The sequence below is a fragment of the Pinus tabuliformis genome, chromosome 1_2 (genome assembly GCF_031772625.1).
Source record: "Pinus tabuliformis cultivar Carrire ecotype Pingquan chromosome 1_2, CPIR1, whole genome shotgun sequence".
Lineage (NCBI taxonomy): Eukaryota > Viridiplantae > Streptophyta > Pinopsida > Pinales > Pinaceae > Pinus > Pinus tabuliformis.
In genome coordinates this window covers 838765379-838837467 of record NC_142298.1, presented here as the reverse complement: position 1 = coordinate 838837467, position 72089 = coordinate 838765379, and the positions used below count along the sequence as shown (strand labels likewise).

General features: G+C 37.3%; 1 pseudogene; it reads left to right on the top strand.

Annotated features, from left to right (window-relative positions):
- The first annotated feature begins 34445 nt into the window (after positions 1–34445).
- Positions 34446–65715, top strand: LOC149208545 (magnesium-protoporphyrin IX monomethyl ester [oxidative] cyclase, chloroplastic-like; annotated as a pseudogene).
- The last annotated feature ends 6374 nt before the right edge of the window (positions 65716–72089 follow it).

Genomic DNA, 72089 nt, shown 5'->3' with positions numbered 1-72089 from the left:
TAATCTTTTTGATGTCGGGTGAAATGCTTTATCATGAGGATCTGAAGTTCTTTCAAGCTGGGAGCAGACCTGTAATAAGATACAATACAATACATTATCTTCATAATATTTTCATGATCTAGCTGAGGTGGGCATTCCCATGCTCAGCTTTATAAATTCATTTTCATGTACATAGGACAAACAATCATCTGAGTGTAGACTGATGATTCTGGTAGAGTCATCATCCCTTTGATTGGATGATTATCTGTGTAGCAATGATGTACATTTGATGTCTTTATTTCCCTGAATATATATCGCATCCTGGATGGATGAAACTAGATCCGGGGTCTTCAATCTCGTTTGATCTTCACTCGAAGTACAAGTCGATCCATGTGAGAGATGTTCTAGAGTCGAACATGGAAAGACATCGCCTGATTACCAGCCAATGATGTAAGCTGTTAACAGGCACGAGAGGAATCACCGATAATGATAATGACCCTCAAGGTACTGCAGTACAATTCACATGGTGTGAATAAAGGACTTGGCGTCGAACACCGCGCAAAATCTTTCGGTCGAGGGCCATTGATGTAAACCTGTCGCCGGAAGTGAGAAACTTGCCACTGAGGCATGCAAGCTTCAAAGTACTGGAAGGGGTGTTCCTAGATCGAATTCTTGGATAATGAGTTGATGTCAACAAGAAGCGATCCATCATAGGAGGGCCTTAATGAATCCCACATCAATGACACGGAACGGAGCAAATGATTTTAATGGAGGTGAAAACGATTTGGTGATATAAGGTTCAGGGTGGCAGTCATGAAAGAATGGAGCGTAAATGTATTGCAGCGGGTGAGACACAGGTGAATTCTCTGAGTGACTTCTCTTGAACATATCGGCGACACTGACGTGATGGATTGGTAGCATTAACCCCAAATGTGGATGGTGTGATGGGACCATGGTGATGTGACCGGTGAATGAAACAACCTAACCCGATTTGGATGCGGAGTGAAAGTGTCATGTTCAAGAGCGACTTGCTACCAACAAAGTTTCTTCAAGTTTTCTTCCCAATTTTTCCCCAGTCATTGTTGACCAGTACCTCTTTATTTTTGTCAAGCTTGAGGAGGATAACATATGCTTGTTCTATAATTTTCCCTTCGGGCAAACCCATCGCTATGTTTTAATGAGCCTAGCGATAGTGAAACTCGTTCTTGTCTGCTATGGACAAGTTTGTCGCTATTAGGTTTTAACGAGTTTAACGACAAAGATAACTCGGTCCTTTTCAATTCTAGAGAGTCTGAAAAGGGACGTAAAGGAAACTCCAAAATTCCTTTTTCGTCATCTAATCCCTTAAGTCCGAAAAAGTATAAAACAATACAGAAGGGATGAATTTTCGATACTTTTAACGAGCCAAACAAAACAAGCGCTCGATCTTTTTGTGTAATAATCCCTCAGGTCCAAAAAGATTAAAATCTAAAGGAGGGATAGCACTTCCTGTCCCTTTAACGAGCTGGAGAGGCCAATGGCTCGGCAATATTTTCATATTTTACGAGTTAGTTGAAAAGAGCTTAAAGGAGACTCGTCTTTTGAGGAACGAGTGATAAAATTGGGTAGCAGCTGATTCCAAGTAAGGTTTGGAATTTTCCAATCATGGCAGTGTTACAAGGATGGCTAGCGGGATCACTCTTCGCAGCTGTTCCTCAAAAGGGGTAAACAATCAAATGGAGGTGAATGATCGGCCAATACAGAGTGGAGGTGATGATGAGAACATGACCAAGGCTTTAAAGGCTGAAGTACTATATTCACGATGGTTATTTACCGGGAAATAGTTCATTTTTTAATGAGCTTAAACGCGGGGAGAAACATTTGCTCATGACTTATGTTTATTTTTTAACGAGCTTGAACTATGTGCTAAAACTGCTCGATTAATCCAGTCGTATAATAAGAATGTCTCATATATGAAGACGACGATTTTTTAGAGTTTTTCCCCACATCCTTTCTTTATGCAAGTTAGGAAACGACCAATCCTATGAGTTTAAAGGGTTAGAGGACCTACAAATTTAAAAAATAAATAGTCGCTCTTCGCTTGCACGCCAAAAGGTTTGCATGCCCCCAGGTATAAAATAAAGCTTCAAGGTCACCTTTTGTTCTACCGACAAAACATTTGTTTTATCAGGAAAGGTCTACCTCTTTCAGGTTACCAAAGATTGTTCTATTCACAGCGCAAACAAAACATTTCTTCAGCGATGTCTACCGAAATAGACAAAGGTGAGACAATCCACTCACATAACTTTGACGAGGGAATCTTGTTCCAGTCTAACCCCCTTTTCCAATCACAGACGAGAGTACAGACTAGTCATATATCTCTCGCGGAAACCTACCCTACACCCGAAGTTTTCCTGCCGAAGAAGACCAGGGTGCATGCCCCCTGGGTTTCATCCATGTCCCCCGAATCACTCGCGCTCATCAGGTGGATGGAATGGGGATTGATGAGACATTCCTTGTGTGAAAATACCATTCAGGGATGGTATATGACTATTTGCTATGTGTGATCAAGGAAATGAAAGCTGGTCTACGAGCTTGACCACTCTTCCTTCGTGCGGAAAACACATTACTCTAAAGAGTGATGAGACAATGGCTCCCATGCAATAAATATAGTCCCGTCCAAGGAGTAGATTATAATCCAAGGGTCCTTGGACCACCATTACGTTCATGTGAACGGTTTTCCCTCTCAATGTTATGGGCACATTGGGAAGGATCCCTAACGATCGACTGGTTCCTTTGTCAAAGCCTATTAGATTTCTCATCTCAGGCAAAAGCGATGGCGAACCAAGCACTTTCCAAGCAGTTGAGGAAAGGATACTCACAGAAGCCCCTTCATCTATGATGGTACCAGCCATAACCATTCTATATATTTGAGCAATAATTTGGAATGGTACACTAGTCGGTAAACGGGGTCTGCCTAGTTGATTCCAGTCGAAGGAAACAACTAGGTTGCTTGGAGGTGGGACTGAATAGACGGCCAGGTACGACTCTGACGAACTTCCTTCCTGCGGTAAAGGAATGGGTAAATTACCCCCATGTTCATCGGAGTCTGTGCTTATGAAAAGAATTTGGACGGTGTCATCCTTATTCTCTTCTGTGACTGTATCATCCGAAGATGGAACCTCTGAAGGTAAGACCGGGTCAACTGCCGCCTCGACCTTTTGACTTTCGTCTGGTATGGTTTCAGATGGTTTGTCTTCAATGATAGATGCTTCGGCCGACCACCTGGGCGGGTCAGCCGGATTTTCAACTAGCGATGGACTCGACAAGAGTTTTTTATATCCAGGAGGAAGTCGTAATGGTGAAACCGGATGATCGACCAAAACTCTTTTAGCCTCATCTAAGAAGGGACAACGGTGGATGGAATGATCGCCTTCGCACAGTTTACAAGGAAATCTATATTTTCCTTTTTGTCCTGGGGCTTCACTTTCACTAGTCGACGGTGTATTTTCAACATGATCATCAGAGGTTGACGACACCGGGTTGTGCAAACGAGGAGACCATTCCCTTAATATCCGAGGGATGCAGGGACAATATCGATGATAGTGGTCCCCTTTACAAATGACACATGCCGATTTTGGCTTGGTCGGTGCAATGTGTGGATTTTCGCTAGATGACGCTTGGTTGCCCCCTTTCGCTTTTGGCTCCTTCTTCTTCTTCTCTTTCTTCTTCTTTTCCTTCTTCTTCTCAGGTACTTTATTTTCGGCTTTACCAGCCCCATCAAGCGAAGAGGAAGGAGGAGAGGAAGAATTGGAGGAAGTAGAAGGTTGGTGGGTAACTCTGGAATTGTCTAGTTGCTGACTCGATTGTTCAGGAATTGCGGTGTTCTGAACGACAGAGGTTGAGAAGATCCATATGGGCAAGCCGATTGTCAATCCTGGAAGCGACAATGTGTCCATATGGGGTGCACCAACATCTCCCCAAGAGGAGAAGGGACTAGGATTTCCTCCAAGGGGAATTCCTTGGTTGGTGGATTCCATTTTCTCAACCTAAGATCAACATAGGAAAGGGTGATGATTATTCCGTTTAAAATAAATTTTAGACGCTTTGACACAACTTGTTTTTTCAATTTTAAAGAGTCGAGAAAAAACAAAAGATGACTCTAGTCGCCTTCGATTTTTAATGAGCCTGAAGTGACAAGTGCTCAGATGGACCTTTTCCGTTAAGGAGTCTGAAAAGGAATGAAAGGGACTGCTCTGGAAATCTAGGTAGAGGGATTACCAAACCAATTGCAAAACTGCAGAATACTTTTTACGGTACGACAGTCAATCTTCCTGAATGCTGTGTTCAGTGCATTGCGATCGATAGGGCGGTAGACACAGCTTCCTATGGATAAAGGATTAAGCCTATTGTGGTCTCCCAAAATATACTCAACGGTACGTGGGAGCACAAGTCCATACTGGCACTTATCGTCTCAAAGTGGAGGAATCACCCAACCATCAGTGAGAACAACAATTACCAGGCTTTACGACGCCGGGATACGTCTCTAGCCTAGACTTCTAGATGTTGTGCGTTAGGTTCCAAAGCGTTGTTAGATTCATTAAATTTATTTTATAATTGATCTTGCTTAAGAAATTTTCCTTTCAGGTTCATCGCGTGATGTAGATGTACAATTCCTAAAATGCAATCTAAGATGATAAACAGTCTTTTATCTTCTTTGTGCAATGAAAATCCTAGCTACTAAGGAAAGAAAGACAAAATTCTTTCAACAAAGAGCAAAGAGCACACACTATATGCACTGTCCTAAATCAAACCAATCAAACAGTCTAAATGCAAATGCACATGCATGTATTTGTTTTCAGCCTTCTTAATATGTGAATGATAAAAAGAAAGCTAATGCGCAAATCTGAATTACTTTTCAAGTGACAATTACTAACAAGTTTCTTTTCAAAATAAAAAATGAAGACAATCACAACACTTTGCGATTTGGAAATGAATACTTTCTTTTGACACTAGAAAAACTACACATTCAGATCAAATACAATAGTAATAGGGTAATCGACTATCAAGAGCAACCAGACTCTCTCCTATGACTAAAATTGACACTTGCGACACTTTCAAATCAAGAAACGACAGTACAATTACGTTACTTTTTGCAAAGGAGAACTGAAAATGACTCAACAAATACACAAAAACATTTACAGTTCTTTGCACAATGGAGGCAGAATATCAGCAAGGAAAGGGGTTTCAAACAGAGGTATACTGACCATAGGCAGCAAAATTCATGAATAGAACTGAAAAGAATGAACATAGAAACCAAAATTGAGGAACAATGCCTAGTCTGATCAGCGCACCTGTAACACAGTGAACTTGAAATGCAGCGCACCTACTACACTCGGGAAGTGCACTGAATTTCAGATTCACAGAACAGAGACTACGCTGGGCCAGAGACGAGACTTTGCTTGGGTTCTGGGTCACAATTTGCAGTTCAGTTCAGGGATTTTGGCCGAGTAAGTGGTAATCAGTAAATCAACAACAAGGGTAGATCTAAGGAGGTTACTAGAGCCACCACAAGGGCAATTAGAGAGTTCGTAAATCAGTTGTTTAATTCATAAACAAAACCCAGAGATTGACTGAAGCGGCATTTATCTACTTTGCATTTGCATAGCAAATGCAGTTCGAAAGCTACCTGGCTCGACTTCAGGCTCCGTTTGTAAGTTTATAAAGTAAACAACAATGTAGATAAACAAACAACCTAGTCGCTCCCCAGCGAAGTCGCCATTTTGTTACAGGGAAAAGTGTCTATGCAGAACTGCTAATCCCACTAAGGTGTGGTAGCTACCTTAGAAACAAACAAAGTAAAGCTACTTTCGTTTTCCCTTTATGAAAGATAGATGAGAGAAGAATAAAGGAGACCAACCTCTGTCTTGCGCTTGGCTCCTAGTTCGATTCCTCTCTCTTCTGATAGTCCTTTGCTACTTGCTTCCTTGTACACCCAGCTTCACAGAGTACCTGTAGAATCAAAGTAGCATAACACTATACAAGAACATGGATATATTATCATAAACAATCTAGGATCAGATGTAAATTGACCATACAAATGCATAAAACATAAACGACACAAGAGTATGGAGGAAAACTTGAATAGCTTTTATTGATAATCAAGAAAAAGCCAAGAGAGTTACAACCAGTTGTTCTGACCCAGCATCATCCTCCCAGCAAGTAAGCCCTTCTTCACCTCATACAAAGCTTAGATCACCCAACACTATGATGTTGTCTCAAGAAACCAACAACAATTCCTTACAAGATGCCAAATTCCAGCCTCTGGATCTCTGGGATGAGGGATCCATATATAGATATCTGTAAGGGAGATGAGTCATCTTGTGATTTGATTAGTGTCTTCCCTCTGATAGTTCTTGCTTCCACTTGGAGATTTATGATATCTTACTCATCCTTGGTCGAATTCAGAGAAGCAAGTGTCACAGGAGAAGTTTCTGGAAGATTACATGCCTCTCCACCTCGCGGATTGACACTGCCATTTGTCACTTCTCGCCCATCGCACCCCATAGAAGGGCTTTTTGAAATGCAACGCACCCACAGAGTGTGTTTAGGTGAGATGCAATGCACTTTGCCTATGGGGCAGGTGAAATGATCCTGTTTAACCAGTTCTGAGCAGTTTTTCATGGAGAACTTCTGGGAGAAGCTGTAATCAGTTGACCTTCTTCCTTTAGGGATTAGAACAACACTTTTAGGGACTTAGGAGTCCTTGGTTTATGGACATTTTATGCTTGGGGTTGCAGTGCCCAAAAATGTCTATAACATCAATGTAATAGTATATATAGGGATGAATAATAAAGAAGGAAGCCAACTATTGATCCAGATCTGTGTTTATGGTTGTATCTTTATGATATATACTTCGGAGAAAGGGTTGAGGCTCTACAGCTGAGTGCATGGAGGACTGGGTTTGCAGCTTAGTGCGCAGATTGTCTGCAACTTAGTGCGCAGATTATATACAACTTAGTGCACAAACAACCTGCAACTATGTGCGTAGGAAAAGAACTGTTTGTTGTACCAAACTCTCTATTATAAGCAACATTTCTTGTGGATGTAGTGCCACATTGGGATGAATCATGGTAAAATTTATGTCTTCATGTGTTTTTCTTATCATCTCCACTTTATTTCAGTACTGTGAAGTTTATGTATGTTTATGGTATGATGAATGTAATTCTGCAAAGTAATATATAACTGAGAAGTAGTTCATGAATGTGAAGTAATTTATAAGTGTTATAGAATAAGAAAATACATAATTTCCACATTGCAGTATCCCTCAAGGTTGCAGAAACCTAGTTCTGCAACCTCCCATAGTCACTTCGAGTGAAACTACAACTTGCCTGTAGGTCATTGCCGAAAGGGCCAATGATTGAGGGTTTTTTTGATGTGTAGTAAAATCTGAACCTAGGACAGCCCAACCTAAGCCAACAAATGGTTCTATTGTTAGGATAAGGATTTGTTTGAGGGACATTTTTATGTGGCATCCATCAAAGAAAGAAATTCAAGAGTGAGTAGAACTGAAGGAACGAGAATTTGCAGAAAAAGATAATAGAAACCTTTTTCTGTACACTAGGAGGTGCTTGGAGAAGTATATTTTCGAAGATAAATATGCAATATTCTTTCGTTCGTTTCAACTTGAGCTATACGAGCGGATATCAAGGTTAAATGAGAGAAAGAATTGTTTTCAAAGAGACGAACCTAAGGGGTGGACTCCTGAATTGATACAGCGACTCAAGAACATTGACAATAGGATATAAAGATTTGTTGACTTCTGGATTGATAGCATCTTGGGAGGATTCATTACTGAGTTCATGGTAGACTCTAATGTGTCCTATAGCGAAGGAGAATGGAAATTTTTCAAAGGACCATGAGGTAGGTTCTTGAAATCTATAAAAAAATTGGACTAAGATGCTTTTGTGCGAAGCGGAATTTTATGAATGCTACTTATGTTTTGGAGAATATCCAAAGAAGAAACTAGAACAACACGAAGTGGAAAAATATATAGAATAGACACTAGGAAGAGATCTTGTGGCCAAGATCTGAAGAATTTTATAGAAACTGACTATAGGCCCCTGTTGAGTGAGTCTGAAAGTAAAGAAAATCTCCCTGAGAACCCTGAAGGAACTTCGCAGCATTCACCCTTCCAACCTAAAAGTTCATCAAATCCATTATTAACTAGTAGTCATGGTGCTTTTGGCTTTCCCTGTTCCCCTACCCCCCCTAACCCCCATACCCCTCCTCTTACGAATCTCCCTCCCCCACCCCCTCCCCCTCCCCCTCCAAGAAGAACTATGGTCGATGATATTAAGCTACATATCTTTAAAGGTACTGGATCAGAGGATCCATAGTAGTTCTGGTTTTTATGTGAAGCAATATGGACAGTGAAGTAGGTCCATGAGAAACTATAAATAATGTGCATCTTGTCACAACATTCTAAGATAAAGTGTTGACTTGGTACATGAAGTATTCGAGCAATTAGATCAGATCATTTGCAGACATTAAAACAACACTAGTAAAATAATTTAACAAGACGAAGTCTGAGTCGCAGTGTATCACAGAGCTAAAATAAATAAATAAATAAATCCTATTGAGTCTGTTTGGGAATATGATCAAAGATTCAAGATATTATTGGATCATGTGAGCTTTGAAATAGCTCTGCGACAACATAAATAATGGTTTATAGTTGCGTTGCTTCCACATATAAGATTGCCTTTGTCACAATAGAAGATAGAAACTCAAGCTGAATCTTTAGAACTTGCGATGAAATTAGAAGCTTTGCCTATAGGGGACACCAATGCAGGTATGTAGCAGATCCAGAGTTAGCTGGAAAATTTGACTTTGCAGATACAAGATATGAATAAAAGTAAAGAATTATGCGAAGAAGTGTGGTGTACGAAGTGTAAATCAAAAGTCCATTCCAAAGAACAATGCCCTCCCTTCATAAACTACATGGCCAGTGGAGCATCCAATCCTTTGAATCCTGGATCCAACTTATGGTGCGAGATATGTAAAACTAGAGATGAACATTGTGCAGAGGATTGCTACTTATTGTAGAAGTATGTCAAGACTACAACAAACTTATATTGGAAATTCTACAAATCAGTAGGGCATGATGAGAACAAATCTTGAGCTTATGAATTGATGATAGAGCGCAGTATTGATGCCTATAGAACACAATATGAAGAACATGGACATGAGGAACATGGACATTATAGTGGTCGAGGTAGTTACTAAGGCCAAGGTCGAGGTGGCGGAGCTGGTCAAAGTCATGGACAGATTATTTGTTACAACTGTGGCCAAGCAGGTCACTTTGCAAGAGATTGTCTGAATCCTACTATGACATGTAAGTATTGAAAATCATTAGATCATGTAATTAAGGAGTTTCTAGTACTTATGGAAAAAATACAAGAAAAGAAAAATCAACAGCCGACACAAAACATTCAGATCATGACTGTGGAACCAAGGACCGATGAACCTCGCATTAATAATGTAACAAGGAGTGAAGCTGCGAATGGAAATGATAAAGAAGATGGAAAGAAGGAATTTGAAGCTACATGGGTTATAAAGACTATTGAAAAAGCCCTTGTGTTTGATAGTCAAAAGGAAAAAGAAGTCTTTATGGAAGCGAATTGAAGCTTTATGGATGCAGGAGCTTCGACATCTAGCGTGCAGTAGAATTAGAAGAATAGTTGTGGTATATCATCTTCGACATAAGGCCAATCTCTGAAATAAAGGAATAGGATGCAACATATAAGGTAGATACTTTAAAATCTATTCTTCAAACTTGTATGAAATTGTTGCGATATCAAAGAGATGTAGAAGGACTTCAGGAATTGATAAATTCCTGCACACCTAAAGAAGTATCACGGAGTGAGATGTGCGAAGTTAACAACTTACATAGACAAAAGAGAATTGGATGAATACCCTTGCAATATTGACATAGCAGAAGATGAAGGCTACTCTGAAGTGAATGTACTTGAGTTAGAAATTTCTAATATAACAAATCCATTGAAGACAAAGAAGGTGAATATAGGATCAGAAGAGGAGCTGAATTTTGCAATGATAGGAGATTATTGGGATGAAGAAAAAATTAGCAAAGTGACAGATATTCTGCATGAATACCAGGAGTTATTCCCTACTAAGTTTTCAGATATAAAGGGTGTTGTCACTCACTACTTTATCAGTCATCAGTTTCTTCAAATGCCAAATATTAGTGAAGTTTGATGATAATTTTTTAGCCATTGAAGCTATTAAAGCTTAATGAAACCCTCTCCATTTCCTAGTGCTCAGAAAGAGCTTTCCTATTGTATATGGAAGTCCAATAATGGACTCTTGGAGCAGAAGTTAGAGAATGTTGAAGTTACCCTTGGGAAAGCTGGAAAACAAAGAGAAAAGACCAAAGGAGTAAGGAAAATTTCAATCGGAGGTTGAGGGGCAAATCGCAATCCCGCATCTCACAGTATTGTTGTCCTGCAGTCCCGCAGTCCCGCGATCCCACAATACTGCAATCCCGCGATCCTGCGGTCCTGCATACTGCATCCCGCAATATCGCTATATCACAGTCCCGTGAACCCACATCCCATAGCATCACACTCTCGGACACTCAAAAACCTTGCATTAACGTCGATATGCGATATAGTGGTACATCATCAGGGAGGCCAAAAAATCATTTACAAAGGAAAATCATGAAGAAACCAAGGTCGGGACACCCCCTTCTCTTTCCTCCACGTGGTGGTATAGTGGTACAGTGATCAGTGGATTTGGGTTGTCAGCTATCGGGGATCGGCGGGGCTGACCACTTGAAAACATTCTAAACTGCCAATTTTTCTATTTAGTGTTACATCGCTGGGGAGGGACGAAATTTATTTACAAATGAAATGCATGTGAAAATAGGATCAGGCAGGCCTTTTTCTCTCTCTCCTCCAGGGGGCCACATGGTGGCATATGATTGGTCCTCAAAGCTGACATGGTAGCTGACGTCATCATTGACATGGTAGTACGGATGACAAGTGGTAGTATGACAAGTGATGTGGTAGTATGGAGGGTGACGGGCCGTATGAGGGACACATGACATTCAGTTTCAGTGTTTTCATGGGTTCTATTAGGCCATTTATGGGTGACATGTGTCACCACTCATAGGGTGACATGTGGCAGTGATGACGTCACCCCTCAGATCAACGATTGCAGGTGTCTCGGGGAAAAGCTAAAGGTAAGGTGTATTCAGTGGGATGTGGGATTCTGAATCACAAAGGAAAAGGCCCCCCACATAGCAGTGGAAATCCTTAGTGCTTGAAGGGCTAAGCCCCTAGTTCCAACCCATGGTGATATGAGGAAAATTACAAAAGGGGATATAATAAAGGGGGCTAAGGGGGAAATAAAAAAAGTGCTTGTTTTGCCTATTTTAGAGATAAAAATACCGCACCTAAGAGTCTTCTTTGTTACACTATAATACACAACCCCAGGCTAGATCAGGGCGCCGATTGTGTTCAACGGGACTTTAAATGCATAAATGATAGGGTTGACGCCAAAAGCAGTTGTAAAACTACATACAAAAGATCGAGAATTCAAAACTAGGAAGATTTGGGCGTCGATTGAATTCAACAGGATTTTAAAGGTTAAAATGACTAAGTTGATCCTGATAGCAACTTTGACAGTAAATCATGGGGGATGGCGCATTCAAACCAGGTGTGGGCACATTCATGATAAAACTATACTGCAACATGCCTCCAGAGTCAGTGCTAAAAGCATTTAAAGAAGAATAGATAGTAAACATGCCAAGCAACATGGGAAGCACAGGGTGACAGAGACATTGCCTGATCTAAAGTTTTCACAGGGACACCAAAAGACTCCTTCCTCCATTCTTCCTCCTGTTTATTTTTTAATTTTCATGGTTTCCAATTACCAAGAAGGGATTCGATCTCGATTGTAATCTTTAGGTAGAAGAGCCTTACAAGGGTTGAGACAGTTGGAGCTTTGGCTCATGGATATTTTCATTGTAACTGAAGCTCTCCCCCTATTCTTATAAATAAGGGGATGAAATTCATAAGAGAGGTTCCAAAATTTCTCTCTAGCAGGGTCTGAGTTTTGTGATTCCATTTGGTTCTAATATTTTTATTCATGGGGGCTTCACTGATATCATACTGAATGTATGGACATGTTATTTAGACCCTTTGAGATAAATGGTGTTTCCATGTTGATTCCAAGCATGATTAATGTGCATCATGTTCCTCTCGATAATCTCATTTAATTTATGTTTTTCTTCCTTTGAAATAGTATAACGAATGCAGTTGGCTCCTCTTCAATCTATGGATTTATCTTCGTTGCTCATAGAAGAAAGTACTTGTGCTTATCACAGGCCTATATGTGTTATTCACTAGCATTGCAGTACCTGTAAAATTATAGATGTACTTGTGCATTTTATTAACCTGTAGGACCTGTATTAGTCCATATATACGTTAGCTTTTGGAAAAGAATGATACCCATGCCATGTTTGATTTGAAACCTTCTTTTTCACTCCTTTATTTCTATCATTTCACCGGAAAGCCATGGTTTAGTATTTTGTGTTGTTTACAGCCCTATCCATCGAATTCCACTTTCTACTGGAACATTGATGCTTAAGATTCTGTTTGTTACAACCCTATGCATATATTTCCCTCCTTCCTCTACTTCTCTCCACCACCACTACAACTTCAGTTTTAAATTGTCTCATTTTCGTGTGTCGGCCACCAGAAGAAGAAGTCATTTCTCTTTGAGATTGCCCCCAGCGTTTGGATCCATGAGTTGGCTTGAATCTACCTCATGAAATCTTATTGAACCAAGCCCCTCCTTTTACCTTTTCTACATGACAATTGGAGTGATTAAAACCCCTCACAGAGAATCTCTTAAGCACTCCTCTATTTAAGATGTCCTAGGCACTGGTCTACAATCAACCTAGAGGCTGTCTCTAGGAAGCTTTCTCTATCTCCTGAAGCACTTGTGCCACAGGGTGCTAGATTTAACTACAATAAAGGGCATAGTAGGAGATTTAGGACTTATGAAGATTCCTCTAAAGCCTTATGTGAAGCTAGTTAAGAAAGGGCCTTATAGATTGAATCCAAAGTATAAAGAAAAAGTGAAGAAATAACTTAACAAAATGATAGCAGCTAGAATTATTGAACTTGTGGAAGAATAAGAGTGGGTAAGTCCTATGGTGGTAAAAGAAAAGAAAACACAAGGAGAAATCGGGATTTGTGTTGATTTAAGGAAGTTAAATGATGCATGTCTGCATGACCCATTCCCTACTCCTTTCACTGATGAAGTATTGGACAATGTAGGAGGCCAAGAAGCCTATTCATTTACGGATGGATTTTCAGGAAGCCATCAGATTAGAATTGCACCAGAGGATCGACATAAGACCACCTTCACTATAGAATGGGGTTCATATCAGTGTACAGTGATGCCTTTTCGACTGAAGAATGCCCTTTCCATATTTTGAAGAGTGGTGGTTGCAGCTTTAAAAGAATATATTCACAAGTTTTTAGAAGTATACTTCGATGATTGGACAATGTTTGGGCTATTGAAGAAACATGTTGCAAGCTTAGGACTGATGCTTGACACATGTATGTAGTATCGGATTTCTATGAATATCAAAAAGTGCATATTATGTGTGCCTTTTGGTATATTACTAAGACATATTGTTTGCAAGCAAGGATTTATGGTGGATCCTAAGAAGATTTCTATTATTGTGAATTTACCTCCACAAAAAATAGTGAGACAACTTTGCACCACATTAGGACATACATGATATTACAGAAAATTTATCAAAGGATATGCATAGATCACTGCGCCTATGGAAAAACTATTGAAGAAAGATGTAACATTCCTATGGAATGAAGAATGTAAAAAGAGCCTCGACACACTAAAAGAAAAGATGGTAACTGCTCCTATACTGGTATTCCTAGTTTGGAATAAGGACTTTCATGTTCATGTGGATGCTTCATGCATAGCTTTAGGAGTGGTATTGGCATAGCCTGGTGCACGAGAAATCAATCACCCTGATAGATTTTGCAATTAGGAAATTGTCTAAAGTAGAGAAGAACTATACAACTACATAAAGAGAATGATTTTCTATGGTTTACATAAGTTTAGACATTATTTGTTGGGATCACATTTCAAGATGTTCACAAATCACTCTGCACTAAAATATTTGGTCAATAAGCCTATTTTAGGAGGAAATATTTTCATATGGCTATTATTGTTTCAGGAGTATGACTTTGAAGTTATTGTTAAGCTAGGAAGACTAAATGTTCGACCTTATCATTTGTCAAGGTTGGAAACAGGAGAAGAACCAACAACTATAGAGGATAATCTTCCTTATGTGTAGCTATTTGCAATCAAGATTGCAAATGATCACTTCGTTTATATTATTCACTTCTTAACCATAGGGATGGCTCCTTCGTAATACACTACACAAGAGAAGAAAGAATTGGTGGTTAAGGCATCATATTTTTCACTAATAGCAGGACATTTGTATAATATGGGACCAGATGAAATACTCGAAAGATAGATAATTTTAACAAAAACTCATAATGGTGCAGTCGGTGGACATTATGCAGGGAAAGCTACTACGCATAAAATTTTAAATAAGGGATTATGGTGACCTACACTACACAAATATGCAAAGGAGTATTGTCAAAATTGTGATGTATTCCAAAGAACTGGAAAACCTTCAAGAAGAGATGAAATTCCACTAGTGCTACAAGTAACATTGCAGGCTTTTGATAAATGCGTTATTGATTTTGTTGGACCTATCAATCCATCGGGAAAAAACAATGTAAACTTTGAAACGGGAACTATAAACTCAAAACAGGAACTTTGGCCGAAAAACACCAAAAAATCATCAAAAACAGTGCTAAAAACGAAAAGTGTGTATACTGGAACAATGGTTTTTTTTTTAGGGACAATTTTGAACATGTTTTAAAAATGGCAGTGAAAACAAATTTTTTGTGCAAAATACAACGTGAAAACGAAAAAATGATTAAACTGGAACAACGATTTTTTTTTTAGGGTCAATCTTCAAAATTTTAAAAAATGCTAGTAAAATGATCCAACAACATAAAAATAAATCATAACTTCTCATTTAACACCATATGGAAATAAAAAAATTTATTTCAAGATACGATGCATACATGAGTTAGATAAATTGTCTTAAACAATTATTCAAAATCACTCATATTTTCTTGCACACCATCAGAATTCACATCTTCAGATGAGTGACTAGATGCTGACGAAGATGTTCCATATTCTTCTCTTTCATCAACTAGTGCCCCATCTGAGTCCACATGCATGCCCATCATTTCAAGTTTCAAAATTCTTCTAGATCTACGACTGGTTTTAGCAGACTCCCATCTCAACATTGTTCCTTCTGGTAACAACCTTTTCATAATCTCTATCGTCTTGAAGCGAAGAGTTCCTCTCTTTATTAAATTGAAGTCATAAACAAGTATGTCAACATCCTCCAATTTCAATATGTTTGTGTGGCGACGATTTATATTTGTACCCTTTCTTTTTCTCTTTCCGCCAATTTTTTTGTCAACTACCTTCTCTGGCTTATACACACCATTGAATGGGTGTGTATTTGTGGCATACCAATGTACTTCAACACTTGTAACATCCTCATTTTCTGTAAAGACATTTATAACTTTAGCAACCCAGAATGGATATCCATTGGGATCTCCATCTGCTAGCACTGCGATCATGCAACCCTCCTTAATATCCTATATTGAACCCCTGTAAAGGTCTTCCATGGCTTCACGTTGTGCACGAGATCTTCTGGAACCAATATACATCTCTCTTTCCTTTGCCTGTGAAGAATTAATAATACCTTGAGATTGTTGTTGTTCAACAATGTTTATTTCCTCATGTGCATTTGACACATTTTGTGGCCAAATAAATGGATTTTTCAGAGGTATATCTTCATTTGTTGTTGTTGAAACGATATCACTTTGATTATTGAAAAATGACTCCCACCAAACTGAATTAGCAATGTCAAAGTACTCATATGTATATCTAATACATTTTTTAATTTCTTCTAGGAAATTAGAATAATTTATATCTCTATTTTGTTTGTGTGCATTATGAACTTCACCAACTGAGTGTAATAACAGTATTTTTGATCCAAATATTGCATGATCTGGAATGAACTTCAAAAATTGCAAACCTGATGACGGTGCCCATTCTGCAGTAGTTGAATACTTCTTGCCCCATATTAGTGTTTTCCCATCAATTTTTTTGATACGAAATTGATGTTGGAAGCTAATGTCATTAAGTTGTTCAATGCATTTCCCCTCACCATATGATCCCATAATAAACTTTCGCATGTCAACAGTTTCTTCCAACACATCAAAAGTAGGCTCTAGCATGTATGATTTCTTAATACATTCAATTAATGATGGCAAGCTCCCAACTTCCTTCCTCCTCAATGTGACTGAAAAACGATTGAACATTTGATCAATATGGTCATGAGTGTGCCCAACAAGAAGGAAACCAACCTTTACCTTCTGAAAAATTCTCAATTCAACAAGCATGTTTAGATATCTAAAAACAACCCAATTTTTGTTTTCACAGCAAGTGTTGTCCAATTGTAGATATGAAACTTCAGGAAGATTACCAAACCAATGAGAAAGCACATCATGAATTATGGTTATGGTCAGATTTGAATCATTATGAATATTTGGAGTTGTGAAGTACACCTTTGGCAACATTTTCCCATTGAAGACCATACAACCGACCAAGTGATACTGAATAAAATTTTCCTCCTGTAAATTTTTGGGTGTGTGAACAAAATGTGGTAAAAGTGTTTTCTTCTGGTCCATACCATCAATTATCAAACCCAAATATTTATTCGGATTATCATAACACTTCTTTCGATGCTTGTACAACTTTTTCCTTTCATTTGTTTGTTGTTCACGATGCTCCTGAAGTTCTTTGACAATTGAATCTACACAACATAAAAGAAAGCCATTAAGAAATATGTTTTCATACTTGATGAATATACAATTTTAAAAGTTAAAGTTATGAATGCCTACCTCTTTCTGACCCTTCACATTTGTCCCTTTTTTATTTAAGAGAAGCACATGTACTGCAAATCCCCATTCTTGTCTTTTTAGGAATACGGACATTGTTGAATTCTTTCTTCCATACCTTCACAAAATATTGATATGTAATAAACCGGCCATATCCCTCAACACCTTTTGCATATTCTTTGTATAAGTTGTAGATTTCTCGTCTTGAAAAATTATCTGGAATATGTATTGTCTCTCTATTTGGCATACACTCTCCATGCTTTGAAAAGAAATCTTTCATCCATGACATTGTGGTAATTGATAATGGCCCAAACTCTCTTTTATGACGTACTTTAGAATACAATGTGGGATCCTTTTCCAAATTTTCTTGAATTCTCGAGAGACAAAAATTCCCAATCAAATGAAACATTCTGAAAGCTTTTCTAAAGATAAATAAAGTCCTAATATGATAATCATAACCTGACAATGTAGATTGCATGCACCCAACTAAATATGAATTTTGCATGCTTTTATTCATTGACAAATATATCTTCCTGCTCTCTAATGCAAATTTGAAATCCATATGTTTCAAGCAATCTTTTTGGCAACATTCACTTGAAATGAGTGCGCTGATGGAACTTCTTCTCGTCAGATATTCTGCTCTACCCCTTGTATAATTAGAACATCTTGCATTGATACGAAAAGGTCTGCTCCTACTCCTCGATACAATATTTCCTAGCAACATCTCCATCATTGGATCATCATTTGTATAAGGATTTTCATCATCATTAAGAGGAATGTTATCCACAATATGATCAACTGTTCTTTTCAAATACTGACTTGGAGGATATTCTTCATATTTCCCTTCTTCAGTGCTACTGTCATAGTCCTTAGAATTCAGACTCAATGGAAAATTTGACTCGATGTTTATTGTATATTCTTCCTCATGTTCATTTCCAGTGCTGCTCTCACAGTCCATAGAATTAGGACTAAGTGCATCAGCCTGTCCTTCATCACTGCTACCTTTATACTCATTAGAATTAGGACTAAGTGTATCATCCTGTCCTTCATCACTACTGCTCTCATAGTCCTTAGAATTAGGACTAAGAGGACATTGTGACACTCCATTCTTTTGAAATTCATCATCACGCTCTTCATCACTATTGCTCTCATAGTCCTTAGAATTAGGACTAAGTGGACACCGTGACACTCCATTCTTTTGAAATTCATCATCCTGCTCTTCATCACTACTGTTGTCATAGTCCTTAGAATTAGGACTAACTGGACACCGTGGCACTCCATACTTTTGAAATTCATCATCCCGCTCTTCATCAAAGCTGCTCTCATAGTCCTTAGAATTAGGACTAACTGGACACCGTGACACTCCATACTTTTGAAATTTATCATCATGCACTTCATCACTGCTGCTCTCATAATATTTAGAATTAGAACTAAGTGGACACTTTGACACTCCATACTTTTCAAATTCGTTATCACGGTCTTCATCACTGCTGCTCTCATAGTCCTTAGAATTAGGACTAAGTGGACACTGTGACAATCCATTCTTTTGAAATTCGTCATCATTCTCTTCAACACTGTTTCTCTCATAGTCCTTAGAATTAGGACTAAGTGGACACCATGACACTCCATTCTTTTGAACTTCACCATCATGCTCTTCATCACTGCTGCTTCCATAGTCCTTAGAATTAGGACTAAGTGGACACCGTGACACTCCATTCTTTTGAAATTTGTCATCAAACTCATCATTACTACTGCTTTCATAGTCCTTTGAATTTGGACTAAGTGGAATTGGTGACTCTTTATTTATTTGAAATTCTCCATCCCCTCTTTCATCAGTGCTGCTCTCATAGTCCTTAGAATCATGACTAAGTGGAAGAATTGACTTTTTATTCATAGTGGAAGAATTCCCGCTATATTCATCCATATGAATAGAGTTGTTACGCGATGAAGATGTTGATGCTGTATAAATTGAAACTTCACTATCAGGACAATCCATCCCTTTCAAATACAATATGTTGAATGATATAAATAGAGAGTCTCCTAAAGATATTATATAGCTTAGTGAAATTTTCCCTCCAAAAATCCCCCCCCAAAAATTTCGCGAAAATATTTCCCTCCAAAAATTTTCCTCCGAAAAAATTTCGCGAAAATATTTCCCTCCAAAAATTTTCCTCCCAAAAAATTTCGCGAAAATATTTCCCTCCTAAAAGTTTGTGAGATTTATTTCTCTTCATTATTTTATTCTACAATTTAATGAAAAATGCAAACTAAATTTTTTTATGAAATAAATCATTAAAGTTAAAATTGTAAACTACAACTTCTACCTAAATTATTTTAATAGTTAAAGTATATAATATTTACTAAACAATTGAATGTTTTTTTTAATTTTTATAATACATTTTGAAACAAATTAATCCCACATTCACCCCACTGTAAAACAATTCCATAATATTCGCTTTATCATATTTTCCTTCATCGCCATAAAAAAATTAACATGTTAAAATTTATTAAAACTGATTAATCCCACATTCACCGTACAGTAAAACATCTCTGTAATTTCACCTATATATTCCATTATCACTATTACTCACATTACATCAAGGTTTTCCAAGGTTCATTGAAAGACTTGGAGTGAATTTGTGGAGCAGCTACATTGGTATCAACAACATATTCAACGAAGAATTCTCGCAATTGAAAGGTCAGTTAAATTTTTTTCCTTGAAAATTCTCATATTAAATTAGTTTAAAGAAGTAGATTTTTTTTTCTTAAACTTAAGATTTTTTGTCAGCCAAATTAACCAATATTTCCGCTGTGAGCATGGTGGGCCCGGGGCACCCCCATCCTGCAATCGGTCGGCCACCCACTCCCTCTGCACACCCTACCAGCCCCCTCCCCAAACTCACCCACCCTGTCCCCTCGACCACCCCACCCCCACCTTCCGACCCAACCCCCCCCCCCCCACCCCCTGCCCCCCACGTCCTCCCCCCTACCGCCCTTCCCCCCCACAGTCGCCCCCCAACCCCATGCCTACCCCCTCTTGCCACCCTTTTCCCCTCACCTCCCACCCCTCAACCCCCATCCCACCCCACCTTCCTACCCCCCCGCACTCCCTACCCGTCCCCCCTACCCCCCATGGCCCACCCACTCTACCCCGCCTACCACCCACGACCTCCCCCCCTGCTCAACCCCCATCCCACTCCACCCCCTAACCCTCCCCCACCTTCACCTCTCGCCCCTCAACCCCTATCCCACCCCACCTTCCTAACCGTCCCCCACTACCCCCCACGACCCCCCCTTCCTACCCCTTCACTCGGCCCCCCTACCCTCCTAGGCCTCCCCTCCCCACCCCTCCTCCCAGCCCCCTACCCCCCTAGGCCTCCCCACCCTACCCCCCTACCTAGATTGCACTCACCCGTCCCCCTCCTCCTTCCCCCTCCCCCCTCGGCCCTCCCGCCCTACCCCCTCAGCCCCCAACACCCCCCCCTTACCCCTCTTCCCCCTCCCGCCTCCCCCCTCGGCCCCCCGACCCCACCCCCTTACCCTCCCCCTCGGCACCCCCACCGCACCCCTCTACCCCCTCCCAGGCCCTCCTACCGCACCCCACTACCCCCTCTGCCTCCCTCTCCCTCTCCCCCCTCAACCCCCAACAACCACCCCCCCTTTACCCCACTCCCCCTCCCCCCTCGGCCCCCCGACCCCACCCCCTACCCCCTACCCCGCCCCCTCTCCCGCCCCTCGGTGCCCCCACCCCACCCCCCAATCCTACCCCCTCGGTGCCCCCCCCCACCCCACCCCTTACCCCGCCCGCCCTTACCCACCCCCCTGCCCCCTCACCACCCCCACGCCCCCACTCGACCCCTACCCACCCCTCCTTCCTTCCCCCCCCTCCACCCCCGCCCCTCGGCCCCTACCCGCCCACCCTCCCTTCCCTTCCCCTCCCCCGTCAGCCCACACATGCCCTCCCCTCCCTTCCCCCTCCCCCCTTACCCGGCCCCCACCCACCCCCCCCTCAAATCGAATTGCCACCCCGAGCGGGCCAACGGGACGCCAGGGTGGCGCGGGGTGGGGCACCACCGCCCCACCCCGCACCACCCCGGTGGCCTGGCCGGGTGGCAGTCTGATCCGGTGGAGGGCGGAGGCTGAGTGGGGTGGGTAGGGGAGGGGGAACGGGGGCTGGCAGTCCGATCTGGTGGAGGGTGGAGGGCGAGTGGGGTGGGGAGGGGAGGGGGAGGGGAAAGGGGGGGGGGTGGGTGGGGGGGCCGAGGGGGGAGGGGGATGGGTAGGGGCCGAGGGGGGGGATGGGGGGAAGTGGGGGCGGGGGAAGGGAGAGGGTGTCGGGTAGGGGGTAGGGTGAGGGGGGGGTGGGTAGGAGGACCGAGGGGGGAGGGGGAAGGGAGTAGGGCTAGGTGGGGGGGGCGGGGTAGGGAGGGGGAAGGGAGGGGGAGTCGGGTGGGGGCTAGGTTGGGGGGTAAGGGGGTGAGGTGGGAGGGCCAAGTAGGAGGTAGGGTGGTGGGGCCGAGGGGGGAGGGGGGCCGGGTGAGGGAGGGGGACAGGGGGGTGAGGGGGAAGGGGGAAGGGAGGGGGGCCGTGTGGGGGTCTCGGGTAGGGAGGGGGAAGGGAGGGGGGTCGGGTGGAGGGGTGTAAGGTGGGTGTGCTGAGGGGGGTAAGGGGGTGCAGTGAGGGGGCCAAGTAGGGGGGTAGGGAGGGGATGCTGACGGGGGCAATGGGGTAGGGGGGGAGGGGTGAGGGGCCAGGTAGGGGGGGAGGGGTGGGGGGGCCGAGGTGAGTAGGGGGGAAGGGACTGGGTGTGGGTCGGGGTCAGGTAGGGGGGTGGAGTGGGGGGGCCGAGGGGGGTAGGGGGGCTGGGTAGGGGTGCTAAGGGGTAGGGGGTTGGGGGGCAAAGGAGGGGTGAGGGGGGTACGGGTAGGGAAGGGAGGGCCAAGGGAGGGCCAAGGGAGGGGCGGAGAGCGGGGTGGGTTAGCGAGGTGGCAAGGAGGGCCAGGGGAGAGAGGGGGTAAGGGGTGAGTTAGGGGGATAGGAGGGAGGGTCGAGGGAGAGGGGGTAGGGGCAGGGGGGTTGAGGGGGTAGGGGAGGGGGAGGATAAGAGGGAGGGCCGAGGGAGAGGGGGAGAGGGGGGAAAGGCAGGTGGGGGAGGCGGGTAGGAGGGAGGGCTAGGGGGAGTTGGGGGTAGGGGGAAGGGGTGGAACAGGGGTAAAGGTGGGATGGGATGGTCGTCCTATTGCGGGAAGGGGTGGGTTGGTTTGGGAGGGCAGAGGGGGATGGGGGTAGGGGGAATGGGTGGAAGGGGGGTAAGGGTGGGCTGTGGTGGTCGTCCGATTGCGGGGTGGGGTGGCTTGGTTTGGGGGGGGAGGGGGGAAATGGGGGTGGTTGTAGGGGGTTGGGGGTTGGGGGGAAGTTGTTGGGGGGTGTGTGGCATGGGGGTAGGGGGGAGGGATGGAAGGGGGGTAAGGGTGGGGTTGGATGGCTGTCTGATTGTGGGGTGGGGTGGCGTGGCTCGGTTGGGGGGGAAGAGGGGTAGGGGGGGCATGGGGGGTAGGGGGTGGGGAAATCGCCCGCCACTCCGCGGATGGACGGGGTGGTGTCAGTGGGCTTCTACCATTTCTTAGTGTTAATATTTTTTTAATTTCAATTATCTGATTATACAAATTAAAAATTTATGATATATTTTCGTTGTGGATTTAAGTTAATATGTTTTCGTTATTTACTGATTTATGTGTTTCTATTTTTCAGGAAAATGGCATCAAAGAAGATTTCTGTGAATATGTCTGGACCAAAGACTCTTAAAGATGCATCTTCAAAAAACATTGGTGAACAAACTCCACCTGAGCTCATGGCTACAAATCTTTCAAGTGCCTCAAATGATAAGAAGACAATTTCAGACTAGAAGAATTCAAAAGAGGTGAAATTCCCATCAAGAATCTGGTATGTGAAAGAAAGAGAAAGCCAAAATGTGAATATATATCTATATATTGATATACCGAATGAAAATGGAATTTTTGAGCTGATGGGAAGAGTCATAGATATGTGTTCGGTACCGGACACTGAAGTTGTTTACATACTTACAAAAGCTCCCAAGTCACATGAAAGGATTAAATATCTACTAACATATTCATTGTATGACACGAGAGAGGTATCTACAAAGTTGTGTAAACAAATCGTAAATGAGATGAAACAAAAAATCATAAGTATTGTTATTTATATTTGTATTTTTCTTTCTTGAAAGTGTCTCGCTATATTTTTAAATTTTTTTTTTACTAACATATGATATTTTGTTTGGCATAATTTTGTTGAAAGTTGTTCAATTAGTTTGGAAGTCATTTATTTCATAGAGCATGATATCATGAAAGTTGTTAGTAGTTTTTACTCAGTGTCAGAATAAGATATGGAAAACAAGGAAAATGTAGTAATTGATGATGCTACAAAACTACATCCAAAGGATCAGGAAAAAAGGCCTCTAGTGGATAAATCTAGCAAGGGTAGACAAGTTACTTTTGAGGGCGATGAAGTTGAAACTAACAGTGAAGCATATGTTGTCGTTACTGAAGATGACATTGGAACTGAGAAGAGCCATAAAAGACCAAAAGTAACAATGCCCAAGAATAAATCTGTTGAGAATGTTATGACGAAGAAAAGTAAAGTTGAAGATTTTGAAGTAGTCATTACCAGCAGTCAAGAACCTAGTGAAATTTCAAAAGAAAGCAGAGAAATCGTTACACTAGGAGCTGAATTAGAGGATGGCATTATCAAAACAAAACAAAATGCCATTCGACAGAATTTGACAAAGAAAAACTTAATTGATGGTGGTCGTACATTTCAGTTTAATGTCAGACAAACCTATAAGGCAAGTGAAGAACAATGTCAATATCAAGTAAGAAAGCCACACCATCTGCATGTTCACAACTTGAAGACATTGATGAGGTACAATCCATATGCTCATGTGGTTAATTATGTGCTTCTTGTTGATCCAGTTCAAGTTCCCAACAAAGAAGCATTTGATAAGTCAAAATGTTTTGAATACAATTATTATGTGCTTGGGGGAACTATTTTGTAAAAGCTCAAAGACAATTGATGGAGGAATATCGCAATAACCCATGTTTTGAAACAATGAAATGTATCATTTATGTTGGTTTTTCGGATATAGAAGCAAAGTTAATGGCATGGGATCATAATTCAGATAATGAATATGGGATTTCTATGGCTTTCATCCAAAGGGTTAAATTTATTCATAGTGAATTTCAAGAAAAATGTGGTGGGGATAGGATAAATATTACTGCAGATTTCTGAAGGGAATGTTGTATGGAAATAGGCTATCAAATTGAAGAGAAACCCAATTCAAAAGGTGGAAAATGCAACGTTCCTAGTGATATATTTAGAGGTGTTGATAACATTTTCCAATTGGCATTTAGAACTGGAGATATTTGGAAGTTGATTGATGAGATTTTTAGCATGTGGGAAAACATTAGCATTAAAAACCAAAAGGTCAAAAAGTCTAAGCCATTGATATGTGGCGGCAGTAAATCAGGTCCTGAATTGAAGCAACTTCCAGAAGATATGTGTTGGGTCCCTATAATACTAGTGATTACCCCATTACTATTGTATTTATACCCCTTATTTATATTTTTGTGCCCCTATTACCCCCATGTTGTTATTTCTGTGCCCCATAGAATCCCTCTATTGTTATTTTTGTGGCTTTATATTATTATTGTTAGGTCGGCTAGATTATATTGTGACTCCTTAGACTCCTATATATAGAAAGGAGGTTTTGTCATTTGTATCATCCAAGAATTGTTCATTTATGTAATGTAAAGGAGGTTGCCCCCTCGAAGAGGCTGAATTCTAAGGCGTTGATCTATCTTTTCTATCTTTTCTTGTGCTGGTTTCATAACATTTGGTATAAGAGCTTTGGATTCTAGGGTTTCACTGCTCCAAACAGGTCATCGTGGCATTTTCACTATACCTTTTTTTCTGTGACGTTTCAGAAGTCACAAAAAAACCCATTTGAGAAGAAATCGCGCTGAACCTTTGATCCGAATTTCAAAGCTTTTCGCATGATATTTGCGGAGATATGATCTGAGGAAGTTGGTCTTTTTGCAGACTCCTGAATTACATTCAAAACAGGTGACCTGGGGAAAATCGTCATAACATCCTCTCTGGGGATCGGATTGAAATTTCATAAAAAGGTGCAGAAAGAGAACGGACTGTAGTTTCTTGTATGTGGGTTTCAGATTCAAAGGTTGAAACAGTGACTCATGGCACGTCGTACAAGTTCGCTCTACTGAACTAGTCTAAAAGAAAGTCACTGTGGGAGATTTCACATAACTCTTCCTTGGAGAATCCAATTTGGGTCAGACTTGTGGCATTGGAAAGAGGACGTAGAAGGCTACTACAGGTTGCAATTTCAGAACTGGATGATCCGAAATTACAGAGATACATCAGATTCAATATCAGGCTTCTATAAAATGAAAAAAGGTGTGTAGTTTTTTTTTTAATTTTTGTGTAAGCTTGGTTTAACAGAATTCAAAGGGCATAGTAAAGCATTATTATCGGTAACTGATGCCCCGAGGAAAGAAAATGCAAACACCTAGTAAGGAACCTGAAAGCTCTAGCATGACTCATGAAGAAGAGGAAGAAATGCTACATGATATATCAAAATTACAAGAACAAGTGCAACAAATGTCATGCTCACAAAAGCTAACAAAAGCTAAGATAAGTGGCGTGGAATCTAAGATAAATGGTGTGGAATCTAAGATAAATGGCGTGGAATCTAAGATAAAGGTCATGGAAGCTAAGATGGATGATTTGAAGACAGATTTGAGGACAGATTTGAAGACAGACATGGCAGATTTGAAGACAGATTTGACAAATTTTCTACAAGAAATACTTACTAATGGTGAAAAGGTTGTAAAGGAAACTCATGATGTGAAAAAAGAAATGTTAATCATGATTCCATAGACGCTAATGTTGGATCGAAGACCCACCATATTCCAAAAATCGATATGAGGAAGTTTGATGGCAAGGATCCCGCCACATGGATATTACAGATGGAGCAGTTCTTCGATCTCAATAATGTGCAAAACACACAAAAGGTACGTATGGAAACTGTATATTTGGAACCAAATCAGTTTGTATGGTATCAATGGCTTTGCTTTCGTAAAAAATTTATCACTTGGGCAATTTTTACGGAAGAATTGATAGCACATTATGAAGATACAAAAAGCAACACTTTTTTAGCCAATTGATAAGTCTCAAACAAAAGGGTTCAGTAATGGAGCACATTGAGGAGTTCCAAAAATTGAACATAAGGGTAAAAGATATTCCAGAGGAGCATAGGATTGATGTGTTCATAGGGTCTTTAAAGGATAATATCCAACATGATGTTCGCCTTTGGGAACCTGATTCATTAGAGAAGGCATTCAGGTTAGCAAGAAAAATGGAAAGCAAAATTATGGCAACCAGGAAGCATACCACTCACAACTATAAAGATGGAAGTGTTGTTGCCCCTAGTCTTCCACAACCTATAAGGTTGACACCACAACAATTGGAAGAAAAAAGAGCAAAAGGGCTTTGTTACAGTTGTGATAGCAAATACACTAAAGGTCATAAGTGTGCTGAGAAGAAATTATTCTACATAGATTGTGAAGAGGAAGAAGAAAAGGAGCAAGAAAGGTCAAAAGAAGAAGATATACTCCAGGAACAAAGCCTAGATGAAGAACAAATAAATCCGACCATATCTTGTAATGCATTGGCGGGAATTACCACTCCTCAAACCATCAAGATAGAAGGACAAATCAAGAAGAAAAAGGTAATAGTGTTGATTGATTCAGGAAGCACCCACAATTTTATTCATTGTAGGGTAGCAAAAGAATTGAATTGCTTCCTATATCCAGCACCAGAGTGTCAAGTGATGATTGCAAATGGAGGAACAATAAATTGCTCTGGAAAGTGCCATAATATCAAGCTATCCATGGGAGAATATGTATTGACTAGCCCAATGCTTTCCATTCCAATGGGAGGTGTTGATGTTGTACTAGGAGTCCAATGGCTACAATCCTTGGGTACAATAGCTTTTAATTTTCAAGAACTTTTCATCAAATTTTCTACGGAAGGAAAGGAAGTTGAATTAAGGGGTATTGCAGGGAAACCAGGAAAGATAATCAGCTCTAATGGTATGACAAAGCTTCTAAAAAAGGAGCAAAGAGGTGTAATTGCACAATTATGTTCGCTAGATGTTTCCACATCGGAATCATCTATTTCTCCAGATCTCCAAAAAGTCCTGGACAATCATTCCAAGGTATTTGAGACTCCCAAAGGTCTCCCACCTATGCGTGATCATGATCATGCTATTCATCTGATTCCAGGAAGTGTTCCTCCAAACATCAGGCCGTACAGATATCCCTATGTCCAAAAAAGTGAAATTGAACGTATGGTTGCAGAAATGCTAGAGGCTGGTATAATTCAACCGAGTCAAAGTTCTTTCTCTGCTCCAGTAGTATTGGTGCACAAGAAGGATGGATCATGGCGCATGTGTCCGGATTATAGGGAGCTCAACAAGCTCACTATTAAAGATAAGTTCCCCATTCCTGTCATTGATGAATTACTGGATGAATTGCATGGATCAATTTACTTCACCAAGTTGGATCTTCGTTCGGGATATCATCAAATCAGAATGAAGATTGAAGACATTCCGAAAACGGCATTTAGAACTCATGAGGGTCATTATGAATTTTTGGTCATGCCTTTTGGCCTTACCAATGCACCTTCAACATTTCAAGGTTTGATGAATTCAATTTTCAAACCATTCCTTAGAAAATTTGTGTTAGTATTTTTTGATGATATACTAATCTACAGCAAGTCTTGGAAGGATCATGTTGAACATGTTGACAGGGTGCTACAACTATTGGAGGAGAAAAAATTATATGCAAAAAGATCCAAATGTTTCTTTGGAGTCCAGGAGGTGGAATATTTGGGTCATATTGTATCTCATGAAGGAGTTAAGGTAGACCCTAGCAAAATTAAAGCCATTAAGGAATGGAAAATCCCCACATCCATAAAGCATCTGCGAGGATTTCTTGGGTTGACAGGGTATTATCGCAAGTTTGTTAAGAATTATGGGAGAATAGCAGCACCTCTAACAACATTATTGAAGAAAGATGCATTTTCATGGACTCCGGAAGCAACAAAGGCCTTTGAACATCTTAAAGAGGCAATGTGCCAAGCACCGGTCTTAGCTACACCGGACTTCACAAAAACCTTTATTGTGGAATGTGATGCTTCAGGAAATGGAATTGGTGTTGTTCTAATGCAAGATGAAAGACCCATTGCTTTTGAAAGTCGTCCAATCAAGGGAAAGTTTTTAAGCAAAGCTATTTATGAGAAGGAAATGTTGGCAATACTCCATGCACTTAAGAAATGGCGACCCTACCTAATGGGAAGACACTTCAAGGTAAAAACGGATCATGATAGCCTTAAATACTTTTTAGAACAAAGATTATCCTCTGAAGAGCAACAAAAGTGGGTCACAAAGATGTTGGGTTATGACTTTGAAATCATCTACAAAAAAGGGAAGCAAAATGTGGTGGCAGATGCACTCTCAAGAAAGGATGAGGATGTGGAAGCATTGTTGTGTGCCATTTCTATTATCCAACCAGATTGGATAAACGAAGCAAGGGAGGAATGGAAGAATGACGAAGAAGTGTGGGCACTTATTCGAAAGCTACAACAAGATTCCAGTACGTCTGATACATTTAGCTGGAAAAATGATTCGTTATGGTACAAAGATCGCTTATACCTCTGTAAGAATTCCCAGCTAAAACAAAAGATTCTTATGGAATTGCACACTTCTCCCTTAGGAGGGCACTCAGGATTTTTAAAAACTTACCACAGGGTTAAGAAGGAATTTTTTTGGGATGGCCTTAAATCAGATATTCAAAAGTTTGTGGCGGAATGTTTGGTTTGCCAACAAAATAAAGTTGAAACAATTAAGACACCGGGTCTATTACAACCTTTATCCATTCCAAGCCAACGTTGGGAGGAGGTTTCAATGGATTTTATCACAGGTTTACCCAAGTCTGAGGGAAAGAGTGTCATCATGGTGGTAGTTGACAGACTTACCAAGTATGCACACTTTTGTGCATTATCACATCCATTTAAAGCCAGTACAGTTTCTACTGCATTTATGGAAACAATTCAAAAGCTACATGGAAACCCAAAGATTATTGTAAGTGACAGAGATCCCATTTTCACTGGAAATTTTTGGACAGAATTATTTTCTTGTCTTGGTACTCAGTTAGCTCATAGCTCATCTTATCATCCTCAATCTGATGGGAAAACTGAGATAGTAAACAAATGTTTGGAAGGATATCTTCGTTGCTTTGTATCTGATAAACAGACACAATGGGTCAAATGGTTGCCTCTGGCTGAATGGTGGTATAACACTTCCTTCCATACAGCAACAAAAATGACCCCATTTATGGCACTTTATGGGTATCAACCACCATCCATCACATCATATTTAAGAGAAAATTCTAAGGTTCAGGCAGTGGAACATCACATCGAACATCAACAACAAGTCCTCCAACTCTTAAAGGATAACCTCGTGTTGGCACAAAATAGAATGAAACAACAGGCAGATCAACATCGCAGTGAAAGAAGTTTTGATGTAGGTGATTGGGTATTCCTACGGCTACAACCATATAAGCAAATGTCCCTAAAGCAAGCTAAGAAGGATAATAAATTATCACCAAAGTATTATGGTCCGTACAAGGTGTTGCAAAAGATTGGTACTATGGCATACAAATTGGAGCTTCCTGCAGCTTCTCGATTGCACCCAGTTTTCCATGTTTCATGTTTAAAGAAGGTTATAGGTGACAAGCTCCCAGTTCAAACAATATTGCCAGAACTTGATGAGGAAGGAAAAATTATATTGGAACAGGAAGCAGTCACAGAAACAAGAACTCGACAGCTACGAAATCGATCAATTTCAGAGTATCTTATCAAGTGGAAGAACTTATCCGCTGAAGATTCCACATGGGAGGATGAGAATTTTATGCAGAAGTATCCAGAACTACTCAAGCGTTGAGGACAACACTTTTTTGAAGGAGAGGGGCATGTTGGGTCCCTATAATACTAGTGATTACCCCATTACTATTGTAGTTATACCCCTTATTTATATTGTTGTGCCCCTATTACCCCCATGTTGTTATTTCTGTGCCCCATAGAATCCCTCTATTGTTATTTTTGTGGCTTTATATTATTATTGTTAGGTCGGCTGGATTATATTGTGACTCCTTAGACTCCTATATATAGAAAGGAGGTTTTGTCATTTGTATCATCCAAGAATTGTTCATTTATGTAATGTAAAGGAGGTTGCCCCCTCGAAGAGGCTGAATTCTAAGGCGTTGATCTATCTTTTCTATCTTTTCTTGTGCTGGCTTCATAACAATATGACTATCACACCTTGGAGAGCAATGTAAGGAGTGAAAGATGAAAAAATTGTCAAAACAATATTATCTCATGTGAGGTCAAGGGAATTATCATTGGAGGAAATGTCTGAGGAATTTCAAAAGTAAGTTTGTTGAATTATTTTTATTTATTTCTAGATTATAATTTTCTTTTAAATAAAACATGTTGTTTTTGGTAGTATTTGTTATACATATCATTATATTGACTTTTTGTTACTTTATCTATGCAGTCACAAAGTTTACATGAAAATTCAAGAACAAATGGTTAGATTGTTGAATGAAGATAGTTGGGATGATGTTGTACGCAACTATCCAGATTCAAGTTCTACATCAACATTAAAAGCTTTTTATATTGCATTTAAAAAAGTATCTTGATTTACACATTCATTTTTATTCATCTAATTACTATTTTTTATTTATAACTTACACATATATTTGTTTATTTTATAAAAGATGAAGAAGGATGATAATGGAGCGCCAACTAGCTTTAGAACCTTTATTGAAAAAATAAAGATCGAAAGACTGAAGAAGCAACGTGTTAAGAATGTTGAACTTGATCCAACTCTTACACACTTCATTTGGAATGGGCTAGACACTATTCAATATCAAGTAATACAAGGCAACTGTGAAGACATTGTTAAACTCATACCTAAAATGGAGTATGCCCTAGTTATTGCAGATATTCCCCATGGTTTCAATATTCCAAACATTGACTATGATAGTGACCCTTATACTTATCAAGCTCTTAGTAAAGTGGTTGCGAGATTTGTAGAAGTCACGTCATCACCATTATGGAGATTTGTGACATTTCATTCATACACACAATTGGCAATGATATTGTTAAGCTTCAAAGGAAAAACAAATTCAAGGATGCAGCTTACATGGTAAGACGTTTAAAATGTATATTTGATTAATGTTGAAAAATTCATTTATGTACAAGTTGATTGAACTTTTACTATTTCATGTTACAGGCAAAAGTCAAATCTTCTTAACCGTGACGATCAAGTATTTATAAATGATTATGAGTTCATTCATACTGATAGTTGGGCAAAAGATGATAGCTATATGTCTACGATTTTTAATCGGGTAGACGGAAAAAGTCATAGCCAAATACTAACTTATGATGTTGTTGTGAGAAAACTAACATATGAAGACAAAGAAGCAAAAGGAGAGATAGTTAACATTTATCAAAAACCACAATTATTGATTAACTATCTTATAGACATATGTTCAAATAAAGGAGATTGGGTTTTTGATTTATTTTCTGGCTCACATAAGTTTTATTATATAGAATTGAATTTCAATATGTTATTTTTTTAATTAATATGTCATTGTACTAATTTACTTCATTATTTCTTTTGTGCTTGATAACTAGGTACAACACTAGCATGCTGCCTTCAAAAAGGAAGAAATTGTATTGCAATTGAAAAAGATCCATTACAGTGCAATTTCATTCAGCAAAGAATTAATGTTCTTCAATTTCTTCCAGATGTAATGCAAGAAATTGGGTTGAAGAAAGGGGACTTTAGTGAATCACGTGTGGCAAAAAAGGCAAAGGAACCTCAACCACCATTACATGGGATGTTTGGAAAGACATACATTGGGAGATTCGCAGACATCAAAGATCCATTAGAAGACAAAAATGAGCAAAAGGAAGCAGAAAATATTGTGGAAGAAGACAATGATGAAACTCTAGAGGATGAAGAGTTTGGATTACGTGACATTGTTGATTAAATTTAAGTTATGCTTGGAAATCAAGCTCATTTTTTGTAACTATTAAGTAGTTATACTTGCAATGTTTTGACTTTGAGATTTTATGAGAAGAATATACACTCAATTATAGTTGTTATGCATTCAATATTTGTAATATATGATTTTCGCATTAATTTTTAAATTAATCATTAATTTTTGAAAAAAAAAGTGATTATTATTATTTTTTTGACATGAAATTAAAAAAAAAAAAAAAAATTAAAAAAAAAAAAAAAAAAAAAAACTATTATTTAACTATTTTTAGTTAAAATTTTCGTATAAAATTTGTGATTTTCGCATGTCAATTGTAGCAAAAAATTATCAAAACGTGTAGTTTTTTAATTATATTTATGTTAAAAATGGCTATTTTTATGTCCATTGTTAAAAAATATTGTTTTTTAGAAACAATTATTTCTTGTGGATTGAAAAATTAATTAATGATGTATAAATATGTAGAATATTGAAAATTCAAAATATCGACATTCTTCTTTAAATATGCGAAACAATAAAAACCTCACTACAAAAAAAAAAAAAAATTAAAATAAAACAAGAAAATATGAAGAAAAAGACCACTTCAAAAATTATTAAATTTACAAAATAATTATTTAAATTTCATACATTTAAAAACAAAATTCCTTTTAAAAAAAGAGCCTGGTGTAGAATTATCATGTTTTTAAATCAACATAAAAAACACTATCATTATAAAACGCAATGTACATAAAAAAAATTATAGTGCCAAAAAATAAGCTCTAAAAAACATGTGTGTTCTGCATCACCCCTTTCAAAATCAAGTCACTTTTTTGCTATCTCTACAAAACGGGTAATAGTATGGGTCCCTGTTTCAAAGTTTACATTGTTAAAAAGGACTGGTGCGAGGTATATAATCATTGTGAATCATTATTTGAAAAGGTGGGCTAAAGCACAACCAAAAAAGGATTGCAGCGCAGAAACTGTTGTGAAGTTCATCTTTGAATACATACTGTCCAAGTTTGGGTGTCCAAAGATATTGATAAGAGAGCAAGGATCACATTTCTTGAATAAGACCATTGAAGCATTAACTGAGGAATTTCAAGTTTACCACCAAAAGAGAACTCTTTCTCATCCTTCGGTAAATGGAATTGTGGAAGCATTCAATAAAATTTTGGAGAATGCATAGACCAAGGTATGCAATGTAAATAGGGATGACTGGGATCTTAGGATTCCAGCAGTATTATAGGCTTATAGGAGTACATGCAAAAACTTGACAGGCCAGACACCCTTTAGATTGGTTTATGGACAAGAAGTTGTGATGCCTCTGGAATAGATTGTCCCTAGCCTAAGAATTGCAACTTTTACAAATATGGCAGACACCAACATAATGGAAGAAAGGATGTCGTAGTTACTTGCTATGGAAGAAGACAGGTTTATTGCAGGATTTCATCAACAAGTACAAAAGTGAGAGAAAAGGCTTGGCATGACAGGCACATTGAGAAAAAGAAGTTTCAGGTAGGAGACCTTGTTATCCTCTATGACAATAAGTTTGTGAAATTTCCAGGGAAGCTCAAAACACATTGGTTAGGCCCATATGTTATTAAGTATATTAATAATGGAGGTGCAGTGGAGTTAGCGAAGTTAAATGGAGAATTAATTCAGGGAAAAGTAAATGGCAGTAGGTTGAAGTTATACAGGGACAACCTTGCCCCTACAGCATCTCCCTAAAGAAGAAAGGTGGAAAATTTTAGAATCACATGTAGTTGACAGTGGGAACTAGACTATAAACTATGCTGTAGAAAGAGCTTCGACAAAGAAAGTACTTCACTTCAGTCGGGAATATGTTGAAGTTCGCAGGAAGCCGTGATGTAAGACAAAGGTGCACTACAATAGGGAACGCTTCAAAGTTCGCCGAAAAAGTAGAAACATGACTGTTAAAATGGAAAAGAGACATGTAAAGTTGCATTTAAGACGACAAACTGGCAGAATTTAAGGATAGATATGCATTTAATGATGAAATGTGGACAGAATGGGGACAAAATCAAATCTAATGATGAGGTTCAAAGGCCAGAATTTTTATAAATAATTGAATCCCACTCATATTAAGAACTTTTCTAAATCGAGAGATCACATGATTAATAGTGTGAAGAAGTTGTAGTAGATTTCGTTGTGTATGTCGTATGAGAAATCTTGGGAGGAAATTGTGCGGAATTTTCGTGATCAGGGATTGTCTAGAGTCATGGAAGTCATAGATATGTCTGTGCCAGTAGTTGAAATAGCCACAGTAGCATCACCCAAAGCAGCAGCACCGCTGCCACAAAAACAACGAACATCACCAAGGCAAAAGCAAACCAAGGGAGAAAGAACCAAGAAAAAGCAGGACAACAAGCTTGCCAAACCTGTGAAACCTCAAAAGAAACCTGAGCAGGTCAATATTGAAGAAGAAGTGGAGGAAGTATAGGTGGAGGAAGGTGGCACAATGTTCATCTTGCCTTTGCCCTCATACATCCTACCAAGGAATCAAAATTCTAAACCAGTAAAGGATTCCTAAGACGCGAAGTATGGGAAATTCACACCATTATTGTTGGAAGTTGTGTTGCTTTCAGGAGAGATTTTAGGGAAAATCTCGCAGCTCAAATTTACAGACTATGATTTTAATGGCCAAAAGAATTACCCTCAATTCACACCAGACTGGTACTTGTAGCAAGTTCACTACCCAGAGAGAGGAGTGATGAGATTGGAACCACAACGGTGGGCGAATGGGTTGGCGCAGTCAAGACTGCTCAATATGTTGAATGTGTCGCACTTCAGTAGAAGTTCAGCAAACACAGTGTGTGCGCACCAGTTATTGGTGTTAATACATGATGGACACCTGTGGATGGGGAATAATATCCCCATAGGCCAAATGTTGATATGTAATATCACTATATTACTTTACCAAGGGCGGAACCCCACGGAGGAGTTAGTGGGAAAGGATTAGGACCGCATTGTGGCGGATAATATGAAGAAGAGGTATGGGTTGATCAAAGTCAACAGGGGCTACTGTTGTGGGGAAAAGTATCCAACACGGAATGACCCTATCCCACTCTAAGGGTGATAGTTCCTTAGCAACAGCTGAAGCAAAGCTATCTAAAGTTACTTCTTTATGACATGCAAGAGATGAAAGGAAGAGATCCACTTACCGATGTCTTGCACAAATGGTCGATCCAATCTCCTCTATTTGCCGCTCGCTCCCAGCTCCAAGTCTTCTCACGGGCCCAGCTACACGAGATCCTGCGAACAAGACAAGAAAAGGAGACTACAAGAAGCATGCATTCATAATTGATTCAAGGATTAGCATAAATCAAATACGCAAGTAAGACAATACACCATTGAAACACATGCGGATAGAAGAACCTCAAATGCTTTATTAATATAAGGAAGTAAGGTTCAGGCGGTGATACAACCGTGAGAGGTCCAATCCAGCATCACCTTCCCGACGGAAAGAAATCTCCTCTTCACCTCCCTCAAGCAATCACCCAATACTCTCAACTGTAAACCAACAGCAATTCTTTGCACCAAATTCCGGCCTCCAGATCCCATGGGATGAGATCCTTATATAGAGTTTTGGAGTGAAGATAAGTCAGCTCGATGTGTGACTTGTTGTCCTCTTCAACTCCAGTTGTTCTTCAGTCCTTGAGTCCACTCGGAGTTTCTACCTTCCACTTGGAGTTTTAGAAGCTCTTAACTCATCATTAGGCGAATCTTTTGATCCAAGTGTCATTTTGGAAGCTTCCTGGGCACTGGCACATTGAGAAAAGATTCCTCCACATGTCAAAGTACGCCCAGCGCAGGTAGCCTTTGTTGCACTTGCTATGCAGCGCAGGTACACCATAGAGCTTTTGACATTCAGCGCAGATGCTTAGTGGAGCAGCTGCTTTGATCCAAAATTGACCTGTTTTTGAGTGTTTTTCAGTGGAGAACTGATCTGAAGTGTTGTGGTTTGCTGACCTTGTTCCTCTAGGGGTAGGAACAACATGTTTAGGGACTTTAGATCCCTTAGATTATCGACATTTCATGCTCTATGCTGTAAGGCACAAAAATGTCTATAACAGCTACGACATAAACTCGATCAGCGACCAAGAAATCTGCTTCTTTGTGCATATTTTGGCTTGAAATATCATGAGGAAGTGTCGTGCAAATGAAGTTCCTACATCGGTGGTGTCTTTAGCCTCGCAGTGCGCAAATGGATTCCAATATAACTGGGATGGATATTTATGCAAGGAATTCCTCGATGATTATCGTGAGGTCCAGGAGAAAGGTACATATTTCCATTATGCCTGGTTAATCTTGATCATTTCTATGTTGGCATTGAAGGATCTAGAGGATACGTAGTTTCCTCTGATAGAAGCAGATGTATGTGAGGCTGCGAGGTATGCTTTGTTGTGGCATACCACTCAACCATCGCTAGCACAGGAGAATAGGATATTTTTTAGATTATATCAAATGGATCTGTACATGTTAGTAAACCAATGTCTGTGCCTTTCACCGAGTTTTCACAAATAGTACAGCCCTGTGGCGAGGTTCAAGGCATATTTTCATAAATTGTACATACATGTGCGCATAGACATGAATAAGGAATGGCATGCATTTCCATATATGATCTTTGATTACATTCTCATCTATAGCATAACCTGGGACAAACATATTCAACATGTAGACCATATATTGCAATTGCTCCGCGATCACAAATTATTTGTCAAATTATCCAAGTGCTCTTTTGGCGTGGAAGAAGTCGAGTATTTGGGACACATTGTAGTCCATGAAGGAGTGAGGGTTGATACGGAAAATATTCAAGAAATGCAAGATTGGGCCCAACCAAAAACCTTGAAGAGTTTGAGGGGATTCTTGGGTCTCACTGACTACTATCGCAAATTTTTCTCCAATTATAGTCGCATTTCTAGACCCCTCACTAATCTTCTCAGGAAAAATTCATTTCTCTCAACTGATGTAGCTCAGCAGGCCTTCTTGGCTCTCAAAGAAGCCATGTGCTCCACTCTCGTATTGGCCCTACCAGACTTCACCAAATATTTTTTGATTGAATGTGATGCTTCCAGTACCAGTATTGGCATTGTATTAATGCAGGAAGGTAGACCATTGGATTTCACTAGCCAACAACTCAGTGGAAAAAATTTGGGTCATTCTACCTATGAGAAAGAAATGATGGCCATCTTACACGAAATAGACACCTAGAGGTCATACTTATTGAGGTGAAATTTCCAAATCCGCATGGACCATCAAAGCCTAAAATATTTTTTGGAGCAGCATCTATCATCACCACAACAAAATAAATGGCTTGCCAAAATGTTGGGATATGTTTATGAGATAATTTACAAGAAAGGGCATGACAATGTAGTAGTTGATGCTTTATCACACGAATTTGAGGATGAGAGCACCTTGTTATCACTCTCTCTACCCATCCCAAATTGGATTGAAGAGGACTACAAGGAATGGTTCTCCCACCCATCTCTTTCCCAACTCATTATTAATTTGGGAGAAGATCCTAATTCCTCAACTGACTACCCTTGGAAGGATGAGATTCTTTTCTACAAGGATCGAGTGTTTTTATCACTAGCATCCACCCTGAAAACCCACATCTTGGACGAGTTTCACTCATCTCCAATTGCAGGAAATTCAGGCTTTTAGGAGACTTATTCTCGCACACATCGTTCTTTCTTTTAGACTAGCATGAAAATCGAAATTCTTACTTTTGTAGTTGAATGCAATGTGTCCAAACGCAACAAAGGGGAGACAATTAATTTACCAAGAACCTTACAACAATTGCCACTCCTTGCCTTTGTCTGGATAGATGTTTCCATGGATTTCATCACTGGTCTCCCAAAGTCAAGAAACAAACCAGTTATCATGGTGGTTCTAGACAGACTTTTCTAAATATGCTCATTTTTTCACTCTACCACACCCATATACACCCACTTTGGTGGCTCAAGTTTTCTTGGACCAGATCTTCAAATTACATGGCATGCCAACTTCCATTGTTTCTGATCATGACCCCACTTTCACCAGCAAATTTTTGCAAGAACTTTCAATCTACAAGGCATGCAACTCCAACTACGTACCGCCTATCATCCCCAAACCAACGGTCAAACAGAAGCAGTCAACAAATGTTTGGAGACATATCTACGCTGATTCACTTCAGAAAAGAACCATCAATGGGTACAGTGGCTACCTTTAGCTGAATGGTGGTATAATACTAACTATCATGAAGCCACCAAGATGACCCCATATGAGCCAGTGTATGGCCAACTCCCACCTTCACCTATTTCTTATATCCCTAGATGTTCTAAAGTACAGGAATTTGATCAACTCCTAAATAACTTTGTCGCCATGATAGCTCATATCAAAGATAATCTACATCAAGCGTAGAACCGAATGAAGCAACAGGAAGACCAACATCATTCTGAGTGTGTATTTCAAGAAGGGGATTGGGTATTCTTGTAAATCCAACCATATAAGAAAACATCTCTCAAAGAAAAGGGCTGCCAAAAACTAGCACCAAAATTCTATAGACATTATCTGATACTTCAGCACATAGGATTCATTGCCTACAAACTAGCCTTGCCATCTACTTCAAAAATCCATCCAGTCTTCCATGTATCATGCCTCAAGAAAGTGGTGGGGAACAACTTCATAGTTCAAATAAGTCTACCTGAATTGGATGAGGAAGGATCACTTTGGCTCCGACCAAACAGATCCTTGATACTAGTGAAAGACCTCTTTGCGGCCGCACGATCAAGGAAGTCCTCATCAAGTGAAAAGATACCTCTCCTAAAGATGTGACCTGGGAACCAGCCACCATTCTTCAATAGTTTTTGCAGCTTCAACCTTGAGGATAAGGATGCTTTTGATGGGGGAGGGCATGTTAGGGTCCAACCCTAACCCATTTATTTATGTAATAAGCCCAATGGACCAAGTCAGAGTCATAGTTAGTTAGAGAATCAATAAAGCCCATATTAATAATTGTAAGTGGTTTACCCTCATTAAAGAAAAGGAGCCATAGTAGTTGTAAATAGGCCATAGTTAATAAATAAAGTGGTTAACACGTGCAATGCAAGGGACCACTAGTAGTTAGGGTTTTGGAGGTCATTTAGCTATAAATAGTCTTAGTCAGTGAGGGGAATATCATCGATTCTTATTCTAATTGAGCTCTTCTCTGTTGGAGGTTTCTCCCTCGGAGAGGAAAGTGAACATTGAATATGTTTCTGAATAATAAAATACTTTGCAGCTTTTCTCATTTCATGTGATATTTCTATGTTTTGGGCTATATTTCTTTGTATTTTTGGTATTATGGATTTCTCGCTGGTTAAGAGCATAACACAACATATTGGAGTTGGATTGTTGAAGGATTCTTCACTTATGGGAAACTTTTCGCTCCCTCCTCCTGTCCTTCCCGACAACTCATCTTTAGTTTATTATATCAACATGATATCATCTTCTATTGTCCTGGCTGATTCCTGGATTGTACCTGATGAAACTAGCATTCAAAGTGCTGGTGACCGAATGTCGTTTAGCCCGTTAAGCTAAATTATGAATCCATATATTCGACTTGTGTGGCTTCAACCTTTTCTTCGATTAATTACGTAGATCAATCACTAGATTATGACACATCTTCTAATCCCTTCTCTCACATATTCTCTATTGATGAGAGCATCATGGACAAACATCGCTATTGTTCCTCCTTACCAGATTACATAGAGTATAATCTCAGTGAGGTATATTTTCCTAATTTTCTCAAGCCCTTTACAAATTTCATCTCCATTCATGATGTCGACCCTAAAAATAACTTTCAAAAATTTCAAAGAGATCATACCTCTCAATATTTCAATTAAACAAGGAAAAGTCAAGAACTTATACATTGGAGAAACTTGTTCTCCATCTAAGATCGAGATTTATAGAGCCCTTTTTCATGAGTTTCGGGATATCTTTGCCTAGTCTTATGAATAAATTCCAGTCATCGACCCAAATATCATAGTGCACGAGATTAAGACGTATCCTGATGCCAAACCCATTTGGTAGCGCCTCCATCTGGTCCATCTGAAAAAGGATGTCGGGATTAAAGTTGAAGTTGAAAATATTCTTCGGGCTAGTTTCATATATCCCATTCCTTTAACTGATTAGGTATCAAATGTTGTCCCTGTCATGAAGAAGCAAGGCACAATCTGAGTATGTGTCGATTACCAGGTTGTGAATCATGTATGTCCAAAGGACAACTATTAGACCCCATTTATTGACAAAATTTTTAATTACTATGTTGGAAGCGAGATTTATTCATTCATGGATGGATTCTCAGGCTATAATCAAATCAACATTCTCCCATCATACCAACCTAAGACTGCATTTATTGTTCCCTGGGTAATTTTTCTTATCGAAAGCTCCCATTTGGTTTGAAGAACATTGGGGCCACATTTCAACATGCCATGGATTACGCTTTCCATGATATTAAACATGTTGTGCTAAACTATTTGGACAATCTCCCGGCTCACTCCAAACGTCAAGCTAATCGCCCGATGCACTTGAGGGCTATTTTCCTCCATTGTAGACATTTTGACATTCGACTTAACTAGCACAAATGTGTGTTCTATGTCATTTTTGTTCGACCCATGGGTTTTGTCATTTCAAAACAAGGAATTCGACTTGATCATTTGAAACTGCAGGCCATCATGTATTTACCTGCATCTTCTTCTCTAGTTCAGTTACAAAGACTCCAAGGAAAATCTAACTTCCTATGGATATTCGTTCCTAACTATGTCAAGATGACCAAAGGATTCACTCCCTTACTGAAAAAGGGGGTCCCCTTCCATTGGGACGACATTGCAAAAAAATCGTTTGATGCCCTAAAAGATGTACTAGTTCAAGCATCTCTTTTATATCCCCCTCACTATCAACGCAATTATTTCTTGTATCTTGTCGTTGAAATTTCTACTATAGAAATAGTATTGGTCCAAGAATACGATATAGGGACATAACTTCATATTTATTATCTGATCCAAAACCTTAATGATACTAATATCAGACATACTCACTTAGAAAAAGTTAACTTTGGCAGTCGTTCAAGCCATCCAAATATTTTTTCCATTACATCTTGCTTCAGAAAACTAGGGTCATTTCAGATTGCAACCCTATGACATACATATTATCATGTCAATTGTTGGGGAGCAAGTACTCTAAGTGGATTGTTATTCTCCAAGAGTTCGACCTAGAGTTCATCAAATCCAAGTCAAAGAAATCCCTAGCTTTCACCGAGCTAAAGTGTGATATCCCTTCCCTTGATTTGGAATATACATCTTAAGATTCCATCCCTGAATATTCATTGTTCCTGATTGCATCATCGAACCCATGGTATGGATATTTCCTGATTTATCTCTAGACCCAGACTTTCCTACCCAATGCCTCTCTCTCTAAGTAGCGACGTATTTGATATCAATCCCGAAATTACATTATTATTGGCAACATCCTTTACTATCATCGTATCGATATGATTCTACGAAGGTGCCTCACCCCAGAGGAGGCTGAGAAAGTCTTGAATGAATTCCCCTCTGGGGCATGTGGCAAACATCTATCTGGTTACGCCACCATGAAGAATATCTTACACGCTGGTTACTTTTGGCCTACTATATTTTGTGACTGCATTCTCGTCATCCAGAAGTGTCATGCATGCTAGATCTACAGTCGTAATATCTGTGCTCCGCCTACCCCATTGCATCCCATTATAGCTGTTGGTCCCTTTGCAAAATGGGGTATTGACTTTATGACATGTAACCCTCACTCGATCGGGGGTCATGGATATATCATTGTCGGTGTTGACTACTTTACTAAGTGGGTTGAGGTGATGCCTACATACCACGTTACAGGTGAAATAGCCGCATACTTTTTCTTCAATCACGTTATTTCTAGGTTTGGTGTCCCACAAGAAATAGTTACGGATCATAAAAAACATTTCCAGAATCATATGATGACCGAACTAACCGCTAAGCTGGGACTTTCACATGAAATTTCCACTCCCTACTATCCTCAGGCTAATGGACAGGTTGAGGCTATTAACAAAGTTCTTAATATTATGCTTCAACACATGGTAGGGGTCCACAAATCAGAATGGCACTTTCTTCTCTATGATGCCTTGTGGGCATACCGAACCTCAGTTAGGAATGCTACCAGATTCACACCCTTCCAGTTAGTCTATAGTCTGGAATCATTCCTCCCCATTGAATGTGAAATTCCATTGTTAAAACTAGTTATCAAACTTCTTCCTCCCACTTTCGTTGAGGAGGAGCGTCTTTTACATTTGACTCGTTCGGATGAGACTCCATGTGTTGTTTCCTTACCCATCGAAGCTCATAAAACACGCTTCAATGCGCAATATGAAAAGAGTTTCAAGCCTCATGTTTTCTCGGAAGGAGACCTGGTTCTCTTATATGACCAAGAGGTCGATAAGTTAGCTCCAGGAAAGTTCCAACCCATGTGGTTGGGTCCATACATTATCAAGCGATTCCTTGCAAAAGGGGCCTACGAGTTAGTAGACTTAGATGGAGTTCCACTAGTGCAACCTCGGAATGGGCTATACCTCAAAAAATACTATGCTTGATCCCATGCATAGTACACTATGTACATACTATCTATAGGTGTTTTAAGTGTGTTTTTCATAGTTTTCCACGGTTTCTGTTGATCTGTTTTACGTTTGGTTTGCAGATGTTGACCTCTCTCAAACCGTGTATTGGTTATGCCGATGGTACTAGTTGTAGTAATCAGAACCTATCTTCTGCAACATGGGCCATCTTTGCTCCAAATGGTGAGCTAGTGAGTATGCAAGGGATTTTCATTGGTAGCTCTACTAACAACATTGCTGAGTATAGTGTAGTGGTGGAGCCATTATTTGATGTTATTTCACATGGTATCTCCCATTTAGTCGTCAGGCTTGACTCACAACTCGTATTACTACAACTTGCGAATATATATTCATGGATAAATCCTTCCATCCTTCGAATGGTTTTCAGAGTGTGTCTTTTGGAAAGACATCTCGAGTTCATACGATATGAACATATTTCTAGGAATATTTACACATTAGCAGATGCCCTGGCTAATTACGTTTTAGATATACATTTGGAACGAATGTAAATAAGCTTCAATTCACCTCAGATCATATTGAAAGCATAATAGGAACTAGGAAACACTCAAAATATATGTATATATATTAAATTTGGTTTTACAAAAATTTGTGCCCCGAGACACATATGGCTACATCGCCCATATGAAAAACTACATGCAGAGATCTAAGTAGACAAAGCAATGGTGCTCATGATAGAATGACATTGCACGAGCTATCTTATGTTTTAATCATCCAATACGACTAGGCACTCCAATAGTGTATCATTGAAGTTGCATCAGGATATGATCAACCACGCTCTCATCAATCCTATGTGCCATTCCCTCCATGTGGCACTCTACCTCTAAAAGGACCTCAGCCACCTCAAGTTCCCATCGCACATCCCATACTACTGCAGTGACATGTACTGGTTCCACTACCTCCTCATGTGCTTGTCTCTTTGCTCAATGGAGATATAAATCACCCACTAGTCGAACTAATTCAACATCTACATGAAAACAACAATGGTTTAGTCTTGGAAAACATCAAAAAACACAAAATAACTATGAAACTTTCGAAAACTTAAATGGTCAAAATATTATACCTAAAGCATCTCATTGCTCACCCTTAGGCAGCACAAGCTCGAGATCATCACAAAAATTCATCCCTGTGTAAAGATAGTCATTAATCATGATGAATTGTCTATGCAACCACCCAAATAAGGTTGGTGAGAAGTTGATCGTCAATGGACCTGCATGTTGGGTCATATCATCTATCCACCTTCTCATCTATGGGGCCCTCGGATTGATAGGCTCGAGTATGATCTGTTGAGGCTGAGGTCATAGAAAATTGTAGGGGTGAATCTTAGCCCATGGGCGAAATTTAATGGGTTTCATATTTTGGAGGGGTGAATTTTTTAAATCACACCATTTTTCAATAGTTAGCCCAAATAATTATTATATTTTAGCCCATAAAAAATAGGGTGGATAAACATTCCAAGGTCGATTCGCCTGGGTTGCAGGTAGAATTTTCTTCTGATCACCCCGATTTCCAAATATGGGGATGGTTATGGGTTATTTCTCCCTCTACCATTCCTAGAAAATCAAGACTAGGTTGAATTCACCCTAGTTTTAGGGCAAGGTTTGCAATTTTATTCGCGTAAGGTTTCTAGTTGCATTTTCCCTACATTTCAAGGGTTTTCACTATGTAGTTTGAATCTTGATTCACGTGTAAGATACGAGTTTGACAATTTGTTTTGAAGGTTGTGAGTATAGGGTGGGGTGCAAGCGGTCTCTAATGGTTTAAATTTTAATGGGCTAGGTCCATGATTTTAGGCTGGCATAGCATCTTGCCCTGGGAATAATTAGATAGAGAAATTGATGGCCAGATCCCATTACCACTTCATCATGAAAAACAGATGGAAGACCATCTCAGAGACTTGGTTTGGCCCAAGAAAGGGCCATCTAAATTATAAAGAACAAACCATGCATATAATGCCTCCAATGTTATGTTATATTCGCATATGCAGATAGGAGCTCAATGTTTGAAAAGGAGTTTTGTTTTCATTAAATACTCTCTGGTCCACACATTTTCCTAATAAGTGCAAGGGTTTGGTAACATTTTCAAGTAAATATCACCATTTTCTCTTTGCAATGTTGGTAAACTTTGTCGAGTTTTTTGCTATTTAAAGTTCTAATGAATTTTTGGCTTCAAGGTGCTCCATATTTGGTCTTGAAGATGAATTTGGATGTTTAAATTTGTTTTTTGGTGAGTCTATAAGATATTGGGTGTTAAATTTGATAATTCCCATGTTTAGAAATAAATTATCCTCTATTTGAGAACTTCAACCATAAGTAAGTTGTTTTTCCTGATCAAATCTTGTTGTTCTAACTCAGATATTATGGATTTGAATGTCTTGCATCCCTATGATATTGAGAATTTCAAGCATCAGGAGAGTTTTACAACTTTTTGTTTTTTCCTTCTCTATTTAACAATGTTTTTGGCTTCACATTTTGCATTTAACTGTTGAAAATATATCTTTGCATATATCATTATGAATTTAAGCATTCTTTAAATCAATGAGGTTCAAGCATTTCAGTGGTCAAATTTGTGAGAAAGTACTAAGCATTTCAGAGTTTCTGTGTAATTTAATTCATTTTTCTTCGCATCTAACATTGAACTGTAAAAAATATGTATGTACATATAAGCTTCTTCTAAAGATAGTTGTTTTTAAATTTTTAATATCTTTTTAAATTAATGAGGGCTAGGCATGACATTCCTCAATTTCCTAATCTTTTGCTTCAAAAAAAAGGTTATTTTCGATTTTACATATTAGATCTCGGTTTTTTTTTTAGTAGTTTGTTGAATTAAAGGTTTTTTCCCTGCGCTATCCTGCTCTTGGTGTTTGAATAGCCCTTGTTTTCCTTATATTTATAGGAATTTCGGTTGTAAGTGATCTCGACTCATTACGACCTTTTGGATTATAAGGCATGTGTCAATCATTTTCAAAACAAAATACTTTGTTGAAGGATTTGGCCTTTCAAGCATAGGATACATGTTACTATTTTAATTTTTTTTGAAATGTGATTTTTTTAGCTTGGGAGGATTTAAATATGGGTTTAAAAAATCTATGTAAGCGCGGGTGTTCATTATGTTAGTATTTTGTTAATTTGTGGATTGTGCACACACCTAATCAAGGGTTGTGCAATGGACCTCATATGGACGAGTGGGATTAATTTTAAGATTTTTATGTGTATATATAAAAAAAATTAATGAACATTTGAATTTTTTTATAGTAAGCCTCTTTTACTGATGTATAGACTTTCCAGTCGTTAGGATACCATTGGATGGTCAAAAACATATAAAACATAATTATTCTAATGAAATTTCAACTCTTTTTTTTGTTCTCAACTCCATATGTAGGCAAATCATTGAATCATGGAATGAGATGTTAATACCCTGTAAACTAATTGATGTATCAGACATTCTCTTTTAGGTGAATCCTCTGTGATAGGGTTTTTTAAATGATAATGTCCCTTAGTAAGTAAAATTATACCGAACGAATTATTATTTTGGATATTATAAATCAGGACACTTCGGAGTATCTGTCAGGGTTTTAAGCATCTTAACCATCTAAAGCTTTTGTACTCACCATTGAGGGTTTTATCTTCTTAATCGATGCAGTGTGATATTAGATTTTTTATAATAAAAGGGTTAGTTTACATATTTCATGTTGGTCTTGAAGGTTTTTAGGTTCAGTATATGTAGCTTAACTTGTCAAATATTGTTATACCATCAAATATTCTATTGGTAAGAAATCTATCTTGTATTGGTGAAATTGTAGGGCTTTATTTTCCAATAGAAAAACTTGGCTTCGGATTAACCATGAATAATAGGTGTTCTAGAAGCACAAGTTGCATTACACTCCTTTCTGTGTCATAAATATAAGGGCTTGATTTGTCTAAGCTTACATCCCAAGCTACGGTAAAGTACACCAAAAGCTTAGAGATGTCTGAATTTCAATGCATGGTTGCCTCAGTTAAACCTTTAGCTATTTGTTTTTAGTCTTCACATCCATGCTTTGGTGTCAAACATCCCTTGATGCCAACACAAATATGCTACAGTAGATCAACTTCTATGTTTTTTGTTAGGAAGAAACAAAATAGAGAATATAGTTCCCTTCTCAAACATCCGAAGATTAAAGCATTGGATGTTGCTCGGCCTTTTGGTAATGAATCCAAGGAAAGTGAAAACTTTGAAACTAAAAATCATTTGAAGATTGGTATAGTTGGATTTGGTAATTATGGGAAATTAAAAAACTGTGGTCAATCAAGGTCATATAGTATTGCTCATTCTATAACAGATCATTGGGACAAGTATAAACTTTGAAAAATAGAACAACAATAGATTGACGAGACCAAGAATAATGACCAACTTAGCAACTCATTGATACATAGTTGTAAACAAACACTTCAGTGTTCCACTTGAATGGAAATACTTTCCATTCTATTGGCCTCCTAGCATCAGAGGTAGGCCTCCATGAATTCACTATAATGCATTTAGCTTCGGGTGCTCTCTACCCACCAGTTACTATAATCTCATTACCACAGACCTTGAACTCTAGACCCCAACCATTCATTGAATCTTCCCTCACCAAAAACCTACCCACAACACTGCATTTGTTATTCTCATTGTTATATTTCTTAACTTCATTTCTAGAATACTTTCTCTGCATATAGTTGATTATTGAATACAACTAATGGGGGAGAAAGAGTCGCTTTGTTCCCTCCAGGGAACATGTCATGTATCCTTCTCCAAGTCCTTTTTTGAAGATTATACTCCTCTCCACATGTCAGGGAAATTGTGGGGGTTGGCATGCCTCCTATGACATAAAAGTTTTCGTCCATGAAAAAACCTTAATAGAGTTTTTGTGGAGAATGCATGTCAGGCAGAGTTTCCCAAGTACCTTTCTCAAAATTGTAAAGCTTGGCAGACTTGAGCACAATGCCATTCTAATCACATCCTCTCGCAACTATGGATATCTCCCCATAGTTGCTTGAACTGAATAAACAACGAGGTCTAGACATCCATTTGTAGATTCAGTGCTAATTATGTAGGATTCATGTATGTAATTGATGTGCTTAATTTCTTTTGTGATTATGGAGTTCTTGGACCTATGGATTTATATAAGCGTAGATCTCCATTTAGTTTAAACACCATGGGTATGTTATTTTATGATATTAGCTTAGATTATGTTATTGTCATAAAGATGAGATTTTATGAATTAGCTTAGTTTATGTAGCGGATTTTGGTTAAAGGAAATCATTATAGGAAATTTTTTCCCTCAAATTACTATAACATTTATACCATTCTAATATGTTATTTGACAAACATCAAAAACTAAAGAAGATGAGATATACCCTCAAAAAATCATAAACCAATAGTTTTATGACTCTTTTACAAATCTTGAGCAGATCTGAGGGGTGACTTCAAGCTCAAGAGAAAGTTGTCCAGACCAGAAATGCTTAAATTTTATACTTAGTGAGTTTAAAACAACTCAAAATCCAAATAATGTAGTGTTATCTGAATTTCAAGCATCAATAGAAAGGAATCTACAAATTTCAAAAATGAGCATCAATCCTACTGAGGAAGTCGTTGGGAAAATTTATTAGATAAATTTGTGTTGTCTTTTTTCTATACTGCCATTTTCTTTTTATCTACAGATATCACTGGAATTCATACACTTTTCCCCATTAGCCACAACACTAATGCAAAGGGAAAATAGTATTTCTTCCTAGATGTCTGTCTGGCTTGGGAATTTACTTGTTGCAACAAAGCTAAGTTACTTTGTCCATTGAAATAAATTATTAGTTTTTCCATTGTTCACAACTGAAGTAGTATGGTTACCTAACCAAAGTCCTACTATATTTATAAAAAAAACAAACAAACAAACAAACTTTTATTTTAAATTATTTGTTTTCATCCACTTCTTTAACAAAAGTTACCTCCTATCCCACAAAGTCCAGATTGTCCATATTTCTATTGGCAGGCTCACCAACATAAGCATCCTTCTGAATGAGGAATTCTTGCAAGTTCTTTTTCTTTAAGGTTCTTTGATGTTTTTTCACTTGTGGGATTTCCATACTTATCTTTGTATCACTATATGGAAAATCTCTATGAGATGAAGCCAAATGATCATAACCAAAATTGTACTCATCCTCTTCTTCTATATTGATTTCGTTTGGGTTCTGATTCAATGTGCATATTTACACATTGCAAGCCTTTTTGTTGCATAATGAAGATTCCACCTTTTTTTTGTTTAGTGCTTTTGTTTTTGTTGGTTCCTTTTTTAAGTTTTGTCTGGGATTAGGTCCCAACACCGGATGGGATTAGATTCTTTTGTGTCCATTATGAAGATAAATATCAAGATCATATCTTTGATATCTATTTAGACGCGTACTAGCGGGTGTTGGTCTATATTATCTTAAGCCTTTCATTGAACTGAAGCCCTTTATAACCTTTGTACTTTGAGAAGAAAGAGGAACAATAAAATATGTTCGTAGATTTCCATTGTAAACACTTGTACATGGTAATCCCTTCTCTTTTTCTTTAAGGAAGGGTGTACCCTGGAAGAGATATTTTGTTCTCAAAATAGAGGATTCCAAAGAAGCATCATTTCCTTTTCCAGGGCTTGTCCAAGAAGGGATAGAAATTCCAGAGAGCCCATTTGATATAAGATGCATAGAAGGAATGAACTTTGGAACAAGAGATATAGTTTTAGTTGAACTTATGATTTGTTCATGCATATGTGTGCTACCTTCAATGGGTTCTGAACCTCTAAACATTCTTTTATTGCCACTAAATGTTCCATTTTGATTCATCTCCATTGACCCAGATGAGGCATAGGTTGTTGGATGAAACCAACTAACATGCTTTTGTCAAGAGACTTGGGTTAAATTAGAGAAATTTATGTTGTCTCTATTCTCTGCTGCCATGTTCTTTGTATCTTCATGTCACTAGAATTGATACGCTTTGCTCCCTTAGCCGCAACACTAGTGCAAAGGGAAAACAATATTTCTTCTCAGATGTCTACCTAGCTTGGGCATTCACCTACTGCAACAAAGTTGAGCTACTTTATCCATTGTTCACAACTGAAGTAATATGGTTACCTAACCAAAGTTGTGTTATATTTTTGAAAACAAAACATTTATTTTAAAGTATTGTTTCCATCCATTTATTTAACATAAGTTACCTCATGTCCCATAGAGTCTAGATTCTATTTAATCATATTTTGAATTGTACTCATACATACTTGTGAATCCATGCACCAGGTAACCCACTTCTAAGAGTAGTTGGAACATTGGATAATAAGTGGAATTTTAGTCTGGAACCGTGTCTAGCATTGAACAGTAACTTCATGATTGTGTATTTCTATGAGTTACTATTATGTTTAGGAACAAAAATTATCTAGTGAAGTCTTGCTTAATATTCTTCATGTCCTATTCTTCACACTCACATATGAAATATAACTTTCATAGATGAGATCATGAATATGCAAAAATTCAAGGAACTAGAAAAAAATGTTATTGTACATGGAATGTATTGGATAATATATACATTGAAGACAAATTGTAGATGAAAATCTTATTCTAGCGTACTTTGTTGAAACCCCTAGTTTTTAGAGTTGCATTGAAATGGAAGTAAATGTGGAAAAAGAAAAAAATGAGGCAATCTCTTCATTTCTTCAATCCATTGCAATACTTTCAGTGCCACTTGGAATTGTTGAAATTTCAGTTTCTATATGAAAAAAATTATCATAAACTTCAATATAGAAAAACCAATCACCTCCCGTATAATTTTCAGCGCTTAGAAAATAGTAATTGACTATGCTACAATAGAAACATAACATGGGATTTTTTGCCTCTTTGTTCAATGATAACTAGAAAGTTGAAATAATGCCAATTTAAGGACACTTGTATCCAAGCAACCATGCAAGTTACAGATCAATTTCCTCTATCCATTCCAGAACATCTTTCCTACCATTGTTTGAAAACTTCCATTCTCAAGTGCATGAAGATCTTATCTTCTGTGTGAAAAAATCCATTCTTAAGTGCATGAAGATCTTATCTTCTATGGCTATGGGGGCAGGGAAGGGAAGGTGGGAAGCATTTTTCATCTATTAGATTTCATGAATTGTAACCATATAAAGCATATCACATGTCTTCATATTCTAAAGTACATGGATAAAATAAGTAGACTTACCATTGGTGTATTCAAATACAAATGTCCATTGACAAATTAAAATAAGGAAGAATCTTTCCAAACAGATAGATATGGTATTTTTATCACATACCATGCTTGCTTATAGAAGCAGATGCTTATGTGAAATCTGCTCTATTTATTTCCAAAGATTGTTGAGGCCTGAGTTTTCTTCTCCTAAAATTCTATCAAAATTCAATTCATCATCATTTATCCTTAGATACGATATCATATCTTCATGGACCTCAATTTTCTTCTCTAATGTAGACTCTCTAACCAAGATAGGAATTGGGGGTTTAACATTTTCATATGCTATGCTTGCAAAGACCTGTTGAATGTTTTTTTGATGGTATTGTCCACCAAGTTTTTCTTTGTGGACTCACTTTTACCTATAAAAATAGGCTTACAATCAGTATTAGTCCTCTCTGGACTAAGATTGAAATAAATTTCATCCCCATGTGACATATTCTCCATTTCTTTCCAAATATTATCATAATTTGAATTTTCGTTTTTTATAATGTTGTGGGAATTTAGGTCATTTGCACTAATATCAGTATTTGTTGTACAAAGATTGAGACTGTTTTTATCCCCATGTGAAATTTGTTCCATTTTTTAAAGAGGTCCTTCAAATATAATTTTTCCTCTTTTATAATTGCATGGAAATTCAAGCTATCTTCATTGATCCTTAAATCATATATTTGATCTTCATGGACCTCCATTTTCTTCTCTATTGTTGAACATATACCTAAGATAGGAACTAAGGATTCATCAATTTCAACTATTGTGCTTCTAGAATCATGTTGAAATATTTATATGATGTTATTTTCCACTAAATCTTTCTTTGTGGAGTCCACTTTAGCTGTTAAAATAGGCCCACAAAAAATATTACTCGTCTATGAACTAATATCAAATTATTCTCATCCCTGTCTGAAGTATGCTCCATATGTTCTTAAATATTCTCGAGAACTGAGTTTTCCTCTTCTAATATGCCAATAAAGTTCAGGAAATCCTCATTGATCCTAAGATCAGATATCAAATCTCCATGGACTTAAGCTTTCTTCTCTATCATTGAACATCTAGCCAAGATAGGAATTCAGGGTTTATCAATTTCATTTTCTATGTGTGCAAAAGGGCATTGAAGCCTTTCTTTAATGTTATTCTCTATTAAACCTATTTCTTCGTACTCCATATTATATGTTAAAATAGGCTTGCAATGAATATTAGTCTTCTTTGGGCTAAGATTTAGATTATTTCCATCTTTATATAAAGTTTGATAATTTTCCATCTAGAAACTAGTGCGCTAGTTTAGGCAACAATGTTGAGGCCAAGTGTAAGTCCTATGCAACTTTGGTGGACTAGATACCCCCCACTTATGAATTGTAAGCTAAAGTTCATTGAAATGAATAGTGTTAATGTTTCCCATGTAATGCTAAATTTGGGAACATTAGCCTCTTTTTGACAATAACAAGCTAATTCATTTTTTTTTAAAAGAAGTACCCTATTAGACTTATGTGTATCCCTCATCATTGTTAGAATATTTTCAAAAGAACAAACATCTTTGGTTTTCAATTAGAAAGTATGTAGCTAGGATATAAATATTGAAACTTTATAATTACATAAGAAACTTTATTTCTTATGGATATATTGGAATGAAAGACTCTTTCGCTGAAATCAAAAACTCTTTAGTTTTTAATTATATAAGAAACTTTATTTCGTGTGATCATATTAAAGAATAGCAGTCATGATTGAAAAGTGTTGAGGCTATGTTTGTTGATTTGGGACACTCATAGTTGTCAATAAAGGTGAGAAAATGTCTTTGGTTCCATGACTAAAACACACTTAAAATCCACTAAGAAACAATCAATTTAAACTTGGGTATGTAATGGCAGATAACTTTCACAGGAATTGTCTATCCCTGATTGATTCTCACCTACATGGGAAAGCTAGGAAGTTTTATTTTAAATATAAAAGAGCACAAAATAAAATAAAAAATTGTTGAACTAGAGAGACTTGTAGATTTCTTAAAATAATTTGTTCATAGTGGGGTCCTAAACATGTCCAAATATTCTTTTCCAAAAATAATTTTGAAGCCTTTCGAACTAGGACACTTGTATGAGTGTTAATATGAGGATGAATTTGATGCAGAAGTTGTATTTTGGCTAGTATTCATAGTGGCTACCTTGGTAGCAATAGTGGGAAGACAAGAAATCATCTCAAAGAAATGTAGTCTGATCATGCAAAGGGGGAAGCTCTCAAAGAAATGCAGTTTGATCATGCAAAGTTCTTGAGAGATGGACATTATGTTCCAGATATCCCCTCCAGAGAACTTGTTCTAGGAGATATAGTGGAACTGAAGGTGGGAGGCAAGGTTCCCACAGACATGAGAATTGTGCCCCTCAACACATCCACCTTTCGGATGGAGCATAGATCACTGACTGGGGAACACATGCTTGTGGTCAAAAGAGCATATCTAGTCATTGTCTGTGACAGTGAGTTGCAGTCAAAAGAATTCATGGTGTTTGAAGGAACTATAGTTACCAATGGTTGTTGCACTTGCATTGTTGTGAGCACTGGAATGTCTATAGAAATAGGTAAAATTTAGGCACAAATTTAGGAGGATTTAATGGAAGCTCGTGATACCCGTTTGAAAATAAAATTAGATGAATTTTGTGAAAGAGTGACAATAGTGATTGGTTTTGTTTGTATTCTTGTCTGGATCATAAACTACAAATATTTTCTCTCATGGGATGTCATAGATGGGTAGCCAAAAATATCAGATTCTCATTTGAGAAGTGACAGATGTCCTACTTTATGATTGTTGTTTCTCTAACAGTTCTTTCTATACTAGAGGGATTGCTTGTTGTCATTACTACATGTTTGGCTCCTGGCACTTGTAAGATAGCACAAAATAATGCTATTGTGCAGAAGCTACCTAGTGTGCAGACATAGGGTTGCACCATAGTGATTTTCTTTGATAAGAAAATCACTCTTACAACCAATCAAATGTCTACCATAGAATTTATAGCCATAGGGCACAGTGTTGGTTCACTTAGAGAGTTTAATGTTGAAGGAACAACATATAATCTTGAGGATGGAAGAATATTGAATTGGACAACACATAATATGGAGGAAAATTTAGAAACTCTAGCAAAAATTATTGCAGTTTGCAATGATGCTAGGATATATTGTCAAGGTCACCAGTTCCATGCAACTGGTATTCCTACTAAAGCAACCTTGAAGGTTAGTAATTTCCTAGATAATTGATTTTTTTATCAGTTTTCATGTTATGTTTCACCATTTCAACGGTTAATGGAGTTGTAGCTTTGGGATTCCATCATATAATGTTATTTACGGGTCTATTCTGTGTTCATGTGGTCCATATAGGTACTATTAAAGGCCTTGGCGAACTTATTTTTATTGCTTCTAGAGACTACAAATGCTCATGGAGCCCAAACAAGTTTTTAAAATGGGCCTTTGGATATGGGGGACATAAATTCTTATGCTTCAAGAGATAGGTGTTGAAACCATGTAGAGTTATTTGATAGCCAATCTCTCGAATGAACAACCTATCAATAACATAAGATGGCCATGTGTGGGTAGGTCTCATTTCCCCATATATCCTTATATAAATAGACCATTCATCTATATACTAGTCTCCACTCCTTTGTAACACTTCTATAGCTTCTTGAGACAGTCTTGGGTATGGTTTGCAAAATATTAGCTCATACAAAGGTGCAAAAAGTAATCACAAATCTAAGCATAATTATGTATGTATTTATGCGCCCAAAGATCCTTGCAATACACATGAACAGGAGGTTGGTTGGGTTTCTAAGACAAACCCATGCCTACAAATGAGTTAGAAGCACATACCACATCTACTAGATAAGATGACATATCAAATTCTAGAGAATTGGTGGATGCACCAGGCTTGGACTTCCTAATAACTTCCTACAAAGAATGGGATAGAATGGATGCCCAGTTCAAAACAATTCATTGTTCTGTGATTTAATGGATCAATGGAATCCAAGCCACTCTAAAATGTGAAGATTACATTTCTCCATATAGTCTGTTGACCAATTAAGTTGCAAACATATCAGTGCCTTTAAAATCAGTTGTTATTTTATATGTAATTACAAATTTCTGTTATTTATAGGATCAAATTCATTTATATGGTTTTTGGTGTATTTGTTTTAAATGTATTTGAGGGTGTGACTGGGTTTCCTGATTCATTTAGGAATATTGGTTTTGATTGTTTTTCTAACCAAGTCAAGGAAAAGAGTTATCTGCTAAGAAGAAGATGCCAAGGAATGCTCTACAAGGGCTTACTTTGAGCTCATTACTTCTCTAGAAGCAGTGAGGTAATTAAGTTTGTTTGTATCTTTATTTTTCTGTATAATATAATAAATATCTTACAAAAAAATATGTTTTGTGGCTTCTGCATAGGTTTATGTCTAGTGCTTTTTTGTAATATTTAATCTGTTCCACTTAGAGAGAGATATATAGAGAGAGATCAGTACTCTCTTATTTGCAATACCTAAGCTTTCTTAATTACATAAGAATTCTAGGTTTGCATTATCTAATTTGAAGTTTAGACTCTAGAGCACATTTTAGATGACTCCTGGAATTTTTTTTTTGTTGTAACTTGGTAGTCATTAGAAAGGGAACATTTGTAAAGTTTCACTATGGACTCTAGGGGAATTTGAAGCACTATGTAAGATTAAATCCAATGGATTATGAGCTCTCTTAGATCCCAGAATCACTTCCTTTGTGGATGGAAATTGGAGGGAAATATTCTTTGGGAGATTTGGTGGATGTAGACCACACACTCGCCCAGTTGAATAGTAAGCTAGTGTTGGTATATTTGGACTCCTACACTCACTTTGATTTTATTCTGAGTGTACAAGAAAAAATAAATTTGTATGATTCCATGGTAGGCTTCTTTAAACCCAATTCAAGAGAAATTTTTTAGTATTTTGAACACAAAGAATAAAAAATTGAGCCAATGTAAAGAACCTATAGACCTATTGCAAGCTTCATTAAGAGCTTACAACTTCTTTCTCTACTAAGTGCAATGGAAATAAATGTATTATTGTACTATATTTTGTATATGGGTGTGTATCATATGGATCATTTCTTGTATATAGACATATGCATATATGTATAAACAAAAACACTCACACTCGGATGTATGCCTAAGAGATCAAGGTTATTTGTTAGTGTTATATGACTTGAGATTTTATATTGGAAAGGGGAAAGAAAATGTACAATGTGCACTATACCCTATTACATTGGTATTCAAACTTCAATAAGAGCATTGTGAGTGATTCAATTTTAGACAAAGTGTATTTTGATCTATTTCTTATGTTTCTAGAATATTAAAATTGTTGACTTATCTAGGACATCTATAGATATTATATTCTCGTTTTAGTAGTGGTACAACATAGCTTTCTCAACATTATACATTAGAATGTCATTCTAAGTGCAACGTTTGATGGGCTGAATTCCTCAAATAATAAAAGGAAGAAATTGTATTGGAACTTCCCTTTCTTAGAAGTGGAGTAAATAATGGGATGATTAACTTTCCAAATTATTGTCTTATCCCCTAGCTTATTTTTTATTGTTAACCAATCCAAAAATTTTGGGACACTTAATACAAGAAAGTTAAATAACACAGCCCCAAGAGTTAGCTCAATCGGTCAAATCAAGTGCCTCGCCAATGGGAGGTCACAGGGTCGAATCCCGAAATCTCTTGGGGTTAGGTCAGTAAATAGGCCTAGGGGTGTTGATGCCTTCGGGTGCGTCCACTCAGTGTTGAACAACCCTGGATGTAGCGGCTACCCATTGACCCGGGTATCCGTGAACCAGAAGTGAAAAAAAAAAAAAAAGTTAAATAACACATGAAATAGATTAGGATTTGGAAAATGATCACTAAGGTCCTTGAAATATCCTTTTTTTCCTAAAATATCACCATCATTCATACGTGGAGCTTATTTGTTTGTTGAGTTTGATCCCTCGTCTAGCTTTCTATCAATGAAACGCATTTTTATTTGTGAATCAAATTCCTAGCTATTAAAAACTTTTATTTTCATAATTAGGTGGTTTTAGTATTTAAACCATTTTAAATATACATTTCAGATGTTTCATGATACCTGAGGTAATTAGGTGTTTCTTTGTCCCATCACAAACCCAGTGCCACTAGGATAAACAGATACTAATTCAGATGAAGAAAGGATGAAAAAGTAGAGAAGAAATAGGTTGAATGGTCTCTGCTCCAATCCCAAGATGAAAGCCACCAATATGCCATGATAGGGGAATAATAAAACCTACACACATTGAAGAATCCCATCCAACTAGGCTCAATAGAATCTCTAGCAATATATTTAGCTTTCACTTCTCATTTCTTGAATTTGCTAGATATGTATTGGTATAATTTGGTTGCAACAAACTAGAGTATTAAGTTTGTATCATAATCTAATGTTTTCTATAGTATAATAAGCTAGAGAAATTTATATTATAATATTTCTATAATTCTTGATTTAAAAATTTGTAAGTTATCCTTTTGAATTTTGTTTTTATTTGTGAATTGGAGATAATATGAACACCCTTGGATTAGGATATTTGAAGTTATAGTCTTTGTGTTATTTTGGTTTCATTTCTTTATTGTTCTTTTTCTAACAAAGAAGTGCATGTTCAAGTGCAATTTTATATTTGTTTAAGTTATGCAAATTTATAGGCACTTGAAGGGAATGGAAACTCCTTTTTTTAAAGCTATAATATATTTTAATGGATGTCCAGGTAATTCAAGTTAATTAATTCTAATATTCTTTGCAAAGAGATATGTGGTTGCAAAAGTGGCCCTAATTTTTTCTTGATAAAGAAAATACTCAATAAGGGGTTTTTTTACACTCAAATAAGGATTTTTTTTTATTGAACCTCATAATACCCTATTTTTTATCACTGGAATAATACTCTTGTGCACTCATTATTGTTGGAGACACATTCTGGGAAGCATACTACCTCTACGAACAGATCTGCTTGGAACCACAAAGTTGATAACAAAGGTGAACCTCTACATGCATTTTCTAGGCAACGTATATCACAGACCAGAGTTGGAGGGCTATTCCAATGAGTTGATATTTTGTATATGCATCTAATAGTGTTGTCTATCTTCATTATCATGTTTTTTTCTCCTAAACTGTTCACTGTAAATTCAAGTTTTGAATGTGAAAATGTCCATTTGTCTATTGCATTGGATTTCTAAAGTTGTCATTGGAAATACAAATTTATTTGGTGACTTTTAAGAACAAATGCAAAAGAATTGATTATATGAAGACTACCAAAAGAGAAGGAGAATAAAAACCCAAGAAACCCAAAAGATCGAACTAGGAAAGGGTCTAGAGGGTACCAAGGAGGAAGCCTTAGGCCAAAAATGTCATTAACCCTAATCTCTCCTATCATCCAAGGATGAAAAGAAGTATGTGATGAGATTTCTAATGTCCACCTACCTAAAAATATGGTCGATCTACTCATAATTATTCTTGTGACCAGAATCATTTAGAAGGTAAAGATAATAGGTAGTGAACCTAGAATTAACAATGTGCAAAGATCCATCTCTTAGAGAATATGCTTAAAGGTGAATCATCTCATGAATAAGTAGGTAAATACATCTATCTACCTGTATTATAAACAAATCTTTGAGCCATAAGAAATTCGATATTAGTGTTCAAGTATTGGAGCAAAGAGGAAGATCTAGCATGCCAGTTATTTATGATACTTTGGCTAGAAAGCTGTATAGAGAATTGGATAGTTGTAAGGATATATGTTTTGGCTTGAGTGGGAAACTGCCATGCAACAATTCCTATGCATCATGGTCATAACATGGAAAAGCATCGAACTACAGAGGGGCCAAAAGTGTGAGATAGTTTTCCTTGTATGAATATACTTTGAGAACATAGTAATGAGTACTCTCTCAAGTAGTTCCAACTTCCATCCTATTTCACTTAGGCACATGTTCTAAGCTTCACAATTGTAAAAGAGAGGTGTCACTAAGGTATGGAAGAGGAATATCTAAACCCAAATATCTTGGAAGTCAATCTAGAAACATTTTTCTATAGTGTTTTTGATCCTTCGTATCCTCTAATCCACCTTGATTTTGTTGTTAGGATTACACTAAAGGATGGGCCGAAGGATACTACTCCAGTGTAAGTGTATGATGTCACCATTTCTACCTCCTCTTCTTTATAGGTGAGAGTAGTATTAGATGCATCCTTCTTAGACATGTTGAAAGCCAAAATATTTGATTTTGCAAGGTTGTCATAATTATCACAGAATGAGCTCAAAGTGTCTAGATTCTTTTGGAGTCCTGTGATTATGTGGGATAAAAGCACAATGTCATCCACACAGCAGAATTCCGATGGAAATCCCATAGAGAAGGAAACCACCTGTATCACTTTGAAATGAGATCTTCTAGGTTGTTAATATAAAGCTGAAAGAGTATGGGTGACAATGGACATCTTTTCTTTGACTTCTATGGTGTTGTGTATTCCATTTGTTTTTCCCATCTTGGTATGGACATTACCAATAATAATCTTATAGAGAGTCATAAATATGAAATTCTAAGTTCAATGGAATTACATATTTTCTAGATTCAAGTTTTCATGAAACAATTGATTTCATGAAAATTTATGAGCTTCAATATTTGTTTTTGTAATTATCCTTTTCCTACATCAAATGTTGGAGCCATTTGTGGAATCAATTCCTGCTAGACTAATAATATGAATCAAGAAGATTTTTCGCATTGGAGAGATACAAGACATTAATAAGTATACATTCTTTGAACCAACGGTATCTTCTAGTAAGATGAAATATATTCTCATAAAAATAAATCAGAGTGAACTCTGGAAAATATTCATAAAGCAATCAAAATAGAAAATTCCATATTTTTTCGTAGTTAGTTGCTATATTTAATTCTAAAAGAACCCAAGGGGTTAGATCAACCAGTTGTTGCCAATGTTTCTGGTCATTAGCTAGTTCCATGCTAGGAGACACCTGGTTTGAATCCCATTGGGTTAGGTGCACTAGTCTATATGGATGGTTTCATTGAGATTTCCATCCATGAATGTGGGGAAGCATCCCTTCATTTTCCCCGTGATTTTTTCCTTGAAAAAAAAGGATTTAGTCCTAACAGATATACTGCAAAACTACAAACAAAGTATTCAAATTTGATTTCTAGTGAACATAAAAAATATATTAGTCCAAAAAACAAAGTACAAGACCGTATAATACCATCACTTATTTCCAATCACAAAGACAGGAAGAATATATTTAACAAATCCCTTGGTTACTTTAGGAACTCAAAGGATCATTTCTATAAATGACATATTAATATTCAGATATCCTCCACAATTTTTTATACAAAAATAGGGGTAACATGTTGCCCTAAACAAATATATCTTCCATATACAATTTAAGTTTCAAACTTCCATATACAAAAATCAAGAGCTGACTTTAGACACCATAGTATACCTGAAGGTAGTTTTTATGGACCCAACCTGATGGATGTTGATAAACAAGGAAATAGTAGGAAAATAGACAAACCATGTGCTCTCAAAATAGTCCCAAAGAGTTGATTCCTATTAACGATTAAGAGGTGGAGTTAAGAATCACTTTTATCAAGATGTTCACAATCGAATAGGACATGATTCTTTGGCAAAAATTTCTTTCATTTAGGGAAGTTAATGGCCCCTTCAACACATTCAAATGTAAATTCAAGGAATAACTACTTAACATAGCACAGGTGAACCTAATAGGATGGATGGGGATGGGGCTTTGGAGCTTTATCAACTTGGTTTTTGGGTACTTTTCCAAATTGTTTTTGATTTTTTCGTTGACAAGAAATGGTTGACTTGTAGCCTTATTCATCGTATTAGGAGGAACAAACTTTCATTTGGAGAACAGAGAAGAGAGTTGTAGTTCATGGTGCCTTACATCTTGATTCTTCCATACAATAAGACACCTAAGTTTCTAAAGGGACCAACGGTACAATGTAATGTTTATTCCTAGGAAGTCTACCCAATAGATTAGGAAGGTGGAGAGTTGCAACAAGGATTAGTTGGGGTGTTGTTGAGTGTATTTGAGGTGATGAAGGAGTCAGTGAGTGAAAATGATGGTGTGTCTAACGATGTTGAAGAGTTGTTGCAGTACAAGGAAGAAAAATACCAAGCATTGACTATGTAATACATGGAGCAGTCAAATCTTCCCAAAAAGCACATATTTTGTTGAAATAGAACAAAAACTCCAGAACTTCAAGAGCTAATAAGGAAAATTCCACAATTCTGACCTCAAAACCAGAAGAAAGGATATGAAACTCTTCAAATACTCAACATAAATACCTCAATCTTCGAATAAAAAAGGAGTTAACCACACAATAAATTTGATACCATAATGATAAATCACGAGATGAACACCACAGAGGAATAACTCAAACTGAAAAGAAAAAAAAAAAAAAAAACAAACAAACAAAAAAACTGAGACACCAATATTTATGTGGTAAAACCCTCAAAGAGGGAAACACTCATGAAGCAACATAAAAGGTGTATCATCGATCATGAAATGAAATATGGACACACATATATATCCTCTATTTTTCATTTGTTTATTTATATTAGATTCCAAAACTATGTCAAAGCCTTACATTTATATATACTAGATTGTGCAGCTAAGGTGGACCCAACCCTCAGGCAAACCTTGGGTCCACTTGCAACTATCTAAAAATCTATAGTTGTTCCCGTATGAAGTGGCATGACTCCCAAGAACCTAAAATGGAAGTGAGCCTTGAGGGCCCCAACATAAGTAAAAGACCAAGCATTAAAAATTGATTGTAATACATGGAGTGGTCAAATATCCCAAAAATACACAGGTTTTTTTTGAAATAGAGAAACCACCCCAGTTCTTCAAGACCTAATAATATGAGCTCCACGGGTTTAACCTCAAAACCAAAAGAAGGGATTTGAATCTCTTCAAATACCCAACATAACTAGCTCAATCTTTGAATGAGGAGTGAACCTCACAAGCACTTTGATACCATATTAGGAAATCACAAGTGGGTTACTCACAAGGATGGATACCACTTAGGAACAAATCATGTTGAACATAAACTAAGACACTGAGATTTACATGGTAAACCCCTCAAAATGAGACATCCATGAAGCAATAGAAAAGGTGTACTACTGCACAAGAAATGAAGGGCTATAACCAATACAATACTCTACTCATCATCATGCGAGACAAGTGACCATCCATGATCCTTAAATAGAGATCATGGACCAATTAGGTGATAAAACATAGATCAGTTGTCATAAATACCTAGAACATGAGCACCATCGGAGCATTTGTGCATGAGATAGAACAGTGACCATTAGATAACCAAAACACGCATGACTATAGTACATTAGACCAAGGTGGTCCAACTCCTAAGGTCTAATATCCTAATATCCCCCCTTAAAAACAAATTGGGATAGGACAAAGGATTTACAAAATGACATGGGACAAGAGGCACGCATTTTCCTAAACTCACTTGAGAGAGGGAAGGAGGCATTACATATTTATAACTAATCCCAAATAGAGGAAAATAACATTATTTTTCTCCCTGAGGCTTTATGAAAAAAAGAAAAAAACCAATAAAGCTTCAAAAAAAATCCAAAATTTGCATAAGCCAAAAACTGCTTCCAATCTCTATGAAAATAAGGTTGTTGACTTAGAACACAAGTATGGCCACACCTTTAATGTAGATCTTCATAAATTTGGCTGCAAAATCCTTTCAAACTTCCCAAAATTTGTTGTCCAAGAAATTAGGCCCTTCACATGGATTAAAAATCCACAAAACAAAATTGAATTGTGATGTGTTTTGATAAAGAATCCTCTATGTAAATTATTTTGCCCGATACCCTTGAAGAAATGTTGTAATTTTTTTTAAATGAATTTTTCAATCTATAGACTGTTGACCGAGTGCATGAGGTTAAACTTGATTGAACCTTGAAAATCTCAGTGAGTCTTTCAGGGATAGGCCATACCCTACACAAACTCACCCAGTAATGAATAGTTTGAACTTTTGACGAGATTAACCATGTCCTCCCCTTGTTTTTATTTTGACTTGAGTAACTTGCAAGTAACCAGGAGACTCGGTAAGTCTTTTTCCAGTGGGTACCTTGAAACTCTAGAAAATTAACCCCTATCCAACCTTTATGAAGATCCAGTTCAATCTATACTCCTGATGGACTTCTCTATTTCTTATAAAACATTTTCTAGCCAAAGGTGCATAAGAAGGTTTGGAAGCCTTGATCATAGTGGGATTGAAGAAGGATAAAAGATGCTAGAAAAACATTAGGGAACCAGAGTTGAAAAAAGATCTTGTACTTCCCTAAAGCCAAGGGCCTTCCTCAATAACTTTTATCATATTTGCAACAAATACAAATTTTAATGGCAAAAAAAATCTTAAAATGAGGTATTAAGTGAAAGAATTGTTTAACAAATCCATTTATTCTTTCTCTAGTTAGAAGAAAAAGGCTTCATGATTTAGCAAACAAACCTGCAAATAAATCATTTCTCAGTTAGCAAGATAGTCATTGAAGGATTTATCTCCAGATGCTTTGAATGAAGAATCCTAAGTTTCTTAACACATATTTTGACCCTCTCTAAGACAGTCAATAGTTCTCCACCATTTACACCCTGAAATGGACCCCATCATAGTAGCATCAAGCTATACCTATGAATTCCCCTCCACTAGTTTTTGTTTATGGGAAACATGTAATTCTTCCTTAAATCCTTTAGGATTACAAACACCTACCAACAAGCTACAAACTTACGAAATTGGTGTAGCCAAAAGCACAAGCCGCTGCATTCAACAATTTGACAATGGCTTCTCTCCTATACACCTTACATCCATGGGAAGAGTCTATCCTCTTGCCAATGATATGTTGAGTGACCGTTAGTTTAGTAAACTTTATTAAATTCAGATATGTATACATCTTGAAAAATAGGATATAATGTAGGGGTTAATATAGTCAATTTTCCTCTCAAGGCAACATGGTTTGATGGCTTCTATTACATACTTGGCTTGAAATTTTAATTCCTTTGTGCAATATGGATATAGACTTACAAGAAACAATTAAGTTAAAAAATTGGATTTGATGAATATCCATTTGTGTCCTATTATGAGATGACTTGGTGAATGGGTATGCAGGAAATTAATCTAACTCAAATATTCATTTGCAGAAAACCAACCCAGTTGTGGCTGAGATATTTTCCCTTATGTCCAAAGATGAAGCTCACCATGAAGGGTATGTTATCTTACTTTGTAGGGGTGGCTTATTATATCAAATTCGTAGCTATTTGCTCTAAAAATGGCTCCCCTTTCATAGCTCTCTACGTCTGTTGGCATTTTTGTTTACTAGATTGGATATATTTCCATTTGAAACTTACATTGGATAAAGTATTTATTTGGAATTTTTTTTTTCCATTGTAATTGCATTTTATGTTGTAATCTGTTTATTGACTTTCTCAACTCAATATTTGACACATTGGGTTATAGGTTTCTAAACAAGGGTTTATCAGATTTCAATCTTGCACTGGAGCTCAGTTTCCTAGCTAAAGCATGCAAATATACTTTCGTCAAGCCTAAGTTCATGTTTTATGTCACTTACTTATCTGAGAGGATCGATTACTAGAGATATATTACCATCTATAGGCACCTAAGAGAAAACCCTGAGTATCAAGTGTATCTTGTATTCAAGTAATTTGGGAATTGGTTCTAGGATGAGAATAGACACGGTGACTTTTTCTTAGCTTTATTGAAATCACAACCACAGTTTTTAAATGACTAGAAGGCCAAGATTTGGTCAAGGTTTTTTTGTCTCTTGGTGAGTTAATCTTGAATTACATCTTATATATCCTAAAAAACTAGGCAATATGATGTCTGGTGTTTTCATTCAATATTTATTGGATGCTTTATGGTTTCTTATTCCATGTGAATGAATACTTCTAGGTACACTTGATTTCCATTTGCAGGTATATATGACGATGTACCTGAATGATTACCAGAGGACAACATTTTATGAAGGCATTGGACTGAACACAAAAGAGTTTGATATGCATGTTATCACTGAGGTGGGTTAGAAGTTTCATATAGATTGCAATACTTAGAAGCCATTTTGTGTGTCTAAAATTGAGTTGTAGTGATTTTTTGTGTGTGATGGATTTTAGCAATGAATTTTTCTGACTGATGCAGACAAACCGTACTAGGGCAAGGATTTTTCTTGTTGTCTTGGATGTTGAGAATCCAGAATTCAAAAAGAAACTTGACAGGATGGTAGACATCAACCAACAGATAATAGAAATTGGAGAAAGCCAAGCTCCTGGATTTGTGAAGAATCTCCAAAGAATTACTATTATAGTTGTTTTGGTGTCAGAGTTGATAACAACTTATTTGATGCCACCCGTGGATTCCAGTTCTTTGGATTACGTTGATTTTGAGCCACAGGTTGTGTACTAGATGCATTTCATACATGCAGAACTGCACGATTGCATTATATCATCGAGAATGGAGATCTATGACTTTATGCCTTTCTTTGTAGTTGTTTGACTTTTGAGATGTCTTACCCTTTTCTATAAAAGCATTCATATTATGTCAGAAGATTGTCGTTACATATGCACATGTTATATGCAACGTTGGAGTTCTATGATCTAAAGTTATCAGCAATAGAAAATATTTATTTCTTGTTAGTAAATAAAATATTTAAACTTAATAGGTGTTTTTATGCCATGATTTGTGCAAACATTAATTTCTCATAGCTTGACATATGCAATAGAGAAAATATTAATCTCTCTTAACTTTGACAGAAGTGGTCAATCTCAACACATACAAAAATTTTGTGGTGGAATATTATCAAAATTAATAGAGGGATATACAAGAGTGTACAGTAAGAACCTTGACAAAGATGCCCACTGAAGCTTGCAACATTGTTTGTGGGAAGAACAAATTATATTTATTTTTTCCAAACATGTAAGTTAGTATATACAATTTAATGAATATGTTTTTCTATTAGCATATATGATTTTATACTTTATCAAAAAATTCACCAAGATTTCACAATGTTTTATTATTTAGTGTAATATTTGCCAAGATCTTACAAGATAATATAATCTAGTGAGTGATTCACCAAAAACCTTATATATACATGTTATATTATTGATAAAATCGCCTTCCATTTTTCCTATGTTTCATGGGCATTCGCCCATTTATTATACATATAAATTTAGGGGGGTTCGTAAAAATTTCCCTGGCAGAAGTAGTGGCACCCGTTCTAGATCAAAAGAGACTAAGATCGAACCATAGATGAAGTTATTTAACCTCCCCTTTCTTGCTTTAGTCAATTGTTCTTTCATGTTGACCAAGACTCCCTCACTCCAATTGGATATTGTTGGCTCTATATACTTCACCCTGTACTGCATGTACGATCTACTTTCCACGTGAAGTGTTGAGCTACCATCCAATCTTGAGATAATGAACATGATTGTTCTCAAAGGTAATTGGGTTACGTCTTTTATGTTGATATTTCCATCCCTGGTTGGTTAGGCTTGAGGTCTACAATAGGTAGTGATATAATCTTTCATTGTCTCCCCACTACTTCTCCCACCTAGGAAAGACATGGCGACACCCCTTTTGGATAAACCTGTCAGAAAGTAGATATCATCTACCTTTATCTTGAGCATATGTTCCGCAAACCTAAATGTGTGTGCCTAAACATCCCATGAACGAACAAGATATTTCAACAGTTCCATTTGTTTCCTCATGCGAGGAAGCCAGAAGAACTTTAGCAATCCACAGTATTTTAGTGTCTGGATGGTAGCAAGATCATTTGTTGCATTTAAATCATGTTCCCCATGTTCATTTTCTCTCCAAATGAATGTCATTTTGTACTGATGAACACCTTAAACATCAACCAGAGATTCATTAGGCTCCTTTTCATGCAAAAAACTTGACAAAAATTGACGAAAAATTGAAAAAAATGAGCATTATGTGTCCAATGCACCCCAATAGTGCATACCATAGCATTGCACCTCTCCCAGCAGTGTTACTCTACGTATGTGAAACACAGCTTTCAATGCTAGGGGGTGCGTTGGTCCTAGGGCATATTCTTAGAATCCTAGGGCCCTCAAATCCTCAAAAAATTTGCATGAAATCACAAAAATGGACCATGAAAAGAAAGATAAGGGTTTTATCTCCTACTTGGAAGTGACGATACTTGAAATGCTCCACCGGATTGGCCGCGATCAGTCATAGAAAATCGAGGGCAAAAGAGCTCAAAGTTCTCACTTTTGAAGGTAAATGTGAAATGGTGAAAATGAATAGTCGTTTTGAGTATTTATGGTCATTTCTCGCATTATTTTATTCATATTTAATGTTGTGACCTAGATATGATTCATTTTTACTATGAAAAAAAATATGTTTAATCCTTCTTGTGGTGTTTTGAGCAGGTCGGTAGTTATTAATAAGTTTTTATCATGCTTTAAGCAGGTTATTTTGGCCGATGAGTATGCTTTTATCTCTTTTTTGGGCTCTATAAACCTACGAAAAAGGAACCCCTTGGAGTCCTCTTTCAGCTCTTTTCAGACTCCCAAAACATGAAAATATTTTTGAATTAAGACTTTTGTGATCCATAATAATTGTACGAGCATCTTTAGGTAAAAATCACATAAGAAAAATTCTATTCGACGCATTTCAAACCAGCCAGTGTGGTTCATCTTCTGGACAAGATGGAGAACCAGATCCATGCATTGTAATAAATAGATGTAGAGGGCTCCTAACTAGCCGTTGGGGTTCACATCTAGTTTGACTAAGGGCAGAAATTAGAAAAGATTTTGACCAAAAAGGGTAAGGGAATCTAATTTAAGAAATTAAAAAATAAATTTTTATATTATAAACTAATAAGTTATAATAAGTTGATTAATAAAAACTTATTAAAGCCCTTTATAACCCCATTAATGAATTCTATATAATATTAATATTAACGGTTTGGTCCTATTCAAATCCCTAAATATTAACTAGATTAAATTAAATAATTAAGAATTATTTGAATATTATAAACTAAGAAGTTATAATAAGTTGATTAATAAAATAATTAATTAAAACTTATTATAGCCATTTTAAACCCTATTAGTGAATTATATAAAATATTAATACTAATGGTTTGGTCCTATTCAAATCCCCAAATATTAACAAGATTAAATTGAAATAATTATAGAGGGACATAGGGGGATTAACAAATAAAATTAAAAATATATATATAAATATAAAAGAATTGTTAATGGGAATAAAATTAGTAAAGGATTTGACCAAAGAGGTAAAGGAATCTAAATAAAGAATTTAAAAATTATTTTGATAAAGCAATATTATAAAACAAGAAAATATAATATGTTGAATTAATAAAATAATTAATTTGTATTAAATTTTTTATACCCCTTTATAACCCTATTAATGAATAGTATTCATAAAAATATTAATATTAAAGGTTAAATCCTATTCATATCACCAAATATAAAATTAATTTTAGAGAGTCATAAATTAATTAATAGGTGGATTAACACATAATAATATCATAATAATATAAAAAAGAAATAATAAAAATGTTTGGAAACAACAACAAAAAAAAAAACTTAGGAAGAAAGTGCAAGAATCTAGCATTTTTTGATACTACAACCATCATCTCTATTTAAATTAATATGACACTTTTCAATTTCTAAGGCCTCCCTAAATTTACGATGATGAAAATGGTCAATCCTCGCAATGACCCTAGCCTCCTCAATGTAGATGTGATGATTGGTTTTTTCTGCATGCTCTGCCAAAGCAGAGGAGCGAGACCTACCATGCTTGATGTCAACAGCATGTTCACAAATCCTTTGGTTTATTGATCGACCTGTCTCACCAATATAAGGAGTTCCACAAGAACAAGGAATGATGTAAACACCCTTCTCATCCTTAGGGTTAACCGGGTCCTTAACAGAACGAAGAGAACTCCGAATAGTGTTAAGGGGTCTAAAAGAAGAATGAATCCTATGCTTCTTCAAGATCCTAGCGATTTTATCCGTGGTCCCTTGAATAAAAGGAGGATGAACACCAGAAGACCAATCTTTGGGGTCAATCTTACTCTTATGACCTTTTTCAACATTCAGAAAAGCCCTAAGAATTTGAGACCTACTAATTTTAAATAGAGATGATGGTTGGAGTATCAGCAGATGTTGTATTCCTGTGCTTTCTTCCTTAATTTTTTTAATTTTTTAATTTTAATTTTTTTTTCCAAACAATTTTATTATTTCTTTCTTATATGATTATAATATTATTATGTGTTAATCCCCCTATTAATTAATTTATGACTCTCTAAAATTAATTTTATATTCGGTGATATGAATAGGATTTAACCATTAATATTAGTATTTTTATGAATAATATTCATTAATTGGGTTATAAAGGGGTATAAAAAACTTAATACAAATTAATTATTTTATTAATTCAACATATTATATTTTCTTGTTTTATAATATTACTTTATCAAAATAATTTTTAAGTTCTTTATTTAAATTCCTTTACTTCTTTGGTCAAATCCTTTACTAATTTTATTCCCATTAACAATTCTTTTATATTTTTATATAATTTTTAATTTTATTTGTTAATCCCCCTATGTCCCTCTATAATTATTTTAATTTAATCTTGTTAATATTTGGGGATTTGAATAGGACCAAATCATTAGTTTTAATATTTTATATAATTCACTAATAGGGTTTAAAATGTCTATAATAAGTTTTAATTAATTATTTTATTAATCAACTTATTATAACTTCTCAGTTTATAATATTAAAATAATTTTTAATTATTTAATTTAATCTAGTTAATATTTAGGGATTTGAATAGGACTAAACCATTAATATTAATATTTTATATAATTCATTAAAGGGGTTATAAAGGGCTTTAAGAAGTTTTTATTAATCAGCTTATTATAACTTATTAGTTTATAATATCAAAAATTATTTTTTTATTTCTTAAATTAGATTCCCTTACCCTTTTGGTTAAAACCCTTTCTAATTTCTGCCCTTAAGTCAAACTAGATGTTAACCCCAACAGCTAGTTAGGAGCCCTCTACATCTATTTATTACAATGCATGGATCTGGTTCCTCATCTTGTCCTGAAGATGAACCACACTGGCTGGTTCGAAATGCGTCGATGAGAATTTTTCTTATGTGATTTTTACCAAAAGATGTTGGTACATGAAATTATTGTTGATCACATGTCTTTTGAACTCATAAAAGTAAATGAAAAGACGTTTACTCAGTATAAGTTTAAACCTTTTCTGAGCTTAAATAGACTATCTATGAAAAAGGAAAACCATAATCAAACATGGCTAAGAGGTTCTCTTGAGTATTGTTTTCTACCTTTTCGAACTTGAGATACTATCTACAAAAAGAGACATCTGGAGTTTCCTTTTTCACCTCTTTTTAAAACTCTCTAAACATGAAAAAGATGTTGAGTTTTCCTTTCATTGGACTCGTTAAAACATCAAACGGTGATGAACTTTTCAAACATGACAAGGCCGAACCACTCCTTCTCAAGGTTCGTTAAATATACTCAGAGGGATTCATCCAAAGGATGAACTTACAGATCAAGAATATGTTATCCTCATCAATCTTGTTAAAAAATAAAGAGGTACTAACCAGTATGGTTGGGGAAATTGGGAAAACATGGTATTCCATTTGCTAATGGCAGAGAGTCGCTCTTGAATATGATACTCTTCCACTTCATCTCCGTGGCTATTGGGTTGGGTAATCTGCTCGTTTTTTGGTTATCATACCATTTTCAGAACCTCCATTTCGATTTTGGGTCAATGCTACCAACTTCATTCAGTTTCGCCAGTGCGTTCAAGAGAATTCATCCAGTTGATATTCGTTACAATACTCTTAAGCCTTCATTCCATGTTTGCATTTCCTGATCTAGTTCCATATTAGCAACATTATGTCTCAATCATAATACCCGTTTCATGTCATTGATGGGGGATACATCAAGGCCCTCCTGCAACGGGTCGCTTCCTATTAACATTAGCACATCATCCAGGAAGTTGACTTAAAAGCACCCTTTGGTACCTTGGTGCTTGCATACATCAATAGAAAGTTTCATCGCTCTTGGTGATGGGTTTACATCAATGGCTTCCGACCGAAAGAATCTATGTGGTGTTCGACATCAACTCATTTATGCATACCATACAGATTGTACTATAGTACTTTGAGAGCCATTAATATCATCGGTGGTTTCTCTCGTGTCTGTTAGCAGCTTACATCATCGACCAATAATTAGATGGTGTCTATCGTGTTCGACCTCATCTCATTGATTCACATGGTTAGACTCGTACGTTGGTTGGTCGTGTGAAGGAGATAGAAGACCCTGGATCTAGTTTCATCCATCTGGGTTGTGATTTTAGGAGTTATACAAAGATCACAATGCATGATGTCCATGATCATACATATAGTCATACAGTCATGGATCCACCAGTTTTGATCTGTGGACGTGTATTTTAATCATTGTACATGTTATGTTAGCTTATGTGTTGAGTATGGGTATGTCTCCCTCAGCAACAACGATGTCGTGATCAAAATGTATTGTAACAGATGAAGCTCGTCAGTTGTTCTTGATCCCAACTTGTCACAACATAAAGCACTTCAATCATCGATCATCATTTCTGACTTTGCGCTTTAGGGGGCACTTTGTTATAGATCATTTAGTCACATCAAGATAAATGGACCTCCTAATGATCAATCGACATCATATTCCCCCTTGTCATCATCTTTCACAAAGCCCTAAGCATGTCTCTTTAATTCCCT